Source organism: Oncorhynchus nerka, linkage group LG24 (genome assembly GCF_034236695.1).
Source record: "Oncorhynchus nerka isolate Pitt River linkage group LG24, Oner_Uvic_2.0, whole genome shotgun sequence".
NCBI lineage: Eukaryota > Metazoa > Chordata > Actinopteri > Salmoniformes > Salmonidae > Oncorhynchus > Oncorhynchus nerka.
The window spans coordinates 67,329,736-67,398,209 of NC_088419.1; the positions used below are offsets into that span (position 1 = coordinate 67,329,736).

The 68,474-nt window shown below is 43.1% G+C and overlaps 3 protein-coding genes across 4 annotated transcripts in view; all 3 read right to left on the reverse strand.

Moving 5' to 3' along the window:
* Positions 1–3,553: 3,553 nt before the first annotated feature.
* il12rb2 (interleukin 12 receptor, beta 2a) lies at positions 3,554–21,683 on the reverse strand. The gene is made up of 16 exons (XM_029632835.2): positions 20,766–21,683; positions 20,202–20,363; positions 19,354–19,611; positions 18,715–18,829; positions 18,127–18,326; positions 15,844–15,992; positions 15,305–15,446; positions 12,260–12,330; positions 9,838–10,039; positions 9,381–9,590; positions 9,131–9,232; positions 8,878–9,033; positions 8,665–8,796; positions 8,383–8,491; positions 8,140–8,227; positions 3,554–8,020 (listed from the first exon to the last, which is right to left on the reverse strand). The coding sequence occupies exons 2-16, from the start codon at positions 20,314–20,316 to the stop codon at positions 7,526–7,528; spliced, it is 2,544 nt and encodes an 847-aa protein (XP_029488695.1). The 5' UTR covers positions 20,317–20,363; positions 20,766–21,683; the 3' UTR covers positions 3,554–7,525.
* A 96-nt stretch (positions 21,684–21,779) lies between these two features.
* On the reverse strand, positions 21,780–42,583 carry il23r (interleukin 23 receptor). Its single transcript, XM_029632833.2, has 18 exons — positions 42,462–42,583; positions 41,927–41,977; positions 40,443–40,523; positions 38,861–39,008; positions 38,500–38,672; positions 38,171–38,294; positions 37,503–37,669; positions 36,688–36,824; positions 36,318–36,528; positions 36,027–36,109; positions 35,466–35,673; positions 35,117–35,317; positions 31,157–31,255; positions 30,817–30,975; positions 28,040–28,168; positions 27,630–27,717; positions 27,170–27,260; positions 21,780–22,762 (listed from the first exon to the last, which is right to left on the reverse strand). The coding sequence occupies exons 3-18, from the start codon at positions 40,495–40,497 to the stop codon at positions 22,169–22,171; spliced, it is 2,667 nt and encodes an 888-aa protein (XP_029488693.2). The 5' UTR covers positions 40,498–40,523; positions 41,927–41,977; positions 42,462–42,583; the 3' UTR covers positions 21,780–22,168.
* A 15,625-nt stretch (positions 42,584–58,208) lies between these two features.
* Positions 58,209–68,474, reverse strand: part of hook1 (hook microtubule-tethering protein 1) — a 12,979-nt gene continuing 2,713 nt past the window's right edge. The window contains exons 3-23 of one of the 2 annotated variants that reach the window (XM_029632837.2): positions 68,241–68,313; positions 67,886–67,936; positions 67,495–67,627; positions 67,203–67,270; positions 66,989–67,051; positions 66,871–66,897; positions 66,584–66,667; positions 63,455–63,618; positions 63,212–63,352; positions 62,690–62,891; positions 62,374–62,484; positions 62,130–62,217; positions 61,752–61,824; positions 61,540–61,680; positions 61,352–61,439; positions 61,187–61,218; positions 61,020–61,102; positions 60,834–60,934; positions 60,599–60,700; positions 60,396–60,464; positions 58,209–60,279 (exon numbers count right to left, since the gene is read on the reverse strand). In XM_029632837.2, coding sequence (XP_029488697.1) covers positions 60,121–60,279; positions 60,396–60,464; positions 60,599–60,700; positions 60,834–60,934; positions 61,020–61,102; positions 61,187–61,218; positions 61,352–61,439; positions 61,540–61,680; positions 61,752–61,824; positions 62,130–62,217; positions 62,374–62,484; positions 62,690–62,891; positions 63,212–63,352; positions 63,455–63,618; positions 66,584–66,667; positions 66,871–66,897; positions 66,989–67,051; positions 67,203–67,270; positions 67,495–67,627; positions 67,886–67,936; positions 68,241–68,313 — 2,053 coding nt within the window. In that variant the 3' untranslated portion in view covers positions 58,209–60,120. The remainder of the gene's footprint in view (positions 60,280–60,395; positions 60,465–60,598; positions 60,701–60,833; positions 60,935–61,019; positions 61,103–61,186; positions 61,219–61,351; positions 61,440–61,539; positions 61,681–61,751; positions 61,825–62,129; positions 62,218–62,373; positions 62,485–62,689; positions 62,892–63,211; positions 63,353–63,454; positions 63,619–66,583; positions 66,668–66,870; positions 66,898–66,988; positions 67,052–67,202; positions 67,271–67,494; positions 67,628–67,885; positions 67,937–68,240; positions 68,314–68,474) is intronic. The other variant, XM_029632838.2, reaches the window with a different exon arrangement.

Sequence of the window (68,474 nt, forward strand, 5' to 3'; positions counted from 1 at the left end):
GTGCGGACTGTAAGCTTCTTTAAGTTTATCATGGTCACTGGACCAGAGATGGGTCTCTTGGAGAAAAACTATGTCTGGACTTAAAGACTTAAGATGAGCATACCCTCAGCTACGACTGACCACATGGTTAATTCCTTTTAAGTTCCAGCTGATAAAGCAAGTGGGTATATGAATTAGGCATTGTCATAGCTATTAGAAATGAATGTTAGTACAATCACATGGCCAGCGTGCTGAAAGGTCAGTGTAATAAAATATAAAGAAAAGAAAAAACAGCTAAAAACAACAAAATACCTCTCCTAGACTAGAGCAAAATACTACCATGTTAAACCGAACCTCAGCTCTATCCAGGCCGAACATAATCAAGTTGACACAAAGGGAAAGGATTCAGGAGGGAACCACCTCAATTTGCATATTTGAAGGATAATAAAAAACGATATAAAAAAAGGAGGTACATGAGTTCACTAGTTGGTCCTTGGTCACGTTAGCATGGCTAGTGTAGTGTAAGGGGCATGGGCCTACAATGGCTTGTTAGTTGTATGTCGCCTGCCCTCCTGTGGATGTAGGTGTGCTACAATGTATTTTTTTGGCCCTGGTTGGGTCCATGAATGTCTTCTGGGAGTAGTGATCTTCAGCACTGCTGGGTAGAGAATGCCAAACTTGGTGTCCAGACAGCGATGTAGGAGCCCCCTCACCACGTTGAAGGCTGACCTCTTCTTCATGACTGCCGCCATGTAGTCCAGGTAAAGTAGAATCTTCTGGCCGTTGTGTGTGATGGGAGCCGCTCGTGATGCCTTAAGGAGAATATCCTTCTCCTGAAATTAGTGGAATTTGACTATGATGGGTCAGGGCGGCTCCCCATTCTTTGGTGCGGACTGTAAGCTTCTTATGAGCACGGTCAAGGGTGGGGACGTATTCGAGGCCTAGAATTTCCAGTAGCAGTTTAGCTATGAACAAGATAGGCCGCAATCCGCCTACGGTCTCGAGTCCCTCTCTCACGCCGAAAATGTGACCGTTCCCTCGAGGTCCTCATCCTTGGAAGTAAGTTTGTGACTCGTGGCTGTAATTCTGACATTTTATGATGAAAAGGCCAAAAATGTCAGGAAAAATTGCCCAATTACTGAGTTGGGTTTGATTCCTAATTAAATGTTACAAAATGAGCGTGGTAGGGGAGGTGTTGGTGAAGTATTAATAGTAAATTGTTCGCCCTGGACACAAGCACCAAGAAAACACATCTTCGCATGTTGCTGCTTACCAGCTCCCCCTCAGCGGTAGAACTTTTTGAGGATCTGGGGACCCATGGCAAATCTTTTCAGTCTCCTGAGGGAGAATAGGCATTGTCATGTCCTCTTCACAACTGTCTTGGTGTGTTTGACCATGATAGTTTGTTGGTGATGTGGACACCAAGGAACTTGGTATTTCAACCCGCTCCACTACAGCCCTGTCGATGTGAATGGGGGCGTGCTCGACCCTCCATTTCCTGTAGTCCACGATCAAATCCTTCATCTTGCTCACATTGAGGGAGAGGTTGTTGTCCTGGCACCACACTGCCAGGTCTCTGACCTCCTCCCTATACACTGTCTCATCGTTGTCGGTGATCAGGCCTACCACCGTTGTGTCGTTGGAAAAACGTAATGATGGTGTTGGAGTCGTGCTTGGCCATGCAGTCGTGAATGAACAGGGAGTACAGGAGGGGACTAAGCACACACCCCTGAGGGACCCCGTGTTGAGGATCAGTGTGGCAGCCCGCCAGGAAGTCCAGGATTCAGTTGCAGAGGGAGGTGTTTAGTCCCAGGGTCCTTAGCTTAGTGATGAGCTTTGAGGGCACTTTGGTGTTGAACACTGAGCTGTAGATAATGAACAGCATTCTCATATAGGCGTTCCTTTAGTCCAGGTGTGAAAGGGCAGTGTTGAGTGCAATTGAGATTGCGTCATCTATGGATCTGTTGGGGTGGTATGCAAATTGGAGTGGGTCTAGGGTTTCTGGTATAATGGTGTTGATGTGAGCCATGATCAGCCTTTCAAAGCACATCATGGCTACAGACGTGAGTGCTACGGGGTGGTAATCGTTTAGGCAGGTTACCTTGCCGTTCTTGGGCACAGGGATTATGGTGGTCTGCTTGAAACATGCAGGTTTTACAGACTCTGTCAGGGAGAGGTTGAAAATATCAGTGAAGACACTTGCCAGATGGTCCGCGCATGCTCTTAGTACACATCCTGGCAATCCATCTGGCCCTGTGACCTTATGAATGTTGGCCTTATGAGCGTGTTTACACAGCCATCTGGAACAGCTAGTGCTCTCATGCATGCTTCAGTGTTGCTTGCATCGAAGCGAGCATAGAATACATTTGGCTTGTTTGGTAGGCTCCTGTCACTGGGCAGCTCACGGCTGGTTTCCCTTTGTAGTCCATAATAGTTTGCAAGCCCTGCCACATCCGACGAGTGTCAGAGCCGGTGTAGTAGGATTCAATCTTAGCCCTGTATTGACGCTTTGCGTGTTTGATGTTTCATCTGAGGGCATAGTGGGATTTCTTATAAGCGTCCGGCTCCTTGAAAGCTGCAGCTCTAACCTTCAGCTCTGTGCAGATGTTGCATGTAATCCTTGGCTTCTGGTTGGGATGTGTACATACGGTCAATGTGGGGACGAAGTCATCGATGCACTTATTTATGAAGCCTGTGACTGATGTGGTATACTCTTCAATGCCATTGGATGAATCCCGGAACATATTCCAGTTTGTGCTAGCAAAACAGTCCCGTAGCTTAGCATCCGCATCATCCTACCACTTCTGTATTGAGCGAGTCACTTGTACTTCCTGCTTTAGTTTTGGCTTGTGAGCAGGAATCAGGAGAATATAATTATTGTCAGATTTGCCAAATGGAGGGCAAGGGAGAGCTTTGTACGCATCTCTGTGTGTAGATTAAGGTGGTCTAGAGTTTTTTTCCCGCTGGTAGAAATGAGGTAAAATGGATTTAAGTTTCCCTACATTAAAGTCCCAGCCGCTTCTGAATGAGCATTGTCTTATTTGCTAATGGCCTTATAGAGTTGGTTGAGTGATGTCTTATTGCCAGTATCGGTTTGTGGTGGTAAATGGACAGCTACGAAAATACTTGATTAGTAGATAGTGTGGTCTACAGCTTATCATGAGGTTCTCTATATTAGAGATTGCGTACCAGTTGTTATTGACAAATATACACAGACCACCACCCCTCATCTTACCAGAAGTAGCTGTTCTGTCTTGCCGATGCACAGAAAATCCAGATCCATGTCATCATTCAGCCACGACTCAGTGAAACATAAGATATTACAGTTTTGAATGTCCCGATGGTAGGATAGTCTTGATTGGAGCTCATCCAGTTCATTCTCCAGTGATTGCAAGTTGGCCAATAGGAAGGATGGTAGAGGCGGGTTATGCACTTGCAAACAAATTCTCACAAGGCACTCGGATCTGCGGTCTCTGTATCTCCGTCTCCTCTTCATGTGAATGACGGGGATGTGGGCCTGGTCCGGGAGCAGCATGTCGTGGAAATTCATGTATACTGAGAGAGACTTGGACAATTATTCAAAGAATCATCTTTATTTCATATCGATTAATTATAGCAATAATGAAACTGTCGACCCCACACTCTTGAGTGTGTTGCCGAGAGCTTAACCTTTACAGAGGAATCCTGGTTCTTATATAGCTCACACTAAGAATGCTTAGTCATGGCTGGTTCCACCCCTCCCATGCAGATTGGGGGGAATCACAAGCCGCTTTGGGTTCATTTGGTGGTTATCTGCACCTGGTGTTGTTTAAATCCAAATTACAGGATGATTAGGAACAATAAGAGGTTTTGTTCTACTCCTCCAGGCTCTCTCTATCTCGGTTACACCCACCACATCTTATCTATGGAATGCAAGTTGTAGGTAAATTATCAGCTCAAGCCCCAGAGGCCCAACTCAGTCCCACAGAAATAGATGATTCAATGAAATAGATTATTCATCATAGCTATTCAATGCATAAACAGTATTATAACATAATCTTGTAATTTATCTACCATAAGCAGTAAATCCTTCACTTCAGACTCATTAAAGAAAAGATCTTCATCCCGTTCGAGGTGAGTAATGGCTGTTCTGATATCCAGAAGCTCTTTTCGGTCGTAAGAGACGGTAGCAGAAACATTATGTGCAAAATAAGTTACAAAAAAAATAGAAAACCCCCCCACAAAATAGCACAATTGGTCAGTAGCCCATAAAACAGCAGCCATCCCCTCCGGCTTGATTATATTGATGGCTGTTGATAGCATGAATCTGTAACACTGTATTAGCAGGGGCTAATGTGCCCATTACATCTCGATTATGCTAGCTAACTCACTTATACAGCAATCAGACATACAAAAGTACATCACAGGAAGCCCCCAATATCTAACAGGTATCACACACACACATATATATATATATATATATATACAGTGGGGCAAAAAAGTATTTAGTCAGCCACCAATTGTGCATGTTCTCCCACTTAAAAAGATGAGAGAGGCCTGTAATTTTATGTAGCAAATAAATTCATAAAAAATCCTACAATGTGATTTTCTGGATTTTTTTTCTCATTTTGTCTGTCATAGTTGAAGTGTACCTATGATGAGAAATTACAGGATTCTCTCATCTTTTTAAGTGGGAGAACTGACTAAATACTTTTTTTGCCCCACTGTATATATTTTGACACACCAACATCAGTAAATGTACATAGTGAACTCGGCACTCGGATTGTAACACATTGTAAATATGAAACAATAATATAGTATTTCTGGCGGTTCTGGCGTTTCTGGCGGTTCTCATTATCTTCTCATCTCTGATTCTACTCTTTTCTCTGTATAAATGTACTCATAAATTAAGTGATTTTACTTCAATGCACCTAAACCACTTTCACATCAACTAAAGAGCCATATACCTTCCCTAACTGTATTTCATTATTAGGCTATATTCTCTCGCTAAACTCTCTACTGCAGATTATTATTGGATATTAAGGTCTTTAAAAGATCTTGAACTGAAGATACAATTGATTTTAATTTGATGGTGTGAATGCTTGTGTGTGTTGCTAACGAATACATCCATTTTATATATAGTGGCAAGAAAAAGTAGGTGAACCCTTTGGAAATACCTGGACTTCTGCATAAATGTAACATAAAATTTGATCTGATCTTCATCTAAGTCACAACAATAGACAAACACAGTCTGCTTAAACTAATAACACACACATTTTGGTATTTGTCTCGTCCATATTGAATACATCATTTAAACATTCACAGTGTAGGTTGGAAAAAGTATGTGAACCCCTAGGCTAATGACTTCTCCAAAAACTAATTGTAGTCAGGAGTCAACTAACCTGGAGTCGAGTCAATGAGACGAGATTGGAGATATTCATTTGAGCTGCCCTGCCCCATAAAAAACACTCACAAAATTTGAGTTTGCTAGTCACAAGAAGCATTGCCTGAAGTGAACCATGCCTCGAACAAAAGATGTCAGAAGCTGGAAAGGGTTGCAAAAGTATCTCTAAAAGTCAGTCCATAGTAAGACAAATTGTCTATAAATTGAGAAATTTCAGCACTATTGCTACTCTCCCTAAGAGTGGCCGTCCTGCAAGACTGCAAGTACACAGCGCAGAATGCTCAATGAGGTTAAGAAGAATCCTAGTGTCAGCTAAAGACCTACAGAAATCTCTGGAAGACGCTAACATCTCTGTTGACGAGTCTAAAATACGTAAAACACTAAACAAGAATGGTGTTCATGGGAGGACACCATGGAAGAAGCCACTGCTGTCCCCCAAAAATATTTCTGCACGTCTGATGTTTTCAAAAGAGCACCTGGATATTCCACAGCGCTACTGGCAAAATATTCTGTGGACGGATTAAACTAAAGTTGTGTTGTTTGGAAGGAACGAACACACAACACTATGTGTGGAGATAAAAAGGCACAGCACACCAACATCAAAACCTCATCCCAACTGTAAAGTATGGTGGAGGGAGCATCATGGTTTGGGACTGCTATGCCGTCTCAGGGCCTAGACAGCTTGCTATCATCGACTGAAAAATGTATTCCCAAGTTTATCAAGACATTTTGCAGTAGAAGGAGTCTGTCGGCAAATTGAAGCTCAACAGAAGTTCGGTGATGCAACAGGACAACTACCCAAAATACAAAAGTAAATCAACAACAGATTGGCTTGAACAGAAAAAAATACGCCTTCTGGAGTGGCCCAGTCAGTCCTGACCTCAACCCCATTGAGATGCTGTGGCATGACCTCAAGAGAGCGGTTCACTCCAGACATCCCAAGAATATTGTAAAACTGAAACAGTTTTGTAAAGAGCAATGGTCAAAAATTCCTCTTCACTGTTGTGCATGTCTGATCCGCAACTACAGAAAACGTTTGGTTGAGGTTATTGCTGCCAAAGGAGGGTCAACCTGTTATTAAATCCAAGGGTTCACATCATTTTTCCAACCTGCACTGTGAACGTTTACACGGTGTGTTCATTAAAAACATCCACATTATAATTGTTTGTGTGTTATTAGTTTAAGCAGACTGTGTTTGTCTATTGCTGTGACTTCATGCAGAAATCCAGCTAATTCTAAAGGGTTCACATATCTTTTTGTGTATAACAAACCACTGTTAAACAATATTGTAAATTATGTTTGAAAGCTAAATACATTGACCCATCTGTAATCTGTATCCTAATATCTATCTGTTATTCTTCTCAGAATACATGCCTGTTTGCTCACCGCAGGTTGGTTGTGTTTTTTGCTTCTTGCTGCTCTGATTAACTGTCGATTTGAGATGCAGGCTGATTTGTCGATAACGAAATGTAACTGATTCAAAGACCCCAAATAACAAATACCATTCTAACCTCACTAGCATCTCCAGTCTCCTTTTTTCTCATCACAATAATCCCCCATATTAAATGTATTAAACTTTAAGAATCCCCAATATTACATTGACACTATAGAGCACCTGTACTCTCTGCAAGGATCCAGGACTCTATGCTAAGGCTGACCCTGCATATTCCACTACTATCTCTTTGTGAAAATAATAAATACACTTCCAGATATGAACTCATGGTGCACTTTACATAACTCCCATGGTTTATTTCAGAAAAGCTCATTGCTTACAGTCCCTGTAAACTGGGGGAAATGTGACAGGTGAGTTGTATTGTATTGATCTTTTGTGTTATCCAAGACATAGATCTAGGATGGGCAACTCCAGTCCTCGGGGGCCGGATTGATGTCACACTTTTGCCCCAGCTAACACCTGACTCCAAAAATCAACTCATCATCATCTTCAGTTTAGAATGCAATTAGTGTTTGCTATGGTGAAAAAGTGTTACACCACTATGGACCCCGAGGTCTGTAGTTTCCCATCTCTGATAGATAGTGTACTATTGTACTGTAATGCAATATAACTGTTTATAATGATTGTTGGTTAGTGAGAATCAAAGATTACACAGGGTCTTCACACAACCTGCTCCTTGGGTTATTTTATATGGCTATCAGTCTAACCCATCAGTCTAAGAACTCACTGCAGTCGATCCTGACCGCATCCAGAGTCAGCTTCCCTCCGAAAGACACCAAAGGGTTCATGAACGGACTCAGGGGGTTCTGCGGACAGGAGAAGAATCCCATCACATCCAGACCTTCCTCTTCCTTCTCCTCTCTGCCCTCTAGGACGTGTGTTGAGATGTAGTCTACAGTCATATCTGTTCCCTGGGAATCCTGTGTCTGGCCTGAGGAGCCTGACTCCTGGGAGAAGCTCTTGAGGTAGGAGCTCTGGAAGTAGGCTGTTGTTGACGGGTCTTTCGCAGGGATCTGCTGGGGCATGAAGAGGAGGTGTAAGGAGGGGTGAATAGCACCCTCTGGAGTTCCGGAGATGTCAGTGCGCTGTGCTGGGTTCCATGAGCTCCAACTGCCCTCAGGCAGCTCCTGGACCTCCACAGTGTCTGGCTCCTCCTCTTCACTGACACTAGACTCACTGAGGTAGAGGTGTAGGGTCAACTCACCCTGGGGGAAGACAGGAAGGGGTCAGACGAATGTATCACTGTGGATCCAAATGAAGTATTCAGACTGTGTTTGTTTGTGCGTGCTTGCATGTGTGCACTCGGGCGTCTGCGTGAACGTACCTTCTCTTTGGCACACTCCTTTGCCCATTTGCTGTTGGCAGGATCAGGGACGATATCTGGCATGAGGCAGTGGACGAGTGTTGAGACTCTGAGGAGGAGAGAACATGGAAAATAACCACAGTGAGTCAGGAACGGAGCACACAGTTAATAACACGGTCAATCAATATTTCCATTTCCTTCGAGTATTGCTGTCTAATGACTCCCCATTAGGACTAGAGGCTGTTCCTGTTCCTAATGTATTACCGTCGTCTTATCGAGGAGACCTGGTACAGGCACAGCAGGACAAAGAACACCAGGAAGGAGGTGATCCCTACCAGGACCATGGTATAAAGCCAACTGTCTGAAAGCAAACCTACAGTGGTACACATAATAAGCACACAGTGTAAACATTATACAGTATAATAAACATAAGCATTCTGTATTTATTGTAACACTTCACATAACTGGAATGATAGTACTGAGAGTGTTTCAGCTAGATTATTCTGAGAAACAGATTATTTTCACTCTTTCTCTCGTTATACTCACTTTGAGGTTTGATGATGAAGGAGTGTCCGGCTCTGGGGCCCTGTCCTGAGGCAGTCGATGCGGTCATCCATAGACGGTAGTACTCAGGGGGAAGGTCCCTGATGGTGAAGGACCTCTCTGATGCTCTGCAGACTAGAACAAAACCACAGGTCACGAACACAGTATACACACACACATACAATGCACTTTGTGTTTGATAGTTCTTCTCCATACCGTAGTTTCCAACGTCTTTTCCCTCTGAGTTTTTCACATAGATGGTGTAGTTGATGACACAGCCCCACCTGTGTTCCTGAGGGACCTCTGACCAGGAAACGGTCACTTTGTCCCCCTCCACCACCGGCTGATGGACAGACGGACCCGCGGAAGGTACTACAGGACACAGTCACACCACAAATAGGAATAGAACTCGGGCACTGTTCCATTGATGTGAAACCTTCGGAAAAATGGTGATCTCCTGTTTCCTTACCTAATTCCAAGGTGTAGAAGTCTTCAAACTGGGCCCTGCCCACTGCCTGCTCATACAGAGCATAAACTGCTCCCTCATAGCACTCAAACGGCTTAATGTTATCTACACACAAGAGAGACAGTGGGTGGGGTGGAGATCGAGAGAGAGAGGGAATGAGATCAAGAGGAGGGATCAACTGGCTGTGTCATCACTCAGGGATCCAATAAGATCTAATGCAATGCTAAGCTGGCCATCCATCCGCTACACGTACCTCTAATGACAGTATGGGTTTCATTAGGACCCAGTCTCTTCCACCTGAGCTTCTCCACCTGTCTGCCAACAGGGAACCATTCCAGCAGGTAGCCACTTACTGCCCCATCCCCTGTCCCACTGGCTGCTCCTGCAGTTACAGGCCTCCGCCAGGAGATGGTGACGCTGTGGTTACTGTGATTTCTACACATCACATTCTGAGGGGGCTGGGCTGTGAAGGGAGAGGAGTGTATGACACTGTCAGTAGAGCAGTCACCCTTCCCTGTCAACTACGGTCAATTGGATGTTACATTTATGTCTATGTGATTTTTAAATGTTAATTGTCTTTTAACTTAAAGAAGCCAAGAAGTGGAACAAATTCTTGCATTTATAGTTTTCACTTTTCTGAAGAGTCTGAATCTTGAATAGGAAGATGGAGGAAAAGGGGGGAAAACGGGGAGGAAATGGAGATGCCTTACCTGCTCTGAGAGGAATGGTGACACGGGCAGGGGGTGAGGAACCTCTGGAGTTTAGGGCGTAGACAGTGACATTACAGCGAGAGCAGGACAGGCCTGAAATATGATTAATGGAGGTGTTGCTCTCAGATTTCCCTGCCACGGTGTCGTGAACTATCACCTTGTAACCCCTGATCTTCCCTCTGGCCTCTGTGTGACTCAGCCTCTGCAATCAGATTCAGAACCACATATAAAACACAGGCAAATCAAATCTGATTTGATTCGATTTGATTTGATAAAACACAGGCCCACTCCATGGGCAACAATCACAAATGATGCAGTGATAGGATTGGCTATCAGTGTTTTCATCGCACTTCTGTTTCCCAGCATAGAATCCTAAAGCAAGGGAGAATCTCAATTGCATACGCCTCGTGTCTCCTTTCTCCTTCTCAAAATCCATTGGAGGAGAAGGTCAAAGGAGAGAGACCTCTGGCTTTCTCATTCAATGGGTTTCAAGAACGAGGCAACGAGAGAGGAGTATGCAATTGAGATTCTACCCTAGAGTCTGACTGTTTCTATATCAACATACCCCTACCCTTGTGTTAGCTTAACATTTAATTCAACTTTATTGTATTGCCCAGGAGCAGCTAAGAAGGCATGCTATCCCTGCAGCATCTCTGCTGGGAGATGAGAGGTGTGTAAGGGATCTATCATTTCTTTTAAACTGCTCGTCTTTTCTGTTTCTTGTAAACTGAAACTGTCACGTGTCTGGCCCAGGTTTCAGTCTCACACATCATTGGGGAGGGAGCCTCTCACACCTATGGGGTGAGGTTAGGGGGGGGGGGGAGAATGTCACCTCTCAGAAGTGGTCTGAGTTTGCCCTTTACCTAATGCGGCTAAGAAAACTTTACACACCCACATGACAAAAGGCTACAGTTTAGGACAGAAACAGGAAGAAAGTAACATTTTTTGTCCGAATTACTCAGGTAGAACTAGAGACACCATATTTTATGACAAGCAACATATACACTGAGTGTACAAAACATTAAGAACACCTTCCTAATATTGAGTTGCATCCCCCCGCCTTTTGCCCTCAGAAACAGCCTCAATTCGTCAGGGTATGGACTCTACAAGGTGTCGAAAGCGTTCCACAGGGATGCTGGCCCATGTTGACTCCAATGCTTCCCAAAATTGTGTCAAGTTGGCTGGATGTCCTTTTGGCGATGGACTATTCTTGATACACATGGGAAACTGTTGAGCGTGAAAAACCCAGCAGGGTTGCAGTTCTTAACACAAACCGGTGCACCTGACACTACTTCGTTGAAAAGCACTTAAATCTTTTGTCTTCTTGCCCATTCAACATTCTGAATAGCACACATACACAATCCATGTCTCAATTGTCTCAAGCCTTAAAAATCCTTAATGAACTTGTCTCCTCCCCTTCATCTACACTGATTGAAGTGGATCTAACAGGTGGCATCAATAAGGGATCATAACTTTCACCTGGATTCACCTGGTCAGTCTATGTCATGGAAAGAGCGAATGTTCATAATGTTTTGTACACTCAGTGTATATGTACAACAACAAAAAACACAACAGTAAATACTAGTGATGGGAAACCAAGGCTTTCTGAAGCATTTGGGGCTTTCACCAATTCATTACTTAGAACTTTTAACACAACGCACATTAGTGACATTTGTTGATTAGCAATATAAAGCAGCGAGGGTGTCTATATGGAAGTTTTTCCCACAATATTCATAAAATCTCATTGACACAGATTTTCATTGCGGGTGTTAATAGCCTACTAGCTATAATTTACCATTACAAGTTGCTGTCAAAAACTGAAATGATCGCATTATTTAGGATGCTTAAGACATACGCTTATACGATACTAAATCAAACAAATTGTTTGAACAATAATGTGTAGAGTGTGATGTCATATAAAAACAATTCTCTAAATAATAATCCTTCACCAGGACTCGACCCCATTCATTGTTTTATGGTCCCCGACTCTACCTGCTTATTTACCATTCAGGTGACACAGCATCACAAAATCCTGTACATTATAAGTATGGTTTCCAGTAGAGGTTGGGGTTTGAAAGCAACTTGGAATCGAAGAAAGCACCGTCACGTAATCTGTGGGATCTCTCATTTTGCAAACCACGGTTTGAAAAACCATGTGATCAAACAAAGCTTCGGGCGTCATTGATCAAGCGATAATGATACTTTGAAATGAGCATCGGTACATTGTATTGGATCAGTGGTGCTTTGAAAACTGCATTGGAGCATTGGAGTACCGGTATCAATGTCCCATCCTAAATACTACAGAACAGTCATGTCCACAAAAACACCATCATGAATACTACAGTATACTAAAGTCTTTTTTTCCCATGTGGGAGAGAGAGAGAGAGTCTGACAATATTAAGACATCTCTTTGAATGCTCACCTTCCAGTATAAAGTGATGGAGTTGGGAGAGGTGGAGGTTGTGTACCACACATCCAGAGCCTTGGCAGGTGCTGTAAAAGAGCACAGGATACAAACCGTTTATTCATTGCAACAGTTAGCTGTGGCTGACTCCGTGTTCTCCCAAAAAGGATGTATACTCCCAAAACGTTTTCTGTGTATTTGTGTGATGTCTGGGGGTTTGGCATCAATAAAGTCCTATTCTATTCATTAAGTACATAGCTTGTATGTACAAGGTCATTGTGATAGCCATCAGCCATCAGCCTTCAGCCTATTTTGTGTTTTGATAACCATCTGACAACCTTCATTATGTTTTTCTAAGAACAAGGATGTATCTCAGACATGACTAATATTTCCTGGAAACAATTTTTTTTTTTAAGTTTTTGCGTCAAATAATACCCTGCCACCCAAAGTGACATACAGCTCCAGACGGATGTGATCTGCATCCTGTAAGTCAACAGACAGGACAAACACAGCATCATCAAGTAGAATTCAGATGTACCACTAAAAGGTTTCTCTGGCATGAGGTGTTTATCTGGGTTAAGGCAAATTCTTGCTATTCCAAAAGAGGTGATGGCATCTCCCAGAAATTATGGCAAAAACGAGGTGTCCACCTCCAAAAAGCAAACAATGTCTCATGTATTTCACCGGAATAATGTCATCAAGATTAGTGGGTAGCTGCTCATCCTCATAATTACAAAATGGGGAGTTCAAAGTTTTATGTTTCACCGTCCTATATGATACATGTTGACCTGTCATGCCTAACCTTGTTAAGTTTCAAAATGTGTGTCGTTGTTCAATGTTTTTCCATATCGTTCCATATCTTACTTTTTCTTCAATGAAAAATAAACTCCTCCCTTGATGATCAGGAAGTGAGAGAGGGGTAATTTTGGTTGCGGCGCGCACACACACACACACACACACACACACACACACACACACACACACACACACACACACACACACACACACAACACAAATACGCACAGCAGTGGGCCATGTGGCTTACAGAGCAGATGAGTGATGACAGAGAAGGGAGGTGAGGTTATAGTGAGGCTACCACACTGTGACTATCTCTCCTACAGGGTGATGGTGTGGTTGATAGTGCTCAGAGGTGCAGAGACACTCTCAAAGACACTCTCAAAGACTGTCTCAATACTCCCGAGGGACATCATTTTCTCATCTTCTACTTCTACATAAGTACTGGTTGTTAAAACAACACATGAAATGAAGAACAGTGTTGTTTCACTGTAAATTAATGAAGTAATTTCACTGAATGAAGGAAGTGTTACAATATTTTGGCAGATGATAAATTATCCAGTACAGGTCAATTCTAAATGTGTGATACCAATCATTATACGATATGATCCTGCTTAGTATTGGCCATGAGGAGACTTTGTTGTTTCTCTCAGTATGATGATATGAGGTGTTTCCAGAAACACCTGAAATCTGCTGGCCTGGGATAAGATTAAACCTGAGATAGACTTTTCACAATGCTCTATGTGAGTGTAGGTGTATGTGTAGGTATGGAGAGGGACAAGCTTATCTGACAACATCTCTGTGATACAACTCAGTGTAATACAAATCATACTCTGTGGCACACAACTGCACAATAACTTAGTCACAACCAACCAGTACAGTATGCCAAAGGGCATCATTAATAAAGTGACACATGTCAACTGAATCTGTTACTGATAGAGATGTATGATAAAACACCAGTTACCAGGTGTATGTAACTGTACATCTCTGGTTCTGCTATAGATGGGTTAGCTGAGAATGTCACGAAAACGATCCGCACACTTCAGTGGGACAGAAGGATGTGTGTTGTTGTGATTCTGGATGACCGTATAGCTAGCAACAATGACAAGAAACTGCCATGTGGGGAATCTTAAGTGGCTCGTTTGTTAGTTTTATCTTGGTCTGGATACCATGGATACCATGGATACCATGTCTTGTCACGTTTATGCTAATATTGCTCAAATTCTCTATGTATCTAGCCAGCAAATGTAACGATGTACACTGAACAAAAATATACACACAGCATGTAAAGTGTTGGTCTCATGTTTCATGAGCTGCAATAAAAGATCCCAGAAATGTTCCATATGCACAAAAAAGCTTACTGCAAAAAAATAAATGGCACACATTTGTTTATATCCCTGTTAGTGAGCATTTCTCCTTTGCCAAGATAATCCATCCACTTTACAGGTGTGGCATACCAAGAAGCTGATTAAACAACATGAGCATTACACAGGTTCACCTTGTGCTGGGGACAATAAAAGGCCACTCCAAAGTGTTTAGATTTGTCACACAGCACAATGCCACAGATGTCTCAAGTTTGGACTTTCTGCAGGAATGTCCACCAGAGCTGTTGCCAGATAATTGAATGTTAATTTCACCACCATAAGCCACCTCCAAAATCGTTTTAGAGATTTTGGCAGTAAGTCCAACCGGCCTCACAACCGCAGACCACGTGTAACCATGCCAGGACGTCCACATCCAGCTTCTTCCCCTGCGGGATTGTCTGAGACCAGCCACTTGGACAGCTGATGAAACTGAGAAGTATTTATTTCTGGAATAAGGCCCTTTTGTGGGGGAAAACTCATGCTGATTGGCTGGGCCTGGCTCCAAAGTAGGTGGGCCTATGCCCTCCCAGGCCCACCCATTGCTGTGCCCCTGCCCAGTCATGAAATCCATAGATTAGGTCCTAATAAATGTATTTCAATTGACTGATTTCCTTATATGAACTGTAGCTCAGTAAAATTGTTGAAATTGTTGCATGTTGCATTTATATTTTTGTTCAGTGTATTTTGTTAGACAACAAGTGCATATTGTGAAACTTTATTCATGCTTTCAATAAACATTGGAGACGAAGTATAGTTAACATGTTGTCAACAATCTAAACCAACCCTGTCTGTTTTGCCCAATAGTTGCGCACATTCAGCTTTGTTGCTAAACAACCAACCTGTCTATAAAGGCCATCTGCAGGACCAACAAATCACCCACACAGTGCAGTATTAGTGTTCTTACCCTCCTCCTGTGTCCAGTTAGAGACAGGTTGGCTCCAGTCACTCCAGATGCCTCTCCTATGGCTCAGTCTGACCCTGGCCTGGAACTCATACTTCGTGTAGGGCTGCAGAGATACAATGGACTGGTTCCACACTGAACCTGCCTGTGAGGCACAGCAGTCAGAACACAGTATTACTTTTATAAGACATGTATCACACATTTATTAAATCATTATTACACATTCATTACACAATCATAATACTTGCATGTGGGGGGCTGCCAAGGCAGACAAGGCATGAGAGGATTACTAAAAAGTGAAGACATGTAGATGCTTGACTGGCTTTGGCAGTCTAGCATCTCGGAACAGCAGGAGGCAGGGATCTGCAAACCCCAGTCAAATCTGCCACGGCTTCTGACTCAGCCGAGAGGTCTTGTGATTTAAGCACAAATCTTACATGTGAGATTGGATTGTATGTGTATAATGGTCAATACCCAGTCAGTTCCCTATATGGCAGGTGATGTTTACAGTGCGTGGGTGACTGTGTGACAGTGGTTCTTACGGTGTGTGGGTGTAATATCCATGGTCCTGGTCCCTGGGCGGTTCTCTGCTGGACCTCCAGGAGCTGAGCTCCCTGAGCCCCCTCCACCCTGACATTACAGCCCAGCGACCAGCACTCTACCTGGGACACAGCAGGGGGCAAGGGCTGCACTATAGAGAGAGAGAAAGAAAGAGACAGAGAGAGAGAGAGAGAGAGAGAGAGAGAGCAGTCAATATGGACAGGGATACACATAGGACAGTTAGTTCGGACTGAGAGAGTACAGTAGTGGATGCTTGTGGTTAGAGAGCACCAGTGATATATCACCAGTGATATTACTCACCCAAACCTGACAAACATCTAGTACTCATCTAGAATGCATCATAACTGCTACACTGGTCATTTCTAAAACAAACGTTAGGTGGATAACATAGCCTGGTAGTCAAATGACCAAAGCGCCCTCTAGTGGCCTCGTGGTGGAATGTTATTCATATTTTTCATAATTAATAAACTTTCTTCTTTTTTTAAAGACAAAACTTCAGTGTTTGTATGTCGAACGGTTCTGTTATGTTTCAGTCTTCTTTATATTAAGTGTAATGGGATGCAAAAAAAATCAAAAATAAAGCAATGATATTTAAATGCATAGATACAGTTGAAGTCGGAAGTTTACATACACTTAGGTTGGAGTCATTAAAACTAGTTTTTCAAGCATTCCACAAATTTCTTGTTAACAAACTATAGTTTTAGCAAGTCGGTTAGGACATCTACTTTGTGCATGACACAAGTAATTTTTCCAACAATTGTTTACAGACAGATTATTTCACTTAAAATTCACTGTATCACAATTCCAGTGGGTCAGAAGTTGTCATGGCTTTAGAAGCTTCTGATAGGCTAATTGACATAATTTGAGTCAATTGGAGGGGTACCTGTAGATGTATTTCAAGGCCTACCTTCAAACTCAGTGCCTCTTTGCTTGTCATCATGGGAAAATCAAAAGAAATCAGCCAAAAATTGTAGACCTCCATAGGTCTGGTTCATCCTTGGGAGCAATTTCCAAACGCTTGAAGGTACCACGTTCATCTGTACAAACAATAGTATGCAAGTATAAACACCATGGGACCACACAGCCGTCATACCGCTCAGGAAGGAGATGCGTTCTTTCTCATAGAGATGAACGTACTATGGTGCGAAAAGTGCAAATCAATCCCAGAACAACAGCAAAGGACCTTGTGAAGATACTGGAGGAAACAGGTACAAAAGTATCTATATCCACAGTAAAACTAGTCCTATATCGACATAACCTGAAAGGCCACTCAGCAAGGAAGAAGACACTACTACAAAACCGCCATAAAATAGCCATACTACGGTTTGCAACTGCACATGGGGACAAAGATCATATTTTTTGGAGAAATGTCCTCTGGTCTGATGAAACAAAAATAGAACTGTTTGGCCATGATGATCATCGTTATGTTTGGAGGAAAAAGGGGAGGCTTGCAAGCTGAAGAACACCATCCCAACCGTGAAGCACGGGGGTGGCAGCATCATGTTGTGGGAATGCTTTGCTGCAGGAGGGACTGGTGCACTTCACAAAATAGATGGCATCACGAGGAGAGAAAATCATGTGGATATATTGAAGCAACATCTCAAGACATCAGTCAGGAAGTTAAAACTTGGTTGCAAATGGGTCTTCCAAATGGACATTGACCCCAAGCATACTTCCAAAGTTGTGGCAAAATGGCTTATGGAAAACAAAGTAAAGGTATTAGAGTGGCCATCACAAAGCCCTGACCTCAATCCCATAGAAGATTTGTGGGCAGAACTGAAAAAGTGTGTGCGAGCAAAGAGGCCTACAAACCTGACTCAATTACACCAGCTCTGTCAGGAGGAATGGACCAAAATTCACCCAACTTATTTTGGTAAGCTTGTGGAAGGCTGCCCGAAATGTTTGACCCAAGTTAAACAATTTAAAGGCAATGCTACCAAATGCTATTTGAGTGTATAAAAACTTCTGACCCACTGGGAATGTGATGAAAGAAACAAAAGCTGAAATAAATAATTCTCTCTACTATTATTCTGACATTTCACATTCTTAAAATAAAGTGGTGATCCTAACTGACCTAAGACAGGGAATTTTTTACAAGGATTAAATGTCAGGAATTGTGAAAAACTGAGTTTAAATGTATTTGGCTAAGGTGTATGTAAACTTCCGACTTCAACTGTAGGTGCACATTTCCTCATATAGGTGCAGAATTATCAAAATGGCATAATCAGTGTTATATTCTTTTTAGTTTTTTGCAGCTGCCATACCAATGTGGTCGAGTGTGAAGTTGAGGGTGGTGGACACAGCAGAGCCCAGCTTGTTGGAGGAGCTGGCCCATACGGAGTATTCAGTCTGGACAGAACCAGACACAGGGAAATTAGCTGAGACTAGACCAGGATCAGACCTGGAACCAGAACCAGGGTAGGATACAGATCCTGCTGTGCTGTTACCAAACACAGCTCTCACCCTGAAACACATGAAACACATACAAGTCATCCACAACTTACTATACAGTACACCTCATCCATACCAACTGGCTTTTCTATCTCATGCATTTTCCTTTTCCTCTTTTCTCTTTTTCTTTAATTCTCCGTATTTGAGTCTGTATGGTGAAAAAACTATACTGAGCAAAACATAACAGTGACAAGTCTGTTTTTACTTAAACGTGTCGTTGTCTTGCCATAGAAACCATATTGGGTTGTTGGTAGCAGAAGTCTGCTTGACCACCAAGGCTGCTCTGCTCCAACATGTGAGAGAGACCACCAACCCTGTGATTCCTCAGCTCCTTATTAAAGCTATGATATGGCACATGGCATAGTACTGTCTGTCCCTTTCTCTTTCTCTTCCAAACTCACCAGAGCTCTGAAGTGGTTGTCAGGTGAGTTTCCCTTCCTCTCCTCCATGTACACATCACCTCTCCAAATGGACCTTTCTGGACACAGGTTACATTTTCTGGCAGGTCAGGTGTGTCTGCAAGGTAACCATGACAATACATCAACAACACAAATGGACGTGGTCTGGTACAAAGTGTTTTTCTCATTGTGCTTTGGACCAGTAACCAGCATGTGATGGTATTGTTCCTTTAAAGACCACTGACATGAGTTAAATGTGTATCATTTAAACTTGCACCTCTGACACAACTGTTAGAAGTGCTGACACTGACATGGGTTGAACTAGTTAGTAGTCAGACTAGATGGTCCAAGAGGTATAGAGCAGACTTTATAATGCAACTCCTCCACCACATGTTGTACTTAAAGACTACTTGATGAAAAGATGTCACACTGCATATCTGACTGGCTAATTCAGGGAGCGGTGTTCTCCTTCATGAGTGTCAAAAGGCACAAGTTGTTTTTCTCCATCTGTCCCATTCAGTTTGGTTTCACACCCCCAGCCCTATAGTTATTCTGGTCACTGTTGACACCTTGTTTTGTATTGCAGAGTGCTCTGGTATTGCGGAGTGCTATATTGCAGAGTATATACTGTTCCATACTTACATCCAGTATCAATATCGAGTCCACAAGGCTCAGGTTCTCCTTCACACAGGCAGGTGTACGTTGTGTTTTTACTTATGTTTGTCACATTGAGGAATATAGTTGTAGAGTTGTAGGGCTGTATTTCGAGCATTTTCTTCTTGTCGATGTGCATTGATTTGGAAGCTCTGCAGCTGGCCTGATAGGTACAGAACACCTGGAAGCTGGAGCCCAGAAGGACCAGGTCCCCAATGCTGGATGATGCAGTACATGGCTTATCAGCTGGAGGCACAACAAAACGACAAAGAAAACTCTTGCTATCTCACTGGGGAATGACAGAGGAGTAAACTGGAAGTTAAAAATACTTGCTTTAGCAGCATTGTCATAGAAGCGGAACAGAAAACACAACAGAACAAGGGTCTCCAGCACTGGTTCTGGTAAGCTACAGGGTGTGCAGGCTTTTGTTCTAGCCCTGCAATAACACACCATATATATTATATATTTGTAGAATCAGGTGTGTTTGTGCTGGGCTGGAACAAAAGCCTGCGCTCAATACAGTCTGTCCTGAGGTTTGGTGACTATTGGCACACAGAGAAATGAGACAGCAAGAGGAAATCAACTCATACTATTAAAGACATATTCAGAGGGTGTTTATTAAAAGATCGAGCATAATCCTACAGCATATGAGAACAGTTCAAGGCAAATGCAGACTTGCAGAGTACACAGTCTGTGGATAGGGAGAATGTCTTGGACATTTTATGAATCTATCTTGGACAAATGCTTTGAAGTATCACTAAGGAAGAATATCAAGTGTTCTTGACATAATTCTTATTACGTAGGTAGCCTACATGATTGGTGAATAGACCACTTACCTCTACTAGACCCTATGGCACACAGCAAAGTGATGCCAATGAGGATAGACCACCAACCATGGGGTGAATAGGCCATTGGACCTCTGGGTTGTTCACTACCAGTGGTGAGCTGCATTCCATTTGTGTCTCATAGCTGAAGGTCCATGGGGTCTTTCAGTATCACTACAGAAATAAACATGTATAATATACAAGTCATTTAATGTATCCCCATGAGAATTTCACTCTATTTCTTATTTATTAAATACACCATCTTTTTGACAACAATATTTGTTTATTTTTTGAAGAAAAGAAAAAGGAAATGACTACACATCTTCCCATGTCGAACATTCCTCAATGTTCACTATGACACCATAACAGATTATTGATTGAGATTATTCTGATAACTGAAATGGTTAATCCTGTACTACAATAATCAACTGCAGCAATTGAGTCAAATAGACCATGTGAATGTAGGCTGTATATTAACAGAAAGCACCACTCACCCAGCTCCGACATCATACAGTTGATAATTCCCTACCAAAATTCGTTAATTATACACAACGGGCTCCCTATGTTTTTACTTACACTCATTTGATATTTTTCCTCTACATTTCTGAATATCTTCTTAGTCCATTGCAGTGTGTGTCAGTGGTTTGGCTGAAAGCGTGCAAGTCTGTTTTGGTTGAGATGTGTGTCAGTTGACATTTGACAAGACCAACCCTCATCTCAGTTCCTCTGCTATGTCCTCTGCGGGTTCAACAGAGCACGACAAGTAGCCTACACATCTGAGCCAAATCCTAAAATGGCTGTGTGCACACAGGCAACCCAATTCTGATAATTTTTTCACACCATTTTTTTTTTTAACCAATCACATCACATATTTCCACATCAGTTATTTTTCAGAGCTGATGTGATTGGTCAAAAGACCATTTTGGGGAAAAAAGATCAGAATTGGTCTGCCTCTCTAAATGCAACCATAGTGACATACCAGGTGAGTGATATTTACCAGTTGTAGGGGATCCCCCTCTCACACTGAATTTGGAGATGAACACTTTTTACAGATGTTCTCCACTCACAAGACTGGATGTCTAATATCTTCTCTAATCCTCTCCTGTTCTTCATCTGCACTTATTTTAAAACACAGGACAAATGAAAGCAATATTGCGGCGGCCTCCTGGGAAATTTGATTTCATTAGTCCAGACATTTTTGATAAGAGCAAATGAAGGAAAGGAGCTGAAGATACAAGGAGACAAGGGGGTGAGAGGAGGCATCGTAAACTATTGAGATGCACCCTCAGTTTTATAAGCTCTCAGGGAGGAAGTGAGAAGTCTGTTTCAGGAAGTCACTATAACTGCATGGTACAGCAGGTGGCTCTATGAGGAGAACACAGCCCTGGCAAAGATCTAGGGTCAGTTTACCCTGCATTACTATACCATTACTATTATACCATGTTACACAGCACCGTGCAAATACTGTATCCCTCACTTCTAAGATGCAGAATATAACTATGTTGTAAACTTAACATGTCCTCAACATCTGTCTTCTTTGGGCACGAAACCCATTGTGTGGTACAGCATACATCAATAGACAAACAGGGATTGACAGGGAAACATTTATCAACAAATCAAAAGAGAACCATCGTGCTCTCCCAGAAGCTTGGCTGGTGGGTAAAACCTGCATAATCGGATAAACAAAGGGGTGTAATGGGTTCGCACACATTTATCATCTGAAAGACTCTTTATAGTGAACCATAATCTTTATATAGCAGCGAGCAGAAATTGTTATAAATCCACTGTTATAGTATATTATGTAATTGAGGTATGTGTCCTTTCAGTCCGTTCATCATTCTGAAACACTAGTATGACTGTAAATTTAGCTAGAATGGTATAAAAGTCCATTCATTGGAACTCTTGTTCAGTTGGTCAGAAAAATGCCTTTCCTCTCATCACTGAAGGATGGAGAAGATAATGCTTTAAAGATGTCTCTGTCAGTGGTTGTAGGTAGTGGTGTTGAGGTCAGCAGCCTGGGGGAAGTAACCGGTGGTCAGTGTCTTAGCCAGACAGCCGACTGGGTCCTCCAGAGCCACTGAGTCCAGAGAACCAAGGCCCACCTCCAACCCCTTCTCATCCAGCCACGTGTCCCCAGAGAAGAGGCTTGTTATCTTAGGAGGGTTTGGGGAGGTGTTCCGCCCCATTGAGCTCAGATCCAGTCCTGGAGAAATGCCAGAGAAATCTACTGTTACATCACACAGCCAGCCTCCTAGCAGTCCTCCAGACTCCTCAGGGCATCTGTCTGTTCTCTCACAGCTGGGAATGTGTCCCCTGTATTCCTTCTTCTCCGTCTTGTCTCGTGGAGCTGTGATTGTAATCTGGGGTTTGTATCCGATATTCTCCAGAGGTGCTGCTGTCCTTTCTCCTGTCCCCTCTCCTCCCCCGGCCCTAGCCCCACCCTGGAGCCGCACGATGTGGATGATGGGGTACAGTTCCTCCCTCTCCCCAGGAGGGATCTCCTCAATGGGGGACAGTGGTGGGTCACTGACGGTGAACAACCAGGACGAAGCTGGGACCACTGGCTCTTCATGCTATAGGAGGACAATACAAAACACAGAGGTTATTGTGAAGAAGTCAAGGCCTTAGAAAGCTAGTAGGCCTGGTTTAGATGACAGGGCTCTATTTGTTTATTTCGATCCCCACTCGCTTTTGCAGAAGCAGCAGCTACTCTTCCTGGGGGTCCACAAGAAACACAAAACATGACAAGTAACAAAACACTGATACACTGACAGAGAAGAACAGTCACACACATTTTTTTATATAACGATATACAAACAATACAACAACAAAAAGATACAAACAATACAACTTAAAAACAACGGCCTCCCAAGTGGGGCAGAGGTCTAACGCACTGCATCGCAGTGTTTGAGGCGTCACTACAGACCCTGGTTCGATCCCAGGCTGTGTCATAGCCAGCCTTGACCTGGAGGTAGCGCACAATTGGCCCAGCGTCGTCTGGGTTAGGGGAGGGTTTGGCGGGCTGGGATTTCATCGCGCTCACACAACTCCTTGTGGTGGGCTGGGTGCCTGCAAGCTGACTCGGTTGACAGCTGAAAGTTGTTCCTCCAACACATTGGTGTGGCTGACTTCCGGGATGAGCGAGCAGTGTGGCTTGGCAAGGTCATGCTTCAGAGGACACATGGCTCTTGACCTTTGCCTCTCCCGAGTCCGTAGGGGAGTTGTAGTGATGGGACAAGACTGTAACTACTAATGGGATATCATGAGATTAGGGTAAAAAAAAATAACACAACAACATTTTTTATATAAACAATAAACTACAAATAAAAAGGTGTTTCCCCTCACTGCTGCCGCAGTTCCATGAGTTGTTATTTAATCTGTGTTTTTAAAGGTAATTTTGCTGTTTACTTGAGTAATTGGAGATAGAAGGGAGTTCCAATGCTCTTTATAAAACTGTGCGTGCCTTCAGAAAGTATTCATACCCCTTGACTTATTACACATTTTGTTGTGTTAAAGCCTCAATTCAAAAACATTTCTGAAGCATTGAAGAGCCCCTAGAACACAGTGGCCTCCATCATTCTTAAATGGAAGAAGTTTGGAAACACCAAGAGTCTTTCATGAGCTGACCGCCGAGCCAAACTGAGCAATCAGGGGAGAAAGGCCGATGGTCACTCTGACAGAGCTCTAGAATTATTCTGTGGAGATGGGAGAACCTTCCAGAAGGACAACCATCTCTGCAGCACTCCACCAGTCAGGCCTCTATGGTAAAGTGTGAAAACGACCTTAGACTGAGGTGAAGATTTACATTCCAACAGGACAATGACCCCAAGCATATAGCCAAGCAACACTGAAATGGCTTCAGAACAAGAATGTGAAAGTCCTTGAGTGGCCCAACCTAAGCCTAGACTTGAATCCCATTCGAAAATCTGTGTAAAGACTTAAAGATTGCTGTTCACCGCCACTCCATAGCTTTGGAAAATCTGCAAGGAGGGATGGGGGAAATCCCTAAATCCAGATGTGCAAAGCTGATACAGACATACCCAAGACGACTCAAAGCTGTAATCACCGCCAAAGGTGCTTCTACAAAGTATTGACTCAGGGGCGTGTATACTTATGTAAATGAGATATATATATTTTTTTAGACATGTTTTCACTTTGTCATTATGGGGTATTGTGTATAGATGGATGAGAAAAAATATATATTTAATCCATTTTGAATTCAGGCCTGTAACACAACAAAATGTGGAATAAGTCAAGGGGCTTGAATACTTTCTGAAGGTACTGTACCTCCATACCTCCATACTTCCATTCAACACCATCCTGAGAGTCTCATCTTTCCTTAGATTGGCCAAACCGTTTGAATGCTACAGACATTTTCGTGAGGATACTGATTTTTGGGATGTCTCCTGGTCTGACAAACAGCGCTGTAGCTCTGCCACTTTCCACCGCAGATGCAGAAGGCCAACATAGGCGGTTGTGGTGGATTGAGATGTACCCCATGCAAAAGACAGATATCTCTAACTTAAACTGGTAGATTTTGATGGAGAATTGTTTATCATGTTAATTAGATTGACGCACATGTGCAGCTTTACCAGCTACAGCTTTGCTAGGTATTTCTTTGTTGCACTTGACCATATTACCAGACAGTAATAAGACCAGAGCCTGAACAACTACTACAATTGATTTGTCAAAAAACGCAGAGCACATCTTTTTTTAACAGACATTCCCCTCCACATCTTCACAACAACTTTGTCAATATGACTTGACCATGATAATTAACCATCCAATGTTATACCTAGGAGTTTAGCTTCCTCAACTTGCGCAATGGTCACCCCCTTTATGTACAACTCCAGTTGAGGTTTAGGTCTTAGAGAATGTTTTGAACCAAATACAATGCTTTAAGTTTTAGATGTACACTGCTCAAAAAAATAAAGGGAACACTTAAACAACACAATGTAACTCCAAGTCAATCACACTTCTGTGAAATCAAACTGTCCACTTAGGAAGCAACACTGATTGACAATAAATTTCACATGCTGTTGTGCAAATGGAATAGACAACAGGTGGAAATTATAGGCAATTAGCAAGACACCCCCAATAAAGGAGTGGTTCTCCAGGTGGGGACCACAGACCACTTCTCAGTTCCTATGCTTCCTGGCTAAAGTTTTGGTCACTTTTGAATGCTGGCGGTGCTTTCACTCTAGTGGTAGCATGAGACGGAGTCTACAACCCACACAAGTGGCTCAGGTAGTGCAGCTCATCCAGGATAGCACATCAATGCGAGCTGTGGCAAGAAGGTTTGCTGTGTCTGTCAGCGTAGTGTCCAGAGCATGGAGGCGCTACCAGGAGACAGGCCAGTACATCAGGAGACGTGGAGGAGGCCGTAGGAGGGCAACAACCCAGCAGTAGGACCGCTACCTCCGCCTTTGTGCAAGGAGGAGCAGGAGGAGCACTGCCAGAGCCCTGCAAAATGACCTCCAGCAGGCCACAAATGTGCATGTGTCTGCTCAAACGGTCAGAAACAGACTCCATGAGGGTGGTATGAGGGCCCGACGTCCATAGGTGGGGGTTGTGCTTACAGCCCAACACCGAGCAGGACGTTTTTCATTTGCCAGAGAACACCAAGATTGGGAAATTCGCCACTGGCGCCCTGTGCTCTTCACAGATCAAAGCAGGTTCACACTGAGCACGTGACACATGTGACAGTCTGGAGACGCCGTGGAGAACATTCTGCTGCCTGCAACATCCTCCAGCATGACCGGTTTGGCGGTGGGTCAGTCATGGTGTGGGGTGGCATTTCTTTGCGGGGCCGCACAGCCCTCCATGTGCTCGCCAGAGGTAGCCTGACTGCCATTAGGTACCGAGATGAGATCCTCAAACCCCTTGTGAGACCATATGCTGGTGCGGTTGGGCCTGGGTTCCTCCTAATGCAAGACAATGCTAGACCTCATGTGGCTGGAGTGTGTCAGCAGTTCCTGCAAGAGGAAGGCATTGATGCTATGGACTGGCCCGCCCGTTCCCCAGACCTGAATCCAATTGAGCACATCTGGGACATCATGTCTCGCTCCATCCACCAACGCCACATTGCACCACAGACTGTCCAGGAGTTGGCGGATGCTTTAGTCCAGGTCTGGGAGGAAATCCCTCAGGAGACCATCCGCCACCTCATCAGGAGCATGCCCAGGCATTGTAGGGAGGTCATACAGGCACGTGGAGGCCACACACACTACTGAGCCTCATTTGGACTTGTTTTAAGGACATTACATCAAAGTTGGATCAGCCTGTAGTGTGGTTTTCCACTTTAATTTTGAGTGTGACTCCAAATCCAGACCTCCATGGGTTGATAAATTTGATTTCCATTGATAATTTGTGTGATTTTGTTGTTAGCACATTCAACTATGTTAAGAAAAAAGTATTTAATAAGAATATTTCATTCATTCAGATCTAGGATGTGTTATTTTAGTGTTCACTTTATTTTTTTGAGCAGTGTATTTAAGACCAGTTTATTATTAATCACCCATTCGGATACTGACTGTAACTCCTGCAAACTCACTAGCTTTAGGTGCTGGCATGTAGATTGTGGAATCCTCCACAACATAGTTATTTTAGCTTTGTGTAAGACCAGTGGCAAAACATTTGTAAAAATTGAAAAGAGTAATGGCCCAAGGAGACTGCCCTGAGGGACACCGAACTGTACATATCTGATGTTAGAGAAGCTTCCATTGAAGAACACTCTCTGGTTTCTGTTGGATAAATAACTATCCAACCATGTGATGTCAGGTGATGTGAAGCCATAGAAAGTGCATTTTTTAAATACAAATTTATGATCAATAACATCAAAGGTTGCACTGCATTTATATTGCATTCTGAAAGATGTAGATGTGTTTATCTTTCATTCTGAATGATATAGATGCATTCATATTGCATTCTGAAAATGTAGACAGGGAGGTGAAGACACAATTTTTCTGTTAGTAGATTACCTTCAGTAGTCTGATAGCATTGCTGTTTCCAGGCTTGGGGAGGTTCTCAGAAAGCCAGACAGGACCCAGGGATAAACATGTCTGTTTGATCCTGCAGGGAATGGAAGTCTCATAATGAGCTGGGTTGTTTACTGCTTGTTTGCTGTTGATCACTTAGTCTTATATTGGGGTTCTATTGTTATGTGATAGTGTTGTTGTGACCAGTTTTTCTCAGCTCTTTAGGCAACACAGTGCATTACAGTGCATGCAGTAAATATCACATGCAAACAGATGTGTTAACCCCATTGTTCACCACAGTCAAAAATGTCAACCTCAATAGCACGGTAAACTTAAAAACAGAAAGAGTACAGTACTTCTTTTGAAAGTAAGTACCAGAAAGTATACACTGTCTGTTACCACGTCAACTAAAGCATAAACAGCTGAAACAGGATTATAAACGCAAGCGCCACCAGCTTGGTACCTTTTCCTCACACAGCTCCAACACATCAGGTTCGCCACTATCACCATGACAATGGTTGCCACGAGCGACATGCCAGCCACCAACCCAACTAGAGAAGAACAGGGTACATGTTAGTAAACGACAGCACACTGTAAGAACAGGTTAAGACATCAGAGAGGCAATCATAATGTGTTTGGAACAGAGTGAAGAGAAGGCGTGATTGGTTTTGAACGTGGCCATGGTTGTGAATTAGCCTCTTCGACAATCCTGATCTTGCAAGCTTACATTCTAGCAAATAAGAATGCAAGCTTGCGAGATCAGGATGTCCGTACAAGGCTAGTTGTGAATGTTTCTGATCTGCAGAGCTGAGGGAGGGAGTGAGTTGTTGTGAGTAAGTTTGGAACATGGCCATGGTAGTGAATGTGACTGACCTGCAGTGACTGGAGAGTGCGAGAGTAGCCACTCCCCCTGTGGTCCTTCCCCTGCAGCCGTGGAGGCAGACACTCTGAGGGCCACGGCCCCCTCAGGACATTCCAGCCACCTCTGACTGGGCCCTGACACTGTAATGGACACTGATACAGTCACTGGAGAGAAGACGGCGGACCAGAGATATATAGCATTTCACCATGCACACAATCAATGAATCAATCAACCTATCAATCAATCACCAACTCAATTAAAGGGGAAATCAGCAGATACTTCATCCATTTTTTTTTTTTTTTATTGTACCCATTGATTCCTGAAGAGTATAACTTCAGGAATATAACATTCTGCAGCAAATGCCTCATGGTCCCAGTTCAACTGTCGTACCCTGTCAGAACCCAAAATATAAGCTTGGTTTATTCCAATGTTTGTAAACAAAGTAAATTGACATAAACACTATATAGCCTGAAAACATGGTTATAACTCTAATTTTGATATCATGGATGGTCAGTCCTTGCATCCATAGCTCTGTCTATGAATTTGGTTAAACTTCTCCAGCCCCATTTCTCAGCTTTTTTCTGAAAACGGCGGGAGAATACTTTGTTATTGTTTCAACTGCTGATTCCGACGTTAAATGTAATGTTTTTACAAATGCATTTATCACAAAGTGTAGGTAAGTTTAAGTAATGTATATCCACAAAAGAGCAGACAAGATGACCCCCTAACATACAGTACCAGTCAGAAGTTGAGACACACCTACTGATTCCAGGGTTTTTATTTATTTTTTTACTAATTTCTACATTGTAGAATAATACTGAAGACATCAAAACTATGAAATAACACATATGGAATCATGTAGTAACCAAGAAAGTGTTAAACAAATCAAAATATATTTGAGATTCTCCAAAGTAGCCACCCTTTCCATTGATGACAGCTTTGCACACTATTCTCTCAACCAGCTTCATGAGGTAGTCACCTAAAATTCAATAACTTTGAAAGTTTCTTCAAGTATAGTCGCAAAAACCATCAAGAGCTATGATGAAACTGGCTCTCATGAGGACCACCACAGGAAAGGAAGACCCAGAGTTACCTCTGCTGCAGAGAATAAGTTACCATCCTCAGAAATTGCAGCCCAGATAAGAAATTGCAGCCCAGATAAAGAAAGTAACAGACACATTTCAACATCAACTGTTCAGAGGAGACTGCATGAATCAGGCTTTCATGGTCAAATTGCTGCAAAGAAACCACTTCTAATGGACACCAATAAGAAGAAAAGTCACAATTTTTGGTTCCAACCGCCGTGTCTTTGTGAGAAGCAGATTAGGTGAACGGATTATCTCGGCATGTGTGGTTCCCACCGTGAAGCATGGCGGAGGAGGTGTGATGGTGTGGGGGTGCTTTGCTGGTGACATTGTCAGTGATTTATTTAGAATTCAAGGCACACTTAACCAGCATGGCTACCACAACATTCTGCTGCAATACGCCATCCCATCTGGTTTGCGCTTTGTGGGACCATCATTTGTTTTTCAACAGGACAATGACCCAACACACCTTCAGGCTGTGTAAGGGCTAATTTACCAAGAAGATGAGTGATGGAGTGCTGAATCAGATGACCTGGCCTCCCCAATCACCCGACCTCAACCCAATTGATGTGGTTTGGGATGAGTTGAACCGCAGAGTGAAGGAAAAGTAGCCAACAAGTGCTCAACATATGTGGGAACTCATTCCAGGTGAAGCTTGTTGAGAGAATGCCAAGAGTGTGCAAAGCTGTCATCAAGGCAAAGGATGGCTACTTTAAAGAATCTAAAATCTAAATGTATTTTGATTGATTTAACACTTTTTTGGTTATGACATGAATGTGTTATTTCATAGTTTTGATGTCTTCCCTAGTATTCTACAATGTAGAAAATAGTGAAAATAAAGAAAACCCGTTGAATGAGTTGGTGTGTCCAAACTTTTGACTGGTTCTGTAGATTCCCTACAACATGTTGTTACAGCCAGGACAACAACAGTTAAACTACAGTATTGCACACAGCTTTCATCACACCAAGTCATTACACTACAGGGACAGGGTGAAAAGTAGTTGTTCTAGCTGCTTTCCGCACCAGTATAGGGGTCCACAAACGGGAGTGGTGCATGTTGGGTAACAACTCAGGTCTGACTTTAGCGTCGGATATGCATGTGCACACAACCACATCCTGCTGTGGTGTTTAAGAATAACTTCTGATTCTCTGAAGCACCAAGTCCTGAAACTGCACACTGTAGCTAACTGAGACTAACTAATACAAACAAACAAGACATCCATTCTCTTCCATTGACTGAGAGGAGGTCCATTTGGTCCATACTTCCTGAAGCTTCTTGAGATGTACTTAATAATATCACAGTCTAATCCCTCTACATCTGATGTACAGTACAGTTTAATTCAGTGTGATTCAGAGAGACAGATTACTGGAACTAAGGAGAGGGGTGTTGTCTTTCTCTGTGTGGTGAAAGGGTGGAAAGCCCTGTCTCAGCTCTGTGTCAGCTCTCTCAGCTGTGGGTTTGTGAGGCGTGCGAATCAAAGAAATGACACTAGGTTGATTTCTAGGTAACCCCGTCCCCAGGCACGAATTGCTGGCGACAGAGAGAGAGAGCCGGCTGGTGGGCGAGATTCATTTTTAGGTGACATGTTTTTTCCATTGTAATACTGGAGTATGCGCAGAACACCTTAGACATACCGAAAATGCACACACATATACATATTGATAATGCATACACTACAACACACACACTCCAATCCTCTCACCCCTCTGATTCTGATCTGTGTCAGAGTCCAGTGTCTTGAGGTAGATGTTGTAGTGTGTTAGGAAGCCTCTCTGTTGGTCCTCTGGTAGCTCCTCCCATTGGATCAGAACCCGACTGGTTTCACGGGCCAACACTGACACCTTCGGTACCGACGCAGGTTCTTAAATACAGACAGGGAGTCAGGGAACACTGTCACTGGAGAATAAGAACAATCCACAGCTCATTATGTTTACTTTATATAATGGGATAGTAACGAAACAGCAGTGCAAAGTAATACCACAACACAATGTGTTATTTTACATGAGGGATAACTTCACAAATTCCTAATCATGTAAACCTACTATCTTCTCTGGAATAAACCAGGCCAGATGAGGGGTTGGACACACCCCATGTAGTGTCAGCATACAGAGACACATTATACCTCACTCCCGGCGTCAGACCTGAAACAAAACACACCATATAATACATAAATAAGATGGTGCCAGAGAAGGCTGACGTTTTACGTGTTCCTGACCAATTGCATTTGTTTGTTTATTTGCGTTGTTTGTAACTTATTTTTGAAATGTATTTTGTACATAATGTTGCTGCTACCGTCTCTTATGACTGAAAATATCTTCTGGACATCAGAACAGTGATTACTCACCACAAACTGGCAGAATCTTTTGTTCCTTTAACGAGTCTGACGAGCCCAACATGAATGACATACTGCATACTGACATACAGGCCTAGATCCCCGTCATTTATGTGAAGAGAAGGCGGAGAAAAAGGAGCCGGAGGTCGGGCTGCCTTCTGAGAATTCGTAAGCGATCGAATAAACCCCCACTGCCTTCCATTCTGCTAGCAAATGTGCAATCTTTGGAAAATAAAATTGATGACCTGTGCGGAAGATTAAACTACCAACAGAACATTAAAAACTGTAATATCTTATGCTTCACGGAGTCGTGGCTGAACGACGACATTATCCACATACAGCTGGCTGGTTATACGCTGCACTGGCAGGATAGAGCAGCGGCGTCTGGTAAGACAAGGGGTGGCGGACTATGTATTTTTGTAAATAACAGCTGGTGCACGATATCTAAAAGTCTCGAGGATCTGCTCGCCTGAGGTAGAGTATCTCATGATAAGCTGTAGACCACACTATCTACCACACTATCTACCTGTCTACATACAACCACAGACCGATGCTGGCACTAAGACCGCACTCAATGAGCTGTATTCTGCCATTAGCAAACAGGAAAACACTCACCCAGAGACGACGCTCCTAGTGGCCGAGGACTTTAATGCAGGGAAACTTTAATCCGTCTTACCAAATTTCCATCAGCACATTAAATGTGCAACCAGAGGGAAAAAAACTCTGGACCACCTTTACTCCACACACAGAGACGTATACAAAGCTCTCCCTCGCCCTCCATTTGGCAAATCTGACCATAATTCTATCCTCCTGATTCCCGCTTACAAGCACAAATTAAAGCAGGAAACACCAGTGACTCAGTCAATAAACAAGTGGTCAGATGATGCAGATGCTAAGCTACAGGACTGTTTTGCTAGCATAGACTAACTGGAATATGTTCCGGGATTCTTCAGATGGCATTGAGGAGTACACCACATCAGTCACTGGCTTCATCAATAAGTGTATCAATGCCGTTGTCCCCACAGTGACCGAACGTACATACCCCAACCAGAAGCCATGGATTACAGGCAACATCCGCACTGAGCTAAAGGCTAGAACCGCCACTTTCAAGGAGCGGGACTCTAACCCGGAAGCTTATAATAAATCCCACTATGCCCTCCGATGAATCATCAAATAGGTAAAGCGTCAATTCAGGACCTGCCTAAATGACTACCGATGTCACGTCCTGACCTAAGTTCCTGTTTTATGTCTCTATTTTGTTAGGTCAGGGTGTGAGTTGGGGTGGGCATTCTATGTTTTGTTCTCGGTTTTGTACTTCTTTGTGTTTGGCCTGGTATGGTTCCCAATCAGAGGCAGCTGTCAACCGTTGTCTCTGATTGAGAACCATACTTAGGTAGCCTGTTCCCACCTGTGTTTGTGGGTAGTTGTTTTATGTTTTATGTTGTTTCACCTGACAGGACTGTTTCGTTTCTTACATTCTCGTTGTTATTTTTGTTGCGTGTTCTGTTATATTAAAATATTAACATGGACACTTACCACGCTGCATGTTGGTCCAATCTTGACTACTCTTCCTCAGACGAAGAGGAGAATCATTACAACATTTACATTACATTACATTACATTTAAGTCATTTAGCAGACGCTCTTATCCAGAGCGACTTACAAATTGGTGCTTTCACCTTATGACATCCAGTGGAACAGCCACTTTACAATAGTGCATCTAAATCTTTTAAGGGGGGGGGGGTGAGAAGGATTACTTTATCCTATCCTAGGTATTCCTTAAAGAGGTGGGGTTTCAGGTGTCTCCGCTGTCCTGGCGTCGTGAGGGAGTTTGTTCCACCATTGGGGGGCCAGAGCAGCGAACAGTTTTGACTGGGCTGAGCGGGAACTGTACTTCCTCAGTGGTAGGGAGGCGAGCAGGCCAGAGGTGGATGAACGCAGTGCCCTTGTTTGGGTGTAGGGCCTGATCAGAGCCTGGAGGTACTGAGGTGCCGTTCCCCTCACAGCTCCGTAGGCAAGCACCATGGTCTTGTAGCGGAGCCGACCCGTTACAACCGACCCGTAGCACTCATGTCTGTAGCCATGAAGTGCTTTGAAAGACTGGTCATGGCTCACATCAACTCCACTATCCCAGAAACCCTAGACCCACTCCAATTTGCATACCACCCTAACAGATCCACAGATGATGTAATCCCTATTGCACTCCACACTGCCCTTTCCCACCTGGACAAAAGGAACACCTATGTGAGAATGCTATTCATTGACTACAGTTCAGCGTTCAACACCATAGTACCCTCAAAGCTCATCAATAAGCTAAGGACCCTGGGACCTCCCTCTGCAATTGGATCCTGGACTTCCTGACAGGACACCCCCAGGTGGTAAGGGTAGGTAACAACGCATCCGCCACGCTGATCCTCAACACAGGGGCCCCTGTGCTCAGTCCCCTCCAGTACTCCCTGTTCATTCATGACTGCACGGTCAGGCACGACTCCAACACCATAATTAAGTTTGCCGATGCCACAACAGTGGTAGGCCTGATCACTGAAAACGACGGGACGGCCTATAGGGAGGTGGTCAGAGACCTGGCCATGTGGTGCCAGGACAACAACCTCTCAAGACAAAGGAGATAATTGTGGACTACAGGAAAAAGAGGACCGAGCTACCCCCATTCTCATCGACGGGGCTATAGTGGAGCAGGTTGAGAGCTTCAAGTTCCTTGGTGTCCACTTCACCAACAAACTAACATGGTCCAAGCACACCAAGGCAGTCGTGAAGAGGGCATGACAAAACCTATTCCCCTCAGGAGACTGAAAAGACTTGGCATGGGTCCTCAGATCCTCGAAAGGTTCTACAGCTGCACCATCGAGAGCATCACTGCCTGTTATGGCAACTGCTCGGCCTCAGACAGCAAGGCACTAACGAGGGCAAGTGCGTACGGCCCAGTACATCACTGGGGCCAAGCTTCCTGCCATCCAGGACCTCTATACCAGGCGGTGACAGAGGAAGGCCCTAAAAATTGTCAAGGACTCCAGCCACCCTAGTCATAGACTGTTCTCTCTGCTACCGCATGGCAAGCGGTACCAGAGCACCACGTCTAGGTCCAAGAGGCTTCAAAACAGCTTCTACCCCCAAGCCATAAGACTCCTGAACATCTAATCAAATGGCTACCCAGGCTATTTGCATTGCCCAACCCCCCCTCTCTCTTTTACACCACTGCTACTCTCTGTTGTTATCATCTATGCTATGCATAGTCACTTTGAAAACTCTACCTACATGTACATATTACCTCAATTACCTTGACTAACCGGTGCCCCCGCACATTGACTCTGTACTGGTACCTCCCTGTATATAGCCTCGCTATTGTTATTTTACTGCTGCTCTTTAATTACTTGTTACTTTTATTTCTTATTCTTATTCATTTTAACTGCATTTTTGGTTAGAGGTTTGTAAGTTAGGTCTACACCTGTTGTATTCGGCGCATGTAACTAATAACATTTGATTTGATTTGATGAGTCTATCTCAGTAGTCCAAAATAGTCAATTCTCTCCACTAGCTACCTCTTGTGGTTGATGATGAGCATTGCCTCATCACATGCATTGTCAGAATCAGCAGCAGTTTGTATACAAAGACACGGTCAGAAATGTGTCTGTGTTTCTGACTTATGTACTTACCTGTGATGAGTGTTGTGTTTCTCTCCCTGGCCACTCTCTGCCAGCCCAGTTCCTGATGTTGACTCTTCCACTCCACCAAAAAGCCCAACAGTACCTCCGCTTCAGCCCCACTCGATCCATCCCGTGACCAGGACAGGGCAACTACATCCCCTCCTTCTACATTTGCCGGACTGAGGCTTCTCAGAACAGGCCCAGACACACCTGTAATACAAAGAATATGGTTGGTGTTCATCATATCACAATTACTTAAGTGAAAAACAAGTAAACCTGTGTCTGGGAGGTGTGTAGTAGCAGGTGTATCTTCTCACCTGTGTGTGTGAGCTGTATGGTAGCAAGTATATTTTCTCACCTGTGTGTTTGAGCTGTATGGTAGCAGGTGGAGATGTCCCGTAGGAGGTGACAGCCCTTACAAACAACTCCTGAACCCCAGGTGACACCTGGACAGAACACTGGGTGACACCAGCAGGATACGTGACCTCCTCCTGTCTCTGACCCTCATGCAGGTAGACCAGCTCATACCTCAACACATGACCACTATAATCACCTGGAGACAGGGGCTGAGGAGAGATGGGAGGGAACAGATGGAGAGAGGGAAGAAAAGAGGAAAGGTGAGACGGAGAGAGGTGAGACAGAGAGAGATGAGACAGAGAGAGGTGAGACAGAGAGATAAATAGATAAAGATATCCTTTCCATGTAGTATTATCCAAGTTTATCATCCAAACAAAATTTAAGGATTAAAGCTCTACAGAACACCATTGAAAAATCACAACCTCAAACAATATAATTAACACCAATAGTCCACCATGGTATGCTATTTGATCTTCTTTAAAGTTCTTGGGGTCAAAGAACAGCTTTTTGTTGCTAGGCGTGCTAACCAACCAATCAAAACTGATAGTGTTTCTGCAGATACCTTCCATAGTACTGTCACATTCTGAACCCCATCCACCCCAGGGATACCCAACACCCTCCAGACATCCAGCTCTCTAGTGGGGGCTGAAAACATAAAGGAGAACAAGTTACTCTGATGACAACACTTTACAGGTTAGTAAAAATATCTACATTTAGACTTTTTATTTAGACAACTTCCACAACACTGTCAAAATAATCTGTTGTCAGTGTCTTCCAACCCTCACTGTAATGTGTGAACAGGCTCTCTCTGAAACGTGCATTATTTAAAAAACATGCTGGGCTCTGGGCTTACCTATGCCTGGGCTTGTTTTACTAGCTGATGGGCTCCATCTACTGCAGAGGGGCCTTTGGGGGGAGGAGGGCCTGAGCGCAGGGGTGGGCCTCTCTGTAGAGGTTGGCCTCTCTATGGAGAAACAGACTCTGATCTGGAACTCATACTGCATCATGGGCTTCAGGCCCTCCACCTTGACCAGGCCTCTGCTAGGATCCAAGTGTAGCTCCAGCTGCACAAAAACACCAACAGATAATGGCATTCACTCATACTTCTTCTCTTTATTCTTGTATTAGTCCAACTGTGAGAGTGCATGTACAGTATTGGAACATTTAGATGCAACCAAGGTGAGGAATGGGGATGTTGATGACGACAATATAACATAACTCACCCAGGAGCCATTGCCTGTTCTGAGCCTGATGTGGGGTCTTAAAGGTTTGGGGTATTCAGAGCAGTTCCAGTGCAATACAGCCGCCCTGGAGCCACTCCAAAATTCCAGCTTCATGATCTGAGGGGTGTCTGGTATCACTGCAATGCCAAGAGACACATCAGGTAAAATACAAAACCTAGATGGGCTTAATGGGATGTTCTCATCATTTAATAGTTGTTATGCCCCAATGTCCTGTTCATTGACGGTTTATTAACATTGACAGTCCTGGTATTAATCAGCACATAGAGACAATACATGCAGGAAGCCGATCCTTTGAAAACAATGTCAAACTCAAACCATATCAGAGGATTTCACAGCAAGATGTCCTTAAAAGGAACAAGTTACAGGATGAGTAATTAACAAGTTACAGGATGAGTAATTAACAAGTTACAGGATGAGTAATTAACAAGTTACAGGATGAGTAATTAACAAGTTATAGGATGAGTAATTACTTCACATGCAAAACCCATAAACATTTTCAGATATGAGAGAACATTATGTATATATTTACAAGGATTTTGTTTTTGTATGTATGTATGTATGTATGTATGTATGTATGTATGTATGTATGTATGTATGTATGTATGTATGTATGTATGTATGTATGTATGTATGTGTGTGTGTGTGTGTGTGTGTGTGTGTGTGTGTGTGTGTGTGTGTGTGTGTGTGTGTGTGTGTGTGTGTGTGTGTGTGTGTGTGTGTGTGTGTGTGTATGTATGTATGTATGTATGTATGTATGTATGTATGTATGTATGTATTCAGAGACATGAACCTACCTACATCATTGACAGAGAAGTTGAAGGGTTGGGACAGTGATGTTCCCAGGTGGTTGTGAGCTCTTATACTCAGCTGGAACTGTTCATTCTCATCCAGCTCCAACCGTGGAATACTGAACACACCAGTACCCTGGATCCCACGGTGAAACACCTGGGCTCTGTTCACACTGTGGATAAGCAAGTCACATTACTTTTCCAGAGAAGGACAAATGGGAAAAAGCTTTCCTTGCCTTGAATCTGTTAATTATTCTGTTTAAGTGCTTAAGCCACGTATATAAAAGGTTGATTTTGTGTATACTACACTGTTAGAAAAAAAGGTGCTATCTAGAACCTAAAAAGTTTATTTGGCTGTCCCCATAAGATAATTATTTGAAGAACCCGTGTTGAATCCAGCTTGAACCCTTTTGGTTCCAAGTAGAACCGTTTTGGGTTCAATGTAGAATTCTTTCCTCAGAGTGTTCTACCTGGAACCAAAAAGGTTTCTTACCTGGAAACAAAAAGGGTTATCCTATGGGGACAGCTGAATAATCCTTTTGGAACCCTTTTGTCTAAGAGTGTAGCTACACATCTATTCACAATATATTTCTGATGTGGTAACCCTAGCCCAAGGTGGAGGAAAATACAGTGAGCAGACTTTACCACACCACAGGGCTCATCACCCTGCTCACCTTCTGACTGAGACATTGTAGGTTGTGACCAGGTGTGTTTCCCGTCCTCTGCTCCAGCTACAGGTGATCTCCTCTGAGTCCCTGGAAACCTGGCAGGCTATACCACTGGGCTCATCAGGAGGGTCTGCAGGGAAGTAGAGCAATAGTATACAGCACACCCTTACATGGTCTAGCAATTGCTCTGAATAACATCTAAAATATTTGTTTTACTATTTCATAAGAGTCCAGAATTGGTCAAGTGAGAAGTAATGCTAATTTGCTGCAACAACAACCAGCCAGAGAGGAAACAACACTGCAAAGATAACATCCAGAATCTAAAGTAGACGTACATCCAGTGTGTAGGTCTAGCCCACAAACAGTCTGTATGCGTCCATCTGTTTGCCGCAGCCTACAGACCAGAATGGAGTTTGGTGTGCGGAGGTTAGTCAGTCTCAGCCGGACAGTGGAACAGTTCAAGATCTCTAGTGCCGTCTGGTCCTGCCCATTCAGTTCCACAGATAAACTGACAACACAAAGAGGTTTCAATACTACAAAATGTCTCTCTCTGTTCCCTTATCTTCATTATGTCTCTCTCCTTCCTCTCTATATACAAACATATAGGCAGGCAGGCAGACAAACACTAACCGATTGACACCTATCTATCTATCTATCTATCTATCTATCTACCGACCGATCGACCGACAGACAGACCTCTGGCCACAGTTGGGCTTTGTGGTTGTGCAGTACACTGTAAGGTTGGAACCCATGCGAAAGAGTGGCCCAGGTTCTACAGTCACAGACCCCTGACAGATGATACCCATTCTCGGACCTAAGGGGTTGGCTGGAACCTGGAATGTACCTGTCCACAAACACAACAGGTTACATGCAGTACATTCGGAAAGTATTCAGACCCCTTGATTTTTCCACATTTTGTTAAGTTACAGCCTTATCCTAAAATGTATTAAATACTATTTTATCCTCATCAATCTACACACAATACCCCCCAAAAAATGTTTACATAAGTATTCAGACCCTTTGCTATGAGACTCAACATTGAGCACACACCTGTCTACATAAGGTTCCACAGTTGACAGTGCATTTCAGAGCAAAATCCACACCACCAACACTCTTCCTAGAGCTGACCGCTCAGCCAAACTGAGCAATCGGAGGAGAAGGGCCTTGGTCAGGGAGGTGACCAATAACTGAATGGTCACTCTGACAGAGCTCCAGAGTTCCTCTGTGGAAATGGGAGAACATTCCAGAAGGACAACCATCTGTGCAGAACTCCACCAATCAGGCCTCTATGGTAGAGTGTCCAGACTGAGGCCACTCCTTAGTAAAAGGCACATGACAGCCCTCTTGGAGTTGCCAAAAGGCACCTAAAGGACTCTCAGACCATGAGAAACAAGATTCAATGGTCTGATGAAATCAAGATTGAACTCTTTGGCCTGAATGCACCGCTCCTACGGTGAAGCATGGTGGTGGCATCAGCATGCCGTGGGCATGTTTTTCAGCGGCAGGGACTGGGAGACTAGTTAGGATCGAGGGAAAGATGAATGGAGCAAAGTACGGAGAGATCCTTGATGAAAACCTGCTCTAGAACACTCAGGACCTCAGACTGTGGTGAAGGTTCAACTTCCAACAGGACAACGACCCTAAGCACACAGCCAAGACAACGCAGGAGTGGCTTCTGGACAAGTCTCTGAATGTCCTTGAGTGGCCCAGCCAGAGCACGGACTTGAACCCGATCAAACATCTCTGGAAAGACCTGAAAATAGCTGTGCAGCGACGCTCCCCATCCAACCTGACATAGCTTGAGAGGATCTGCAGAGAAGAATGGGAGAATTCCCCAAATCAGGTGTGCCAAGCTTGTACCCAAGAAGACTCAAGGCTGTAATCGCTGGCAAAAGTGCTTCAACAAAGTGCTGAGTAAAAGGGTCTGAATACTTATGTAAATATGATATGTCATTTGTTGTTTTTTAAATTAGCAAAACATTTCAAAAATGTTTTTTCATTATGGGGTATTTTGTGTAGATTAATGAGGGGGGGAAACAATTTAATCACTTTAGAATAAAGCTGTAATGTAACAAAATATGGAAAAATACAAGGGGTCTGAATACTTTCCGAATGCACCGCATTGTGATGTCACGGGCAGTTCTCTCTAGAGAGGAATGAACCAACTCTGGAATGTTAAGCAATACTAAACAATGTTCAACTAAATATTTATTGGAATGTAAAATGTAATGCACAACATTATTTATTTCCATATTACAAAAATACAGGAATCACTTACATCTGTACAAGAGAAATATGACGGTAGTCCTCCAAATGGTTCTGAAGAGACTCATCTCACCTGTTCTCTGGATCTCCGTGTCTACAGACACATTAGCACAAATCCTTTTCAGCTGAACATTTGATCTTGATTGTGATGATAGATCAAATTGGCCACACACAACTGTAGCCTCATATATAAAAAATAACCAACCTGATCTCAATGCCAGAATTATATGTTATTAATAAGAGCAATGAAATGTTGAGTACTGAACATATTAGTTGATATGTTTGAGCTCATTTTAGCACTAGTTATGTTTTTGCCAAGAGAGAGACAAGATCTGGCCATGCTCTTCCTGTTAGAAATGTCTGTATACAGTAGATGAATTCGTTCAAATCGTGATAGCTAAGTGAGTGGAATAGGATACATGACAGATATATACAGTTGAAGTCGGAAGTTTACATACACTGAGGTTGGAGTCATTAAACCTAGTTTTTCAACCACTCCACAAATTTCTTGTTAACAAACTATAGTTTTGGCAAGTCGGTTAGGACATCTACTTTATGCATTGTTTACAGACAGATTATTTCACTTATAATTCACTGTATCACAATTCCAAATCAATCCCTGAACAACAGTGAAGGACCTTGTGAAGATGCTGGAGGAACAGGTACAAAATTATCTATACCTTCCAAATGGACAATGATCCAAGCATACTTCCAAAGTTGTGGAAAAATGGCTTAAGGACAACAAAGTCAAGGTATTGGAGCTATTGGAGTGGCCATCACAAAGACCTCAATCCTATAGAAAATGTGTGGTCAGAACTGAAAAAGTGTGTGTGAGCAAGGAGGCCTACAAACCTGACTCAGTTACACCAGCTCTGTCAGGAGGAATGGGCCAAACTTCACCCAACGTATTGTGGGAAGTTTGTGGAAGGCTACCCGAAACTTTTGACCCAAGTTAAACAATTTAAAGGCAATGCTAGCAAATACTAATTGAGTGTATGTAAACTTCTGACCCACTGGGAATGTGATGAAATAAATAAAAGCTGAAATAAATCATTCTCTCTACTATTATTCTGCCATTTCACATTCTTAAAATAAAGTGGTGATCCTGACAGACCTAAGACAGGGAATTTTTACTCTGATTAAATGTCAGGAATTGTGAAAAACTGAGTTGAAATGTATTTGGCTAAGGTGTATGTAAACTTCAGACTTCAACTTTATTTATCACAGTGTCTGCACATGAACTGCACACATGAGATATGTGACCTTTTTAAACTTGACCTTTGTATGCACATGATTTTAGAACATAAATCCTAACACATTCTTAAAGTCACCTTAGGATAAGTCATGAAGTACATAATAAGAAAGCAACATGTTGAAATAGTAATACAATGACACTTCGTCTGTCTACCTCCTTCAGTCTTCTATTTGCCCAGATCTCTCTAGTTTTTTGTATTGGTATAATGTCAAGATAAAGAAATTTGGATGACTGTTACTCACCAGCATGTTAAAGTGTCCACATCCCTTCTTTGAAGAGGACTGATAACACATCTGTGGATTATGTCAAAAAGTAAAATAAAAATTAACATTCAGCATATTCCAGGTATTACTAAACCGTCATTTACTGACGACTTGTTTTCAAGATGTTTTTGTCATCTTTGTTCTTATACTTGGTGTTGAAACTTCTTTAAAGGAGGCAATGACCTAGATCTGAGGTATTTTATGAGAAGCTTTGTATGTTACTTTGCCCCACTTAAGGAACCACAGCGGTTCTGTTTACTCAGCTAACTCAGAGGTCGGTGTCCTCAATACCTGTTTTCACTAAATGTGTTGTTAGCAGATTACAAAGTAGACTATATTCCTGCATATCATTGTTGTTATGGCTGCAATAATTAAGTGCTGCCATGTTATGCAATTTTATGGTGTGTTTAATGGTATATTTGATCTAGTTTGTTTGCTACAATGGAATCAATTGAAAAGTGAAAACCCCACCAACCCTGCATGCTGGTCAAGTTAAATCCAATGCACTACTCACAGTCCCATCTCCTCATCAGAGGTGCATACTCCACACATGGTGTCCCAAATGCATTCTATAGAGACCATAGATCGAAAATGGAATTACTACAGTATACGTGTGTGTGTGTGTGTGTGTGTGTGTGTGTGTGTGTGTGTGTGTGTGTGTGTGTGTGTGTGTGTGTGTGTGTGTGTGTGTGTGTGTGTGTGTGTGTGTGTGTGTGTGTGTGTGTGTGTGTGTGTGTGTGAGGCTTCCAAATATAACAGATATTGATTAGGAAGCTATACATGTGCCTCTCCCATTGTGACGAGCATGTGTGTGTGTTGAGAAGAGTGTGAATGAAAAGTGTACGTGTGTGAGAGCTGGAAGCTCGGTCGTGTTGCTCTAGATTTCTGATTTCTTTACCCCAGTCAGTTTCCATCTCCATCATCAAAGGGCTGGAGGGGAAATCCAACCAGAACAGATCACAAAAATTGAGATAAAACTCTTCAAACAGTCCATGTTCAGATTAAAAAGGTCATAAGTGATGACGTTTTTGACGTTTTGCCCTATAGTTGTCAGTGGAGTCATTTTATAATGTGAAGATGTTCGTGTCGGTGGTATTTGAAACTAATCGAAACCCCGTGTTCAGCAGGGTGTGGGAACCATGTCTTTGTAATGGAAAGGGAGAGCACTGATTTTCATATATGACAGACTTCCCCCTCTTTGTTTGGCTCTGTGTGGATTCTGAAACTCAGTCTGTCAGTGTTCAATACAGAGACCCTAATGGTATGTACCCTGGACCTGATCGAGGCTGGGATGAAGACCGTTGCCACCCCTTTATGCTAGGTCCTGGTCTACATGATGAACAACCCAGAGATACAGGGGGAGTCGACTCTTCCACAGCACCCACGTGATTGATTGGTTGATCAATTGATTGATCCCTTCACCTTTTCCCTCCAGGGAAGGTCCAGGATGAGATAAACAGAGTGATAGGCCAGTCCCGCCAGCCCAACATGTCTGACAGACCCAACATGTCCTACATTGACACTGTCATCCAAGGCTAACATTAGCACAAACCTAACAATAGCTACCAAAAGCCATGGATGATTTGTACAGTTAGTCATAATGTGGCAACTTTGCCATGTGGCTGCTACATTGCAGTCTCAACGTCAACAGTGAAGAGGCGTCTCCGGGATGCTGGCCTTCTAGGCAGAGTTCCTCTGTCTAGTGTTTGTGTTCTTTTGCCCATCTTAATATTTTCTTTTTATTGGCCAGTCTGAGATAAGTTTTTTTCTTTGCAACTCTGCCTAGCGGGCCAGCATCCCGGAGTCGCCTCTTCACTGTTGATGTTGAGACTAGTGTTTTGCGGGGACTATTTAATGACGCTGCCAGTTGAGGACTTGTGAGGCATCTGTTTCTCAAACTAGACACTCTAATGCACTTGTCCTCTTGCTCAGTTCTATTCTGGTTAGAGCCCGTTTGCACTGTTCTAAGAAGGGAGTAGTACACAGCATTGTACGAGATCTTCAGTTTCTTAGCCTTCATTTCTCAGAACAAGAATAGACTGACAGGTTTCAGAAGAAAGTTCTTTGTTTCTGGCCATTTTGAGCCTGTAATCGAACCCACGAATGCTGATGCTCCAGATACTCAACTAGTCTAAAGAAGGACAGTTTCATTGATTCTTTAATCAGAACAACAGTTTTCAGCTGTGCTAACATAATTGCAAAAGGGTTTTCTAATGATCAATTAGCCTTTTAAAATGATAAACTTGGATTAGCTAACACAACATGCCATTGGAACACAGGAGTGATGGTTGCTGATAATGGGCCTCGGCGCGCCTATGTAGATATTCCATAAAAAAGCTGCCATTTCCAGCTACAATAGTCAATCACAACATTAACAATGTCTACACTGTTTTACTGATCAATTTGATGCTATTTTAATGGACAAAAAATTTGCTTTTCTTTTAAAAACAAGGATATTTCTAAGTGACCCCAAACATTTGAATGGTAGTGTATACAGCAACACCTCCTCCATAAGCATTTCTGTCTCTTCTGTAGATGTTATAACCTTGTATTGCCACTGCTGTATCATCAAATGAATTATCTGAGTCTCAGAAATTGCTAATATATGAAGGTTATCTGATGTTAGCAAGTTATTGATTTCATGAACCTTATTTCTAAGGCTATATATATTAATATGGGCTGTTTTCCGCCCTTTCCTGGGTAGCTTAAATATAGACATAATATGGAAAGGGTGCATCCAAGTGTCCTTTCAACCTCTCCAAATTGTCAGAATGGGGTAATTCCACTGCTATTACACATTGAATAAGCCTAAATGGTATTGGTCACACATTAAGAAGAACTATTTGCAAGAAATATTTGGAAAACAGATATAAATTATAAATGTAAACGGGCTTGACTCTTGCGAGAGGATCATACCCTGCAGTCCTCTTCTTATTGTCATTCTCCTCATCCTTTTGTGGGTCACTCATGTGAAGAGTACAGTTGATGGCCAAGAAACAGTTTTCACTAGTCAACTAGTCTTGATACCTTCGCCAGTCCCATGTATATCACCAGGGAAATGTAGGAGAGCATGTCACCCATGGTGACATGTTACCAGTGCATCTTGTTTCCCCTCTGCTGCTTAAAACCTGTTTGGGATAGGGGGCAGCATTTTCACGTTCGGATGAAAAGCGTTCCCAGAGTAAACTGCCTGCTACTCAGGCCTAGAAGCTAATATTGATTAGAAGTAGATTTGGATAGAAAACACTCTGACGTTTCTAAAACTGTTTGTATGATGTCTGTGAGTATAACAGATATGGCAGGCGAAAACGAAAAGTGAAAAAATCCAACCAGGAAGTGGAACATCTGAGGTTTGTAGTTTTTCAACTCATTGCCTATCGAATATACAGTGTCTATGGGGTCATATTGCACTTCCTAAGGCTTCCACTAGATGTCAACAGTCTTTAGAACCTTGTTTGAGGCGGGGGAGGGGGAGAGAATGAGAGCTGTTTCAACCAGATGTCTGGCAGAATGCCATGAGCTGATCACGCATACGCCCGCGAGAGCAACCTGCGTTCCATTGCATTTCTAAAGACAAAGGAATTCTCCAGATTGAACATTATTGAAGATTTATGTTAAAAACATCCTAAAGATTGATTCTATACATCGTTTGACATGTTTCTACGAACTGTAATATAACTTTATGAACCTTTCGCCTGGACTTATCTGAGTTTGGATTTGTGAACTAAATGCGCTAACAAAAGGAGGTATTTGGACATAAATTATGGACTTTATCGAACAAAACATACATTTATTGTGGAACTGGGATTCCTGGGAGTGCATTCTGACGAAGATCATTAAAGGTAAGTGAATATTTATAACGCTATTTCTGACTTTTACTGACTCCACAACATGGTGGGTATCTGTATGGCTTCTTTTTGTGTCTGAGCGCTGTACTCAGATTATTGCATGGTTTGCTTTTTCCGTAAAGCTTTTTTGAAATCTGACACAGCGGTTGCATTAAGGAGAAGTATATCTATAATTCTGTGCATAACACTTGTATATTTTATCAAAGTTTATGATGAGTATTTCTGTAAATGGATGTGGCTCTCTGCAAATTTGCCGGATGTTTTCGAGGCACAACATTACTGAACATAACGTGCCAATGTAAACTGAGATTTTTGGATATAAATATGAACTTTATCGAACAAAACATACATGTATTGTGTAACATGAAGTCCTATGAGTGCCATCTGATGAAGATCATCAAAGGTTAGTGATTCATTTTATCTCTATTTCTGCTTTTTGTGACTCCTCTCTTTGGCAGGAAAATGGCTGTATGTGTTCTTGTGACTAGGCTCTGACCTAACATAATCATATGGTGTGCTTTCGCTGTAAAGCCTTTTTGAAATCGGACAGGTAGATTAACAAGAAATTAAGCTTTAATTTGGTGTATTGCACTTGTGAATGTATGAAAGTTAAATATTTAAAAAAATATATTTTTGAATTTCGCGCTCTGCCTTTTCAGCGGATGTTGTCGAGGGGTTCTGCTAGCTAGCCCTAACAAGTTATTCTCCCCCTACTTGTTGGTATTGCTGTCACGACCTGACCATAGAGAGCCTTTTTATTCTCTATTTTGGTTAGGTCGGGTTGTGACTAGGGTGGGTAATCTAGGTTGTTTTATTTCTATGTTGGCCTGTTATGGTTCCCAATCAGAGGCAGCTGTTTAGCGTTGTCTCTGATTGGGGATCATATTTAGGCAGCCATTTCCCCACTGGGTTTTTGTGGAATCTTGTTTTTGTGTAGTTGCCTGTGAGCACTTCATTGACTCACGTTTTGTTTGTTCTTTATTGTTTTTGTGCGTTTCACAAATAAAAAGATGTGGAACCCATATCGCGCTGCTCTTTGGTATGCTTACGACGATTGTGACAATTGCAAACTAGTGTCCCCAGCACAGAGGTGGTGAAGTAAAGATGAAACAGCTGGTATGTTTGAGTACCGTCCAACTGTGGGCCTACAGGTCGTTTGGGTCTGAACCTGGGTGGTACTGGCTCCACATAATCTTCAATGACTGTACGCCATCTGTCCTCAGGTTCATCTCACTCTGTTGTGCTGTTTCCAGTGTTGGTTCCAGTGCTCCTACCTCTGCTCCTCCCTCTTCTCTGTTGACGCCTAGGTGTCCCCCCTGCCTCCGCACCTCTAGATTAACTGGCTGAGAGGGGAGTGGATCCAGGGCCTGCAGTGGGGGTAGTGGAAGAGGAGTGAGGCCTTTGAGGAGTGGTGTGAGCTTGAACCATCAGTAGAGACAGCATTAGAGAAAGCAGTGGGGATTGTGGATCTGGCAGTGGAGGGTGAAGACCTTGACTGGCGTGGTCAATTGTTGGGGGGTGGTTTGCTCCCAGACGTCCTCACCCTCTTTGTGGGGAATAAAATAAAGGAATATAAAGGGATCAATATAGTGTGCGGCTTTCTTCTATTTTCAAATCTAAATGCTACAGCATACAATAACATTCTAGATGACTCTGTGCCCTGTGCACAAAGCGAGAAAATACTCTAATTTTACACAATGGGTACACCGTGGTTCTGCGTAGCCTAGTTATGCAAATACATTTGAGACCAGTTTATTGCAGTTAATTACATCTTTGACTTAATAAGTTAAGTATCTTTGAGTAGTTAACAGGGAAACAATGAGTCCCAGACAGTTCGCAATAGAACATACCAGAGGGGGGCGTCGTTTATGAGGCTGCCTAATTTATTGGGATCATCTTTGTACTTTTAAACTCGGACAAAACATAGATGCTTGTTCTAGGTCCCAAGAAACAAAGAGATCTTCTGTTGAATCTGACAATTAATCTTGATGGGTGTAGAGTCGTCTCAAATAAAACTGTGAAGGATCTCAGTGTTACTCTGGACCCTGATCTCTCTTTTGAAGAACATATCAAGATTGTTTCAAGGACAGCTTTTTTTCTATCTGCATAACATTGCAATGGTCAGAAATGTTCTGTCCAAAATTGATGCAGAAAAATTAATCCATGCTTTTGTTACTTCTAGGTTAGACTACTGCAATGCTCTACTTTCCGGCTACCCGGATAAAGCACTAAATAAACTTCAGTTAGTGCTAAATACGGCTGCTAGAATCCTGACTAGAACCAAATAATTTGATCATATTACTCCAGTGCTAGCCTCCCTACACCGGTTTCCTGTTAAGGCAAGGGCTGATTTCAAGGTTTTACTGCTAACCTACAAAGCATTACATGGGCTTGCTTCTACCTATCTTTATGATTTGGTCCTGCCGTATGCTACGGTACGCTACGGTCACAAGACGCAGGCCTCCTAATTGTCCCTAGAATTTCTAAGCAAACAGCAAAGGGCTTTCTCCTATACAGCTCCATTTTTATGGAACGGTCTGCCTACCCATGTCAGAGACGCAGACTCGGTCTCAACCTTTAAGTCTTTATTGAAGACTCATCTCTTCAGTAGGTCCTATGATTGAGTGTAGTCTGGCCCAGGAGTGTGAAGATGAACGGAAAGGCACTGGAGCACCGAACCGCCCTTGCTGTCTCTGCCTAGCCAGTTCCCCTCTCTCCACTGGGATTCTCTACTTCTAACCCTATTACAGGGGCCAAGTCACTGGCTTACTGGTGCTCTTCCATGCCGTCCCTAGGAGGGGTGCGTCACTTGAGTGGGTTGAGTCACTGATGTGGTCTTCCTGTCTGGGTTGGCGCCCCCCCTTGGGTTGTTCTGTGGCGGAGATCTTTGTGGGCTATACTCGGCCTTGTCTCAGGATGGTAAGTTGGTGGTTGAAGATATTCCTCTAGTGGTGTGGGGGCTGTGCTTTGGCAAAGTAAAGTGGGTGGGGTTATATCCTGCCTGTTTGGCCCTGTCCGGTGGTATCATCGGATGGGGCCACAGTGTCTCCTGACCCCTCCTGTCTCAGCCTCCAGTATTTATGCTGCAGTAGTTTATGTGTCGGGGGGCTAGGGTCTGTTATATCTGGAGTATTTTTCTAGTGTCCTGTGTGAATTTATGTATGCTCTCTCTAATTCTCTTTCTCTCTTTCTCTCTCTCGGGGGACCTGAGCCCTAGGACCATGCCTCAGGACTACTTGGCATGATGACTCCTTGCTGTCCCCAGTCCACCTGGCCGTGCTGCTGCTCCAGTTTCAACTGTTCTGCCTGCGGCTATGGAACCCTGACCTGTTCACCGGACGTGCTACCTGTCCCAGACCTGCTGTTTTCAACTCTCTAGAGACAGCAGGAGCGGTAGAGATACTCTCAATGATCGGCTATGAAAAGCCAACTGACATTTACTCTTGAGGTGCTGACCTGTTGCATCCTCGACAACTACTGTGATTATTATTATTTGACCGTGCTGGTCATTTATGAACATTTGAACATCTTGGCCATGTTCTGTTAGAATCTCCACCCGGCACAGCCAGAAGAGGACTGGCCACCCCTCATAGCCTGGTTCCTCTCTAGGTTTCTTCCTAGATTTTGGCCTTTCTAGGGAGTTTTTCCTAGCCATCGATCTTCTACACCTGCATTGCTTGCTGTTTGGGGTTTTAGGCTGGGTTTCTGTACAGCACTTTGAGATATCAGCTGATGTAAGAAGGGCTATATAAATAAATTTGATTTGATTTGATCTGGTTACCACAAGTGTTTGAAATACAAAATGGATTTAATCAATCTACACACAATACTCCATAATGACAAAGCAAAAACAGGTTTTTAGAATTGTTTGCAAAAAATGTTTTAATAAAACACCGAAATATCACATTTACATAAGTATTCAAACCTTTTACTCAGCACTTTGTTGAAGCACCTTTAGCAGGGATTACAGCCTCAAGTCTTCTTGGGTATGGCACCACAAGCCTGGCACACCTGTATTTTGCGATTTTCTCCCATTCTTCTCTGCAGATCCTCTCTAGGTCTGTCAGGTTGAATGGGGAGCGTCGCTGCAAAGCTATTTTCAGGTCTCTCCAGAGATGTTCAATCGGGTTCAAGTCTGGGCTCTAGCTGGGCCACTCGAGGACATTCAGAGACTTGTCCCAAAGCCACTCCTGCGCTGTCTTGGATGTGTGCTTAGTCATTGTCCTGTTGGAAGTTGAACCTTCGCCCCAGTCTGAGGTCCTGAGTGCTCTGGAGCAGGTTTTCATCAAGGATCACTCTGTACTTTGCTCCGTTCATCTTTCCCTAGATCCTAACTAGTTTCACAGTTCCTGCCGCTGAAAAATATCCCCACAGCATGAAGCTGCCACCACCATGCTTCACCGTAGGGATGTGCCAGGTTTCCTCCAGATGTGACGATTGACATTCAAACCAGAGAATCTTGTTTCTCATGGTCTGAGACTCCTTTAGGTGCCTTTTGGCACCTATATATAATTAAAGTAGGTTTTCTTTGAAAAGATGGGCCTTTCTGAGAATAGAACATTCAGTTTTCTGCCTGAGTGTGGCACTGTTTACTACAATTACTGGATTACCTTGTGACCAGTGCCCCCGTGCTGGCGGTGGTGTTATAGTATGGGCAGGCAGATGCCACGGACAATGAACACGATTGCATTTTATTGATGGCAATTTAAATGCACAGAGATACCGTGACGAGATCCTGAGGCCCATTGTCGTGCCATTCATCCACCGCCATCACCTCATGTTTCAGTATGATAATGCATGGCCCCATGTTGCAAGAGTCTGTACACAGTTCCTGGAAGCTGAAAATGTCCCAGTTCTTCCATGACCTGCATACTCACCATGATGTCACCCATTGAGCATGTTTTAGATGCTCTGGATCGACATGTAAGACAGTGTGTTCCAGTTTCCGCCAATAGCCAGCCACTTCCCACAGCCATTTTAGTGGAGTGGGACAACTATCTACAGGCCACAATCAACAGCCTGATCAACTCTATGCAAAGGAGATGTGTAGCACTGCATGAGGCAAATGATGGCATCTGTGACCAACAGATGCATATCTGTATTCACAGTCATGTGAAATCCATAAATTAGGGCCCAAATGATTTCTTTCAATTGATTGATGTCCTTATATGAACTGTAACTCAGTAAAATCTTAGAAATTGTTGCATGTTGCGTTTATATTTTGGTTCAGTGTAGTTTGTAAGATAGCCTTAACTTTAGGCTATTTATTGTTTTACAAAAATAATATTGAATTGTGTTTGGTTGACAACGCAACCAAATATCAACATTTAAAGGATATCTAATGCTTGTATTGTTTCATCTGAGCTACTGGCTTAATCCTATTCTTGAACTTTTATTTTTGGTTTAGTTGGAGATGTGAATCCAATATATAATTTGTTAACTTGTCGACAAGTTAATAGGCTATTTATTGTATTGCAAAAGTGATATTGAACTTTATTTAATGTGCATTTCAAGTTTGATTCGATTCAATTTAGTCCTGTTCTTAGATTTTTGGTTGTAGACAAACAGGATATTTAATTGTGTTTGATTGTCAACGCAACCAAATATCAACATTCGAAGGAGATATCTTTTGTGCTACTGACTTAGTCTGCCTTTATTTATTTTTCATCTACAATTCAATAATTGACATGTTGGATTCACGTCTTCATCTCAACCAAGAATCAAACTTGAAAAAAATACGACTAAATCAAATGAAACTTTATGTAAAGTGCATTTATAGTTTGATTGGATTCTTTAACTTAGATTTAAATTATTAATTTGTATCGAAAATAGAATTAAAGCCAGACCAAGTCAGTGGTATAGATGGAACAATCCAAGCAGAAGATACATCTCCTTCAAATGTTGATATTTGGTTGCGTTGACAACCAAACACAATTCAATATCCAGTTTGTCTACAAAGTAATAATTATTATTTTGGAATCACGTCTCCATCTCAACCAAGAATCTAAGAATAGGACTAAATCTAATCTAATCAATCTTTAAGTGCCTTTTAAATAAAGTTTGATTTGATTTAGTCCTATTCTTTAACTTAGATTTTTGCTTGTGATTGAGGAGTGAATCCAACATATGAATGATTAACTTGAAGATTACATTTGAAATCAACCGAAGCTTGAAACCCTAGATGACAATCCTGTGGTTGAAATTCCAACCTCAAAACAACAGTTTATGTTCATGACATTTTTCAAATCTAATGCATTTTTTATGTAGATTCCACGTCACAATACGTTGACAAATTACGTTGAAATAACGTTGATTAAACCAGTTTTTACCAGTGGGTTATGACTAAACTTAAGCTTAGCAAGACAGTCTTGTGGAGTTTAAACCATGTCGGTCACATCATGCCCCCCCTCTACAGGTCTATTCGTGAGTAACGGCCTGCCATGGAAGCAGAGAAGGTTCGACCCTGTTCACCCTGAAAACCTTTGGCCTGGGGAAGAAGTCCATGGAGGGGGTCATCTGTGAGGAGATGTGCTTCCTACAGGATGAGATGGAGAGAAGTAGGAAGAAGAGAGCAAAAGGGGAACAAGGGGAGAGGAAGGAGACAGGTACAGAAGAGAGGGAAGAGGTGCAGAGGCACGGATCTATGTGTGATGTCACAAGACTGGATCCACACACCCTTGGTGGTTCATACACTGTTATACATTTTGTTTCGAATGCCGGCCTCCTTCCTCCCTGGTCCCTCTGCTGAGAGCACAAGCACTCCAGTGAGGATGGTTTCCAGGAGGCCAACCTGGTGCTGTTCCTGGCCGGCACTGAGACCCCCTCCACCACTGTGCTCGGGCCCTGGTCATCCTCAACAAACACCCACACATATAAGGTGAGATAGTGACCTCTGTGGATCAAATATAACATTTGTAAAGAAAGTTACTGGATTTTCAGCAAAAGGGTTTACCAAGAAAAAACTTTAAAAAATACAAATTCATGGCAGGCTTTATTCCATTATCATCAGAGAAATATAAGTAGGTGAATGATGTTTCAACGTCAACATGACATCTTCATCAGAGTGCTCCAACTACTGTCTGCCACAATATGTTTTCATGCCTTTTTTACATTTTATATATACCCTACCGTTCAAAAGTTTGGGGTCACTTAGAAATGTCCTTGTTTTTGATGCTTTTTAATGGGATATCAACATAGGCGTGCAGAGGCCCATTAACAGCAACCATCACTCCTGCGTTCCAATGGTACGTTAGCTAATCCAAGTTTATCATTTTAAAAGGCTAATTGATCATTAGAAAACCCTTTTGCAATTATGTTAGCACAGCTGAAAACTGTTGTTCTGATTAAAAAAGCAGTAAAACTGGCCTTCCTTAGACTAGTTGAGTATCTGGAGCATCAGCATTTGTGGGTTTGATTAAAGGCTCAAAATGGCCAGAAACAAAGAACTTTCTTCTGAAACTCGTCAGTCTATTCTTGTTCTGAGAAATGAAGGCTATTCCATGGGAGAAATTGCCAAGAAACTGAAGATATCGTACAATGCTGTGTACTACTCCCTTCACAGAACTGTGCAAACTGGCTCTAACCGGAATAGAAAGAGGAGTGCGAGGCCCCAGTGCACAACTGAGCAAGAGGACAAGTACATTAGAGTGTCTAGTTTGAGAGATAGACACCTCACAAGTCCTCAACTGGCAGCTTATTAAATAGTACCTGCAAATCACCACTCAATGTCAACAGTGAAGAGGCGATTCTGGGATGCTGGCCTTCTAGGCAGTTGCAAAGAAAAATACATATCTCAGACTGGCCAATAAAAAGAAAAGATTAAGATGGGCAAAATAACAAATACACTGGACAGAGGAAGATTGGAAAAAAAAGTGTTATGGACAGACGAATCTAAGTTTGAGGTGTTCGGATCACAAAGAAGAACATTCGCGAGACGCAGAAAAAAATCAAATATGCTGGAGGAGTGCTTGACGCCATCTGTAAAGCATGGTGGAGGCAATGTGATGGTCGGGGGGTGCTTTGGTGGTGTTAAAGTGAGAGACTTGCACAGGGTAAAAGGGATCTTGAAGAAGGAAGGCTATCACTCCATTTTGCAACGCCATGACATACCCTGTGGACGGTGTTTAATTGGAGACATTTTCCTCCTACAACAGGAAAATGACCCAAAGCACAGCTCCAAACTATGCAATAACTATTTAGGGAAAAAGCAGGCAACTGGTATTCTGTCTATAATGGAGTGGCCAGCACAGTCACCGGATCTCAACCCTATTGAGCTGTTGTGGGAGCAGCTTGACCATATGGTACGTAAGAAGTGCCCATCAATCCAATCCAATTTGTGGGAGGTGCTTCGGGAAGCATGGGGTGAAATCTTTTCAGATTACCTCAACAAATTGACAACTAGAATGCCAAAGGTCTGCAAGGCTGTAATTGCTGCAAATGGAGGATTCTCTGACGAAAGCAACGTTTGAAGGACACAATTATTACAATTAACGCCGGAGGGGCTTTTCCAATACGTCCGTATGCCGTTCGGTCTACATGGAGTGGCGGAAACGTTCCAACAACTGATGGATACCCTGCTTAGACCCCATCAGGCTTACGCAGCCGCCTATATTGACGATGTCGTCATACACATGGAGGACTTGGGCGACCACCTAAACAAGGTAAGAGCTGTGTTGGCAAGCCTGGAGGCTGCCAGGCTTACGGCCAATCCTAAGAAAACGCCACCTAGGCTTAAACAAAGCTGAATACTTGGGGTACACTATTGGCAGTGGCCTCATCAAACCCCAGAAAAGAGAAAACACAGGCGATGCGGGAGTGGCCTAGGCCCGCTAACAAGAAGGCGGTGCGTGACTTCATGGGCCTGACAGGATACTTTTGGCACTTCATACCGAACTATTCCACCATAGCAGCACCACTGACCGACCTTACCCAAAAATCAGAACCAGTGCAGGTGGTATGGACCGACAGGGCCGAAAAAGCTTTTAATGAACTTAAGACTGTGCTATTCACAAACCCTGTTTTGAGGATGCCAGACTTTAACATGCCTTTTACTGTATTCACAGACGCATCAGACATGGGGATAGGGGCAGTGTTGTCGCAGGTGGAGGGGAGGAGGAACACGTCGTTGTGTATATCAGCCGTAAGCTGTCCCCAAGGGAGCAAAACTATGGTACGGTGGTGAGAGAGAGGTTGGCGATTAAGTGGGCATTAGGGTATCTGAGGTACTACCTCCTGGGGAGAAGTTTCCGTCTGGTCACTGACCACACCCCCCTCAAGTGGATGGCGGGACAGAGGGACAACAATAACTGGATAACGAGGTGGTTCCTAGCACTACACCGTTTACATTTGAGGTGTTTCACAAGCCCGGAAAACTACACAGTAACGCGGATGCTCTTTCTCGCCGAGACCTGGTGGGTCCAGCTGGCGCGAGCCCCCCTGGGTCTGGCTTGAGGGGGGGATGTGTGAGGGATCAGCCGGATCAAGTGGTCTGACTGCGCCCTCTCCTGGAGGTGGGCTGCAGTACAGCCACTACTGATGCTCACCTGAGGTCAATTGACTAATTGTGTTTGTGCTCTCATAAGGACCAGACTTGAAGGGGCAGAGTAAGGTTAATTCCACAACACCATGATTCCCTGTTATATGTTCGGATCAAGCTGTTAGTTTTGCATTTAGTACCAACTGATTGTTTTTTGGGGGGATAGCTATTACCCTGGTCTTTGTTTGTACTGCCCCGGGGGGAGAGTTGAAAGAAAAACCCCCGATACAGTTTCCTTCTTTTTATTTAAGTCACGTCTCTGCGTCTCATTTTGTGCTGTCGCGCCTAGGATTTTGTCAGTGAATAGGTATGGCCTTTCACAAAGCATACAGTCCTTTGAGATCATTAGTGAAGGGACACAATAAATGGATGTCGGTAGACGCTGTTGGTGAATGTTCTTTGCATTGTACTGAATTTAGGCAAGGGCAGAGGATATTGTTTGTGTTGTTCTCAGGGAACAGTGTTGATGCAAGTTCTGACCTCGGTGCTGTTTGACAAGATGGAGAGGGAAACACCAGACACCTTCAACCAAGGACACTTCCTGCACCAGGTCGTCAAGTTTGTCCAGAGGGAAGCGTTCTTGCCCTTCTCTGCAGGTAATCCTAACATAGCCAGAAACCTAGTCTGTACTGGTCCTAACCCTTCACAGGTACGGGATTCCTATACAGTGTTGTCAGAGAATCAGTTGAAAACCCCAGCACATCACATCTCTGTGTGTCTGTCCAGGTTAAATTGTGTGGCTTGGGGAGGGTCTGGCCAGGATGGAGTTCTTTCTGTTTTTGATCAGTTCATTCCAGAAGTTCCGTTTCTCCACGTTGGAGGGGTGGAGCTGAGTCTAGAGTGAAACGTGGGAACTATGATTTCGCCCCTCCCTTTCAAGATTGACTGTATGTCAAGGCTTGTTAGAACGCTTAGATAGACGCCACGGCTTGTTAGAACCCCTTCCAGATCTACGACACGGTTTGTTACAACCCCTTCCAGATCTATGCCACGGTTTGTTACAACCCCTTCCAGATCTATGCCACGGTTTGTTAGAACCCCTTCCAGATCTACGCCACGGCTTGTTAGAACCCCTTCCAGATCTACGCCACGGCTTGTTAGAACCCCTTCCAGATCTACGCCACGGCTTGTTAGAACCCCTTCCAGATCTACGACTCGGTTTGTTAGAACCCCTTCCAGATCTACGACTCGGTTTGTTAGAACCCCTTCCAGATCTATGCCACGGTTTGTTAGAACCCCTTCCAGATCTACGACACGGTTTGTTACAACCCCTTCCAGATCTATGCCACGGTTTGTTAGAACCCCTTCCAGATCTACGCCACGGTTTGTTACAACCCCTTCCAGATCTATGCCACGGTTTGCTAGAACCCCTTCCAGATCTACGACACGGTTTGTTACAACCCCTTCCAGATCTATGCCACGGTTTGTTAGAACCCCTTCCAGATCTACGACATGGTTTGTTACAACCCCTTCCAGATCTATGCCACGGTTTGTTAGAACCCCTTCCAGATCTACGACACGGTTTGTTACAACCCCTTCCAGATCTATGCCACGGTTTGTTAGAACCCCTTCCAGATCTATGCCACGGTTTGTTAGAACCCCTTCCAGATATATGCCACGGTTTGTTACAACCCCTTCCAGATCTATGCCATGGTTTTTAGAACCCCTTCCAGATCTACGCCACGGTTTGTTAGATCCCCTTCCAGATCTATGCCACGGTTTGTTAGAACACTCTAGATCTAAAGATATACTGTATATCTGCGGCATTCTGTATGTAAAATACAATGTGCATTATGCATCTAATCACAATGGCATCTTTATTATGTGCCTTATGAATGTAACCTTCCTGCTGAAGTAAATATGTCCCCCCCCCAAAAAAAATCATCATGTTTTCATCAACACCTGTGAATGTTTCATTATTGTCTTTATCAAGAAGAGCAGCCCTGTTTCATTCACAGTCATTTATCTAAACAGAGTTAGAACATCAAGTTACATAACTGACATAAAACAGTCTAAACAAAGCTGTCCGTTCTCTCTCTGGTCAGGGGCAATCACAAAATGCTTACACAAAGGGCTCTTTAACAGGTCTCAAGTCAGTCAAGTGAATACAAATACTGTAAATCTGTGTGTATATTGAAATGGTTAACTCCCATTATACATGATCCAGCCATCAAAGCTTGTCTTTCCAGTTCAGAGGCTAATCTATGACAGTTGGATGGTGAAATGTGCCATGACAAGCAGAGCAGTATTTCAGGACCATTAAATGCCCCCAGAAACATCTACATACAAAAGGTAAATGTGGTACACCTCTACCTTTGGGCCAGAACTCAGAACTGGTACTACTATATTGCAGATCAACAACGCTAATGATGGTGGAACAAATGTTCAATGAAATTACCCCCCCCCCCCGCACATTGACTTGGTACCAGTACCCCCTGTATATAGCCTCATTTTATTGTTGCTCTTTTATTGTTCTTAACTGCATTGTTAAGGGCTTGTAAAGAAACATTTCTCGGTCAGGTCGACACCTGTTGTAATCAGCACGTGTGTACATATGTGAATACAGTGGGCAAAGAGAGCATCCGTTTCTAATGAACATACTGGACATAGTGAAAGGAGTAAGGTATGTAAACTCTTTACATTAACATTTTCTATATAGTTTAAATGTAGGCCTATAGCCTACTGTATCCGAGTGTCAATGTAGTAGTAACAAAGCATAGCTGGCAAGTTAGACAAGGTTTGCTTTAAGAAATGTGAGCAATGCCTACATGTGTTATGGAGGGTCACTTTTGGTTTTGAATAGAAAGTGAGGAGTAAAAATAGAAATATGAATTCCACAAAGAATGTGACTAGCCCACTCTCAGTCCATAACAAACTCAACGCTTTGAAAAGACTTTATTCTTTACACGACATGAAAAGGCCTTCACACTTATTTTCCCACTAACACAATCAACAAGTAGCCTACTATCCAAACAGCGTGGTTCAGATCTCATTTCCTAGTGCTGCGCTGATCTCTGTATACATGGCATTGTATGTATGTGAATCAGTAGACGTACAAGTACTATCCACTGCAAAAAAGTTCAAAAACTGAGCTGTGAAATCAGCTTTGTACGCTGCTCTAGAGTCCAAATCATTTTAGTTGAAGTGTGTGTATAAAATGTAAGCAGCAGCACATGACATACAAGAATTTCACATTTTCTCAAAACAGCAAATCCAACATCTAGCTAATTGCTTGCCTTGAGCTAAAGTAAGCCTCACTATAAGGCTAACAATCCAACCCAGTAGGGATCATAACATCAGTGGATAGCTATTTTAAAGAGACGATCGTTTCATTCAGTTATCCCAGTGCACCTCAAGCCAAGACGCATCAAACTCAATCCCCAGATGCGTTGTGGGTACAGAGGAAGGCCAATTTGCCCAAACAAATTTAAAGTCATTCAAAAAGGTTGTCACAGCATTTATACTTCATCAGAGAGGAATAATATTTAAATCTAGGAGCTGTGTCCACAATTGCAGATGCAATACAGCCAGGACAAGGTTGAATTAATCCACATTTCATAACCTTACTATAATTTAATCTGGGTCTATGAAACTGGCCCATAAATGCCAAGCTGGTGTTTTAACCCTGATAACAGTAGTGCTGTATAGATTATACTGTTGAAACCTTACTACTCATCTAGACAAGACATTCAGAGAATATAAAGGCCCAACAGTATTCCGTTAGAGCATGCAGTAAATTCTAGTACAGATCACAGTTAACACATAGAAAATAAATACCATAAATAGTCCTGGATTTCTGATTTGATTAATTGATTCTCGGCTGCCGCACCAGAGATATATGTCAGTATGACATCACAGGATATTGACACAGGTCTGCAGTATAGACTTCCTACTTTTGTGTAAGAAACTAGTTATGGACGTTTGGTGGCCAGCACCAAATACACCTATTTCTCAGTTATCTGTGCTCCATTCATCCCTGGTGATTGTGACAACACAGAGGAGGAAGATCAGAGGTCAAACTCTCTCTGTAGTCCAATGGTTAATAGGGTGTTTGTTACATCCTTTAACTGCATAGTGTTGTTGATTCATCATTTTGTAAAGTATGAAAACATTTTAGAATATCACTTATATTCAGCTGGTAATAGCATTCAAATAAGCCATTTAAGACCACATGTGTCTTACAAGCTCCAATTGTATTTTTTTGCGCATTCATAGACGGAATAAATGACATATCCCGGACTCAATATACAGCGTGTCAGGATGTCGAGATCAAGAATCAAGGTTCATTCAATAGGCATTCCAGTCAGAGCTTGATGCTATCTAGACTAACACAGGTATATTGAAGGGCTCAGTCAGTGTTCTGTGCTAGGCTAAAGCTAATAAAGCATGTGGATAGGGTTGTCAACTCAGACCAAACTCATTCCAGGTGATTATAAGCTACTGTGCGGTATATTACTGTACAGTGTATCAGTGAGGAAGAGGGAACCTAACTGGACCAAGTGCTCATGTTCACATCAGTCAGTGCATGCTTGTCCCCTCCCCAGGGGCTGAAAGCTAGTGTGCTTAAGGTCACTTGAGTGTGCACTTGTGGAAGGGAGTGAGAGAGGAGGAATTTGTCTGTTTCCTTCAGATGTGGGAGACCCCGGTCTTAGTGGGCCGCCATGTCAGCAGGCTGCCGTGTCAGCAGGCTTCTCTTCCGGCCCAGCACGAACACACCTTATTAAACTAATCATGGTCTAACTTTAGCCTGCATACACGGTGGCCCACCTAAGTAGTCACCCATCCCAGGTCTAGTTAGCGGTGGTGGCAGGCACGCTGACAGAGAGGGTCCTGCGGGTGGCGTTGGTGACCTGGCGCTGCTGGGACAGGAAGGACTGACCGGGGGGCACCATAGAGGTGGAGCGACCCCCCAGACGGGCCTCGATCGCCAGCTTCTGGAAGCTCAGACTCTGGAGGGAGTGGAAGAGAGATAACATTTGTAAACTGTACATTCCTGTCATTAATTTTCAAAGGAAATATGAGGTCTAAAATACAATGTGTGTCTATTCAGATGTCATGTTCTAACCTTGTTGTACCATGCTGTTACAATCAGCTTCTCCTCATACTCTCTCAGCTTTGCCTGCTCACACTCCCTCTACAGAGGGAAAGACAGAGAGAGTGAAAGACTATCAATACCAGAGGTCGAGTATTATATTATAGATCCCCCTGTAAATGAGTGCCTCCTGGCTGAGGGTTAAAGAGAGGCCAGGGGTTAAAGGTCAGCGTTACCTCCAGACTGAGGATCCTCTTGTCTCTGTCCATCAGCTGGTTCTTCAGAGCCTGGATCTCTGCTGTGGCTGGGTTCAGCTTGGGGTCCAACGCACGGATCACCTACAGCACAGAAAGAGACCGAGGGCTTCATCAGACATCACGGGTGAGAGCAGAACCAAATAGAGACATTATCTTTTTCCACACTTTTTGTCCAGCTGCTAGTTGGATAAGAGCGGAAGGAATGACAACTCACGTTGCGTGCCTTCTCCAGATACATCTTGTATCTCTCCTCCATGGCTCTCATATCATCATCCTTCTTCTTCAGAGCAGCCATCAGCTCCTCCAGTCTCAGAGCTAAGGGACAGACACAGACACCACTCACTGGGGCTCTCTGAAAACTATACTGCCAATGTTATGGTTGTGTTACAGTTGTACTCACAGGTCTGTGTGTTGTCTGGCTGCAGGTCCTCCAGCAGTTCTTTCTTCTTCATGATCTCATCCTGCGCCTCATTCAGTTGCACCCTGGGTAATAAAACACCTTATTTTATGCATCGATCTCTTTGGAGTAACATGGAGGTCTCACAAAGCGGTATGCACCATACTTACATATGAGCATCCAGTTTCCTCTTCAGGTGAGACTGAAAATAGAGCAGTTGAAAGAGAACACAGCTACCATTACCTTAGAGCTGCTCCTGTACAGTATGCAGGGTTAATGTTTGACATAACAGTATGTGTAAAGTCTATGCATGTACTGTCTAGTGTGTAACTCACATCATCAGTCTTGGCCCCCTGGCCCTGTAGGCTTTTCTGTAGATCCTCTACCTGCTGTTGCAGCTCAGTGACTCTCTCCCGGTTTAACCTGGAAGTACGTCACACACACACACACACAGGAAGTAGAAAGTAAAAACATCCAAGACAGTACAAGTGAAAATATGAGCCAGCTAGTGCCACCTACACACCTGTTCTCAGTGTCCAGTTCAGAGCGTGTTCGGTGTGCCTCCTCTAGCAATGTCTGTAGTTCAGAGATCTTCTCATTCTCTGATCCCTCCTGCTGCACACGCAACATCTTATTCTCATGCTGGAGCCGGATAAACTTCTCCCTGTATGGACAAGGACACACAGTTAGTGCAGTCAGCGACTCACACACAAAACACAATTATTAAATGATTACCTGTACTCTATAGGTAGGATTTCAGCAGCAAGGTTATCATGGCTTGGACTGCCAGCTGGCATCCCTGCCATCCCTGTGAAGAGCGAGAGATCAGATCAGTAACCATGTGTATCTGTAAGCCTCCGAGACACAGACCGTGTTGGAAAGCATCAAAACTGTGATGTATCATGGGTCAATTGTGACTGACGGATTTACAAATAACATTAATAGTTATTTATGAAGCAATGTGATTTGTAGATCAGTCAGTCTCAACTCCCATTTAAAGTCAGCAGCAATGTCGAATGTGCCCACACCATTTATCAAAGAAACCTTCACTTCCCAATCACACAGCACCAAACAGCCAGTCTACATTGTCAATGCGATGGTCCAATGAGCTACCTGCTTGTCGGAGCTGGTCTTGTTGAGCCTGGTTACAGCGTAGCTCCTCATTGGTCTCCTTCAAAGAGTCTCGCTCAATGATGATCTTCTAATGACATCAACATCAGGAGACAGAGAGGAGATAAGCCAATAGCATCAGACTATTGCCTTGTCCAAAACATTCCTTAGCTCCTTCCCCTACTGTGTTTGCAAATCAGAGGGACCAGGTAGGTTGCAGTAGAAAGTGTTGGGATCCAGTCTGTACCTCTTTCTCCTTCATCACAGCGTCGTATTTCTCCTCAAACTTCTTCATCTCGTAGGCCAGGTTATCTGCCCGCCGAGACTCCTCTGACAACTTCCGGTGCAGCTCCTGGACCTGGCAGGAAACAGGAAATAGCTTTAGTAAGCCCCCTGATTGGCTTTTTGTCCTTCCAAAATGATGTCTCCTCAGAGATGACTTGGTAGGTGAGGGCAAAAGCTTCAGAGTTCCGCCATGTTTTCCCCAACCCAGCGCTGTCAGATCTATAGTGCAAAAGGGAGGGGACAACTTCAGGAATGATCCTGTCTCTAGTATATCTCACCTGTCTCTTGTATGTCTCTAGCTGTGCGCGGGCAGTGTTAGCCTTGCGTAGCTCCTCCTCCAGACTGACAGTGTTGTGCATGTAGGTCATGTTCTTCTCCTCCAGCAGTTTGACTTGTCTCCTCAGATCTCCCAGGTCTTCCAGTTTACGCCTGTATGTCTCCACTGATGCCTCCAGCTTCACAGCACGGTCTGAACAGCTCCTACACACAAGAGAATTTCATTTCATTCAATTTATAAAAAGAGAAATAAATAAAACGGGCACCGCGAAGGACCAAAACAAACACATTCTCACTGGTCTACCCTTGCTTCTAACTAACCACTTCCTGTCTCCCACTTATACACCAGTATTCCATCAACTCAATTGATGGGAGGGTCTTCTGATTAGCTTGTTAGCCAATGCAGACAGCACAGACTACAGATAGGATTAAGAGAGAGGTGGTGGAGTCATTACAGGTAATCTTTTCACATCCATGCAGCACAACTGCAATAAAGACGACCTGGAATGCCACCATACACACACCTGAGGATGTCGAGTTCGTCTTTAAGTGCTCGTGACTCCTCGGCCAGGCTAGTAAGTTCGTCGTTACGATGCTGAACCTCGATCAGCTGCTTCTCCAACTCCTCACAGTGGATCCGGTAGTCATCCTTAGCTGCCTCTAACCTACACACACACACACACACAGAGAGAGAGATATCTGTAAGCGCTGTGCTGAATTACTCTAAGCGTCGTCCCAGTGCAATGCGTTTTCACTGACACACACACCTGAAGTTCTCCTCCTGTAGTGTCTCTAGCTGTATCTGTAGCTGGCTGTGTTTCCGTCCGGAGGGCGTGCTTGGGTCATCAAACGCGTCCAGCTGATTGGCTCGGTCCGTCAGCACATCGTTCTCAGCTAATAGGCTGTTCCGCTCCTCCTGAAGAACTGTCACCTGACCAGGGTCAAACCAGGGTCAGAGGTGGGCTGTGTTTCAATCCCAAAATTAGTAGTGCTAACATAACTATCAAATCCACCATGTTTTACAGTCCATCCAATACGGTGGTACAACACAAATGTTCACATATGCATGCAGAATGAGAACGTTAATAGGTTGAACAGCTGGTTAGTTTACCTCCCTCACACACACTCTCTCCCCTATGTTCATTAGTCATGGTTTATGCCAAAGACAATAACTGGGAATAGTGTACACACACAAGTAAAGGGTCTGAATACTTATGTAAATGTGATATCAGTTTATTTGTAATACATTTGCAAAAATTAAAATAAAAAAACGATTTTCTTTGTCAATATGGGGTATTGTGTGTAGATTGACGAGGGGGAAAAACAATTTTATCCATTTTAGAATAAGGCTGTAACGTAACAAAATGTGGAAAAAGTCAAGGGATCTGAATACTTTACGAATGTACTGTAAATAGGCCCGTTTAAATTTTGGCTGGCCTGCCGTTCCAAATAAAGTGGAAACATTTTTTAAATTATGAGCAAAAATAAGTTGTCCGGTCTAGGCAGGGCCATCAGTAAATAGGTCAACGGTATGACTAAATAATTCATCAAGGTGACTTTTCCACAAATAGACAAGTATTTACCTTTCCATTGTAGCAAGATCTTACCTATTTTTGCTAACTTTCTATTCAAATGTATTGACATAATTTATTTTGCAATATGAATACTGAATAAGTCCACTTCACAGTCAGATCATTTTAATGGTAAACTACACAGTAATATAAAAGTTGTATTTTTTTGTGATCCAATACGCAATATTATAGTTTGGTTGTAATCTAGAAATGATCTAGATCCTCTGAGGTTGTGTAGGGATCTATATTGGTTGTAATCTAGAAATGATCTAGATCCTCTGAGGTTGTGTAGGGATCTATATTGCAGATTTAAAAGAAAACATGAGTCGTCAGTGTACAATGACACCTTTGTTTTTAAGCCCTTGATTTCGAGCCCCTTGATATTACTGTTGGATCTAGTTTTAATAGCTAACATTTCTATCGCCATAATTAATAGATATGCAGATAGTGGACAACCTTGTTTTACGCCTCTTGACAGTTTAATACTTTCTGAGAAGTAGACATTACTATTTTACACCTGGGGTTACTACACTATACATAACTTTAACCCATTGTATAAGAGATTCTCCAAAATGTAAGTAGTTCATACATTTATATATAAAAGTCTAGTCATACTTCAAAGGCCTTTTCAAAATCAGCTATGAAGACCAGGCCTGGTTTCTAGATTTGTCAATGTTCTATTGTTTCCAATACTTGTCTTATTCTATTTCCCATGTAAAAAAAACTGTCTGATTAGGATTAATAATATCTGACAATACCTTTTTAATTCTAAGCGCAATACATTTTGCTAGAAGCTTGGCACCACTGCACTGAAGTGTAAGGGGCCTCCAATTTTTTATGTTGACTTGATCTTTATATTTGCCACCTAATCATAGAATTACATATAGAATCCCTATTAATTCAATAGGATCTCTGAAGATTTGTCATTGAACTTGTAAAATGTATCACGTTTTATTGTTGCATAAACACATCCAGTCATGACGCTTTCATTCGATTGTCAAACAATCACTTCAAAAGAGCCTTTCCTTTACCGCGCACGTTCATCTACTCCCAACACATTTCCAGACAGCAAACAGTGGTGAATGGAAAGAGACATATTTTCATTAGGCCAGAATTTATGCATCCACTCTCTGCGTGTCGGCCACTAACCTCTGCGTTCTCATAGAACCACATCGCATTTTGGAGCGTAGGCTATACCACCCGTTTCAAGTCCATTCCCTAATTCATAATGCCTCTGACATGTGGTAATGATTAATAATGGTATAGATTTAACATTTTATTTTCATTATTGTGATAGGCTCATGTTTTACTGGTACGGCGCAGCCCCACTATTTGTTTTGCCAAGATGCCGTATATTCTTAATTTCACACCTGGAGATACGTGTTAGTGACAGAGAGCAATAGAGGATAGAGATATTTTAGTCAGCCACGGCAACCAACCGTTAGATGTGTTTAGTCTGCCTCAACGACGAGCAGCCATGCAGCCATGTGGACTTACCTTTGTGTGTCCGTGAAGAGAGAAAATGGTGATCTACTGTAACAACTCAATCTGTAGACACGAGACGATAGACCCATTCAACAGCATCAGTACCTTTACATGGACTTGACTATTATGAACTTGACCTAATCAGTAACCAGCAGCAGGGTTCTGTCCTGTCCTGTGTTTTCCCCAGCCAGGCAGAGCAGGATACGGCAGAGAGAGCAGGCGAAGGGAAAGCAGAGTGGCCCAGTCTGTAAACCACAGCCCTTCTGCTACACCAGCCACAGACAATGGCCTCTGGCATCATAGCACATAAAACAGACCCAGTTTATACTAGGGCTGGGAATTGCCAGGGACATCACGATACAATATTATCCCAATACTTAGGTGTCAGTACAATATGTATTGTGATTCTCACGATTCTATATGTATTGAGATTCGATAGTGCGATTTGATGTTCCAAACATATTGCTCACTATATGTCTGCTGCAGAGACAAGCCAGGGAAATAAGTGCTGAAAACATGTTGGGTCACTATTTAAAAAGAAAAAAGGAGAACAAGCTATAGGATAAAAAATATTTTGGCACATGTAAAGCCGACTAGTGCTGGCTAATGCTACCTACAGTAGCAATAACAAAAAACTAAAATAATATCGATAGGATATCATCCAAAATTAATATCATGTTTATACTATACCAGGGTTGTGTGTGTGACAGCTAAATGGTGGTAAGTCTAATATCCACTCCAGTAACCTTGATGGAACTAATTTAGTTGACTGTGTGCAGCGAGCTTATTCAATGCGTCGGTTAAGGGGCCTGTAGAAAGTGGATTTGTGTATGTGTGTACCTGTACGTCGAGCTCATGACAGCGCTGGGCTAGTTCCTCCTTCTCTGACATCAGATCCGCCAGGTCCTCAAGAGCCTTCTTCAACTGAGAGAGACACACACACACTTAACACTAGCTAGCTTCTCTACAGCCAGCCTACTTCAGCAGGTCCGGGGAGAGACGAGCAATATCACAGTACTAACAAGTCTAAGACAAGCGGTCAACTATGGAGAGACATGCAATCAACAACTATTATACAGACAACAGCATTCTATTAGATCCCTATAACACAGTGCATCTCCTCTCACCTCTTGTTCCAGGTTGTCCAGTGACAACTATAGAGGGACATGCACAGTCAGCAACAACAATATATATATATATATATAGATTATTAGAGGCCTAACACAGCGGATCTCCTCCTCTCACCTGTGATTCTACATCTCCCGGTGGCTCTGCTCCAAACTGGGCCATGTTCTCTTTACTCATCAGCTGACAAAGAGAGACATGGTACAGGTTTGGTTAGAGAACTACAGTCCTACTCATTCACACAACAGGTGGTCCACCATTACTTTCCTACCGTACACGTCACACTATTTAAAAATCAATCAGAGATAATGGCCCTGCTCAGGCCAAACCTCACCTCCTGAATGGCTGTCATCACCACATGCTGTACGGACTCCTCCAGAGTCATGATGACCTGGATGTACTCTGCAGGGGGAGACAGAGAGAGAGGGGGGATGGAGGGAAGATGGAGAAAAGGAGAGGTGGGGGGGAATTACACACAGTTTCTGTTTTGGGTGCCAGTCCGTTTCAGATTTAGACAACTCCTTTGTCATTGTCTTGGCAATACAACAATATAGTGTTGTTGAATCGTTCTAGTTCAGCCTCTGGGACTGGACTGCACCGTGTGTGTGTGTGTGTGTGTGTGCTACCTTGTTTGCGTTCACATTTAACAGCACAGCCCAGTATGAGCTGCAGCAGTCGTCCAAGTTCTACAGGGTCTGAGTGTTCTGCCACCTTCACCAGGTCTGGCAATGGAAACTCCTGGATCTGCTGGCTCAGGGCCTAGTAACAGACAGAGAATATAACAGCTCTAACCAGACATAAAGGGTTATAATCTGGACCAGGTCTAGCAAGAGGAAGTCAGATATTCTTGCTCCAGGACCAAGTGACAGAGAATAGAACATCTATTGTGAGGCTGCCATGGTAATAACCATTCATAACCAAACTGGGGAAGTCTTAAGATCTGCTGGGCTACGACCTAGTGCCATAGACAGAATACAACACTTACAACGAGACATAACTCAACATGTTTCTACCTACCTCATTGTAGTAATCCACCATCATCTGAAGGATCTTCTTCAGGTTGTTCATCTGGAGAAAGAAGTTACAAAGTCTTCACTTTAGAAAAACAAAGTGTACCCCTCAAAGAATTTCTGAGTGAGTATTTTCTGGTGTGAGGATGACAGCACTGAAAGGCTAATGGCTGGCTAAAATGCTAACAGGGCCAGCAGAGAGCAGTCACTCTGGTTTTTAGGTCAGTAGGGGAGGGAAGGAATGAATGGAGGAAGGGACTTGGCGAGGGAGGATAGTAAAGGAAATTAGGAATGGTCAGAGAGGAAGAGGGAGAAGGGGAGAAAATGGAAGGGCAGAAAGAGGTCAGTATGGAGTTCAGTACTTTGAGTCTCCAGTTATCCCCAACATCTTCTTTAATGCGACCGAGCCAACTTTTACTGAACCACGCTGGATCTCTGCAAAGCACAACACACATACATGCATAAGCATTGAATTCTACAAGCCACTCGTAAGGGGCTTATTGGAGGTGTCATTTGTGACAGACTTGTAAAATCGTGCTTTAAACAAGGTACATTTGTTGATTACTAGGCATACAAATACGATCATTTCTTGGTAC

Excerpts from the sequence above, each read along its gene's own strand:
- il23r (XM_029632833.2), bottom strand. The coding sequence starts at position 40,497 with ATGAGTCTCTTCAGAACCATTTGGAGGACTACCGTCATATTTCTCTTG. Across the intron at positions 38,295-38,499 it reads GCTAGACCTACACACTGGAT|ACCCTCCTGATGAGCCCAGT; the intron begins GTACGTCTACTT and ends ACTTCCCTGCAG. Across the intron at positions 36,529-36,687 it reads GAACAGGCAATGGCTCCTGG|CTGGAGCTACACTTGGATCC; the intron begins GTGAGTTATGTT and ends GTTTTTGTGCAG.
- il12rb2 (XM_029632835.2), bottom strand. The coding sequence starts at position 20,316 with ATGCAGCTCACCACTGGTAGTGAACAACCCAGAGGTCCAATGGCCTAT. Across the intron at positions 18,327-18,714 it reads ACAACCACTTCAGAGCTCTG|GGTGAGAGCTGTGTTTGGTA; the intron begins GTGAGTTTGGAA and ends CATGTGTTTCAG. Across the intron at positions 15,447-15,843 it reads GGATATTACACCCACACACC|GCAGGTTCAGTGTGGAACCA; the intron begins GTAAGAACCACT and ends TGTGCCTCACAG.